Here is a 72,089-nt window from a genome sequence, read left to right on the forward strand (position 1 = left end):
GATGAGCAGGTGGGAAGAAGTCAGACTCCGTCTCATGCCGGTACAACATCAAGGGAAGGCGCGCTCCTTTGTGATGCCTGGATCACGCTCAACTACAAGGAGGTGCATTTCAAAGTCTGTGCAGTGATCAGGGTGTAACTGATAATGTATCTTGAGATCTCATCCTTCACACACACGTATTAAACCAAAGAAAAGCTGCCTCTCCCACAGCCTGGTCAACTTGCCGACTTGGGAATGAGGTTCTTGGAAAGTCTGATTTCCTTGCCTATGCATCTCCTCACTCCTGGCCAGGTCCTAAGCTTCTGGTTGGGGTGATGCCGATAGTTTGGTTCAGTTTCCAGCTGGACATGGTCTCTGCTGGCTCTGTGGTCCAGAAGGCCCTGATCCACAACTGCGGAGTGGTGTCATTGCTTACATGTACATTTCACATTACATTTCATCGTTTACATACGAGAACTCACCAAGGTCGGCTACTGCTGGGTGGCGGACCAGGCATGAAGCCCCAGAATGTCTGATGCTCAGCCGGGTCCATCTGGAGTCACCTCTGTTCCAGGGCAAGTGGATTCGAGTAGCTGTTTCACTAGGCTGAGTGAAGGGGCATTGGAATCATCTTCTGAAACAGCCCCTGGAGTCAACAAGACTGTGACCCGATTAGGGGCTCGCAGTCGGGGTCTGAACCAGGCGCTCTGCACCCTCTGGGCTCAGCAGCGTCAGCCCCTAGGTGGGACAAGAGGGAGAGGGTCCCCAGGAGTCTTCCTCGGGCAGTCACCCCAATGTGGGGCCTCCGTGAACAGGATTCCATCCAAAAGGGCTTCTTACGCTGGAATACCTATCATCCTCATTCCTTGGAAATGTTACAAAAATGAAAACAGAAGTGGAGTTAAGTTGCATCCTTCTTGTTGGAACACGCCAGTTCTTTGGATTTGCCAGACTTAGTTTCTAGGTAAAAGGATTGCTGGTTTGGGACTTGCAATTATTCCCTGAAACCAAAAGACGCAATTGGAGATTTGCCCGGTAAAATCTTTTATCCAGTAATTTTTTTTTTTTAACTAATGCTAGTCATCTCTAAATTGGAAATGGAGGATGAGGGTGCCAGAGGCATAGAGCTTAGCTACTGACAAAGCCCGGGACTGGAACTCTCTGGGAGTCTGAGTCCCAGGCCATCCAAACACAGCGGGGACACGGCCCCAGCCCCTGCTCCCCTACTGTGTGTCTCAGAAGACGTCTGAGTGGGTGGATGAGGACAGCAGTGTCCCCTTCCTGGAGAGAAAAATCCGAACACCACAGAGTTATGGGTGCAGCTCCGGAGTACACAGACTTTATGTCTTCTCTCCTTTTATGCAGAACACCAATCTGAAAAGGAAATTACTTCTCTATGAAGTCTTTTTACATGTCCAATGCCCAGCTCAGGAGATGCTACCAGAATTGACTGATTCAAAACTGTAATTGGAATGAAGGAATCATTAAGACCTAAGCAATTTATATGTCTGAACACACTTGATTCTCAGCCCCTCTGCTGCCCCTCCACCCCCCACACACTTTTTATTTCCAAGGGTCTTTATTTCACGTTGTTGATTTCCTTCTGGCTTCCCTGGGTCTTCGTTGCTGTGCATGCTCTCTCCAGCTGCAGCAGCGAGGCGCCTCTCCAGCTGCACACACGAGGGTTACCATCACGGCAGCTTCTCTCGTGGAGCGTGAGCTCCAGGCACTTGCACTTCTGCAGTTGGGCTTAGTTGCCCCACGGCATGTGGGTTCCATCCAGATCAGGGATGGAACCCATGTCTTCTGTATTGGCAGGTGGATTCTTCACCATGGGGCCAACCAGGGAAGCCCCCCAAGGCTCTTTAAAGCAGTTCCTACCTTTGGTTCTTCCTGTGTGGTGTGTGATCTGATCCACGTGGTTTGGGCTCAGCAGTGATTCCTAACTTGTCACAAATTGCTTTGGGAGCCTCGGCAGGAGAGGCTGGGGGAGGATTTGCAGTCAGGGGTGGGGGCGACTCGCCCAGGGTACAGTTAAGAGGCGTGGGTGACTGCCTCCCAGCGGAGGCCAGGAGCCTGGATGCGGGGTGGACATTTCTCCAGCAGGTCTCTCGGTGCCGTCTGTTTCCACGCTTCTAGATTCACAGCATCGACAAACAAGCTCCTGCAGGGCCTCCATTCAGAGCTGCGAGAGGGGGTCTCCCATCCACCATGCCCTTGCCCTTCCAGGGAAAGTGAACCCCTAGAAGAAAAGGCACATAGACCCTCCCCACCCCAAGACCTCCATGGGTACAGGGAGCACGATGTTTGTGAGGTGGAGACAAAATGTTGTAATTTCAGATCAGAAGGAAAAATAATATAACAATAATGAATATAAAATAATCCGGGCCAGACTATGTTTATCTTTACACCAACATACACAATCATGAAACAGTTTTTAACACTATTTTATGGCGGAAGGAACTCACAAAAGCAAAAGTGCCTGGGGCCTAGGAAAACCGTGTGTGGCCTCAAGATGTGGAACCTTCTAGCTACAGGAAACCCTGGGAGACAGGAGAGCGGAGCTTAGAAGAACATGCATCTCCTTCCTCCTTTCAATCCTTCAACCCTTTCCTTTCCTTCCTTTTCCCTGTCCCCTCACTTCTTCCTTTCTTCCTTCTTTCCTTCCTTAAATATGCTCAAGAAAAAAAAAAAAATGTGCTTGAAACAGAGGCCAGACAGCCTGCTCGGTCCAGATGCTGAGGGAGACACAGTGACACCACAGAAACACCAGAGAGGACCGTGGGCACGGCGGGAGCACCCCGGCCCCGGGGCCAGGCCGGGACTCTCAGCGCGCAGGCTCGCTCCTGCGACTCCAACCTGCCCTGCCGCCCTTCTCGGTGACGCCATGCAGCAGGCACGCTGCTCCAGGCCCGGGGATGAGATGGACCCCTGTGCCCGCCAGGCCCCCAGCTGCGGGGCGGGCAGAGAGGCGAACAGGCAGGGACAGTGTTGACACTGCGGGAGGGCGAGCAGAGGTGGGGACGGAGGTGGGGCCAGCCTCCCGAGAGCAGCCCCAGGGCCCCGTGTGAGAGTGGGCTCTTGCGTATGTCAGACGCTCACCCTGCGGCAAGAGGACAAAACCGGAGGCTGGAAAGCAATCAGGGAAGTGGCGGGAAAGGAAGATGTGGGTCTGAGTCTTCTGGAGGCCCAGAAGCGAGAGGAGCCAAGCAGACGTGAGAGACGCTGGAGGTGCAAGCTCTCCCCTGAGCCATGGCGAGCATGTGGCACCTGCTGGGACTGGGCGGCTGGGGCGGTGTGCAGCGAAGAGGCGGCCTGTGGACACTGGGCAGCATCAGATCTTCAGGGGGCAGGGACACCTGGCAGAGGGTCCGGGCCAGAGGTGAGCAGCTTCCTCAAGGGCAGGCTCCGATTTGACAGGCCTTCGTGTTCCTGCCTTTGCTGAGGGAACCCAGGTAGAAGCTCCGAGCTCTGGGAACCCCTGGCCTTTCAGGCATCTTAAGAGGGAGTTTGCAATGGAAGCCTTCCCAGCTCCTCCACAGGGAGCCTGTGATTCTGAGGACACTGGGGGACAGCAACAAGCTCTGCCTTCGGGACAACACCCACCCGGCTGCTGCCTGGCCCCGGCTCCCAGGCCTCAGCCCCACACACACTACCTGCTCTCAGCCATCTGCTTCCAGGCTAAAAATCAATGAGCCCTGGTACCTACAGAGGGGGTGGTGTGGAGGGTGGAGAGGAGGCAGGAGGGCGGAGCCACATCAAGCTATGCAGAAACGGGAGTGGGAGGGGCATTGAGGAGACCTGACTTCCAGCTATGCCTGGGTGGCCTTGGCCAAGTTACCTTTCTGAGCTTCCGTCTTTAACCACCAGAGGTAAGGCTGTTCTACTGATTTCCTCATTACACACAAGTCCGGGAACCCAAGGATCAGGAAAGCGGTGCCGTGGCGCTCCCCGGCTCTCACGCCTGTTTGTTCAGTGTGACCCTGGCTTCCAGCTGCAGGGTGAACGTCTCCCTAGTGCACCCCATGCTTTCCTGAGCAGCTGGGCCCAAGTGGACGGCAGCCTCAAGCTAGTGGTCTTGGCTTCAGCCCTGCTCCCACCATAGTGCCCAGCCCTGGATAGCCCTGTGGTCCCTGAGCGGGGAGTCCGGTGCCTCCGGATGCTTGGGGAGGAGGCGGAATCCCCCCTCCCCCAACTGCCACCTCTCCTTGCCCATCAAGTGTTTCTGTCTCCCAGGAGCCTCTGTGGGGCTGAGGCAAGCATCCCCCAGACCCTCTGTCCAGAGCTCATGGGCCGGGGCTACTTTCTAAGTGGGATCCTGGGCCTTGGCCCTCCTCCAGGTACAGGGGAGCTGCACCTGCCTCCCTCCACAGGATGAGGTAGCAAGGCTCAGAGTCCACAGGGGCGGGGGTCAGGAGAGAGAAGTTCCCCCACACCCCACAACGGTGGTGACCACAGAGAGGTCACCATGGTAAAGGGGGTCTACAGAGCACCAGTGCCGGAAGCATCGCCCGCATGCAGACAGGTGCGCTGCGAATGCTGCCGGGGGCCTGGCACACCCAGTTGCACTCTGCTCCACCGCACGTGGCGGGAAAGAAGGGCCTTTGGACTCCTGGGGAGGTTTTACCATGGCCTCAGTTCCAAGTTCAGCCATGAGGACTTGAGGTAAAAAGGGATGCGTAGAGGAGTTTTGGTGTTAGCTCGAGAAGGCCTTACAGGTCTTCACAGAACCATTCATCTTCAGCTTCTTCAGCACTCATAGTTGGGGCACAGACTCCAGGAGGTACTGAAGGACAGGGAAGCCTGGCGTCCTGCAGTCCATGGGGTCACAAAGAGCCCGACACGACTTACTGACTAAACAACAACAGAAGAGTTGGGAATCACACACAGCAGAGGGGCAGAGCCCAGACTCACAAAGCAACTCATCCATCGTGTTCCTGGACCCACGAGGGCAGGCGTGAAAGACTGGCCCACAGAACAGAGCAGGGAGAACTGAGAACAGGGACGGGAGGGGAGGGTTCTGTGCAAAGGGAACCAAGCAAAGGAAAGGTTTAAAGAGTGAAATTCATCAGGAGAAACAGTTGGCTGTTTGTTTGAGCCCACCGATCATTTATGCTCCGGATGCATCTGCAGCTAAGACTCCATGGGCTGCTTCACCCCTGATGTATGACTCCCTTCCTTGAAAAAGTGGGGTTCACTTGCAGAGCCAGAGGGAGCTGTGAGAAACGTGGTCAGGGCAGCACCTGAGTGCCAGACGTTGTAGTCAGGTTAAGTTTCTGGGTCACTAGGCAATGGCACCCCACTCCAGTACTCTTGCCTGGAAAATTCAATGGACGTTGGAACCTGGTAGGCTGCAGTCCATGGGGTCGCTAAGAGTCGGAGACGACTGAGCGACTTCACTTTCACTTTTCACTTTCATGCATTGGAGAAGGAAATGGCAACCCACTCCAGTGTTCTTGCCTGGAGAATCCCAGGGACGGGGGAGCCTGGTGGGCTGCCGTCTATGGGGTCGCACAGAGTCGGACATGACTGAAGCGACTTAGCAACAGCTAAGAGGAATCTGAGTGAAACACACCCCAGCACGGGTATCCAGAGCGCCTGAAAGAGGATGCCTGAACACCCCTCCTGCGACTCCGCGCCCTCCCCGCCCCCTCCCTGTGTCCCAAGCTCCCACAGCCCCCACCCCTGCCCGCCCTTCGTGAACCGGGAGAGGAACAAACGCGGCACCGCGGAGGCCGGTGCGGTTCGCTGGCGCATCGCGCCCTCTCGCGGCCGCTTCGCGCGTGACCGCTGCGCCCTGTTCTGAGCTGGAGAGTTCACGCGGTGGGCGATCCGAGCACCGGCCTGAGGTTCCCCATTCCCCTCCTCCCACTGACCCCTGACCCCGCTGCCGGCAAACTCTGCCGCCCCAGCTGGCTTGGCCTCTGGTTTGTTTTTTTTTTCTTTCTTTCTTTCTGTTTACTGAACTTGACTTTATTTCTAAAGAACTATTCAAAAAATGGAAAACTACAAAACTGTTGTTGTTCCGTCGACAGTCGTATCCAACTCTTTGCGATCCCATGGACTGCAGCACACCAGGCTTCCATGTCCTTCACCAACTCCCAGAGTCTACCCAAACTCATGTCCATTGACTTGATGATGCCATCAAACCATTTCAACTTCTGTCCTCCCCTTCTCTTCTTGCCCTCAATCTTTCCCAGCATCAGGGTCTTTTCCAATGAGTTGGCTCTTCTCATCAGGTGGCCAAAGTACTGGAGCTTCAGCTTCAGCATCAGTCCTTCCAATGAATATTCAGGATTAATTTCCTTTAGGATTCACTGGTTGGATCTCCTTACAGTCCAAGGAACTCTCAGGAGTCTTCTCCAGCACCACAGTTCAAAAGCATCAATCCTTCCACACTCAGACTTCTTTGTCCTCCAACCCTCACTCACATCCATACAATACTACTGGAAAAAAACATGGCATGGCTTTGACTATACGGAACTTTGTAGCCAACAAAGGTCCATACAGTCTACAAAACTACAAAATTGAAAAGTTAAAATTACCCCACAGCCTACCACTAGACATAGACAAATTTTTTTGCAAATGTTATTCCAGAGGCTCTGCAATATGCAGACAGATAGATTTCTAGAATAATGACATAAAGTGGGATTTTAGTACACTTTCTCTTTTTCTTCAATGAAAATTTTCATGTAAAAGGAGTTTATTAATGGAGGGGAACCTGTAGACAGAATTTCCCACTGGTCCAATTCTGTCTCTTGACGGTGGACACTGGGCACGCTCACCTGCCCTGTAAACAGGTGGGTGCTGAGTCGGACCCAGGCTCCCCGAGCCCTTTACACTCTCCATGGCGTCACGTGCTCAGTTACTGAGGAGGCTCGTCCCATCACCACTCCTGCCTGGGGAAACAGGAGCCACTCCAAGACCCACATGACTAGTTCAGGTGTAAATGTCTGTCAGACAGCAGAGCCTGGGCACCAGGGGTTATTTCTTAAAGGATGCTGGGTCACGGGTAAGATGTCCAGGTGCTAAAGCTGACACGGAACAAAATCTCTGGATGGGAGATTTCAAAGTCAGCTGGTGATCTCAGAACTCCACTCTTTAAAGCAAAGCAAGAGGAAATTTCTGTCCAGAAGAGCATCTCCCTGGCCTTGCTGAAAGAAGAGTTTGTTTGGGACCCTCTCCTCTCCCTGTGAAGCAGGAAGTAGGAAGGAGTAAAACATCTTCCAGAAGATGACGGGACGTGAGCTTGGCTGCCCCCCACCCCCTTGCTGATGTTTCTAGAATTCAACCTTGAGTAGTGAATCATGCCACTGCCAACTGAAAACCCAGTGGTGAGTTGCAGATATTATCACAAAGGAGGGTACTTTTTAAAACTGGAAATTTGAAAGTGATCACAGGAATGATTTAGCTTCTGCAGTAACACCTGAGGTTAAAGAGTAAACATGTACCACTTGAGAGCCTGGGGCTCAGAGCCAGCCTGAGGGTGCTGGTTGCCGGCTCCAGCTGCCCAGAGGCAGGAGACAAGTCAGCCTGGTGCCGTGTGCGCTGGGGCGCCCACACCCACCACCTGCCACAGCCCTGCCTGGTCAGCAGGGCCCCAAAGGACCAATGTAAAATTACATCAGCTGAGAAGCAGACAGGAGACAGAAACCACACCGGCAATTTGAACAGGGAAAATACAACACACAGGCATATTAACTAGTAACTGGGGCTTCACTACAGAGAAGGGCCAAGAGCTTTAGAGTGCCCGAGGGCTGCGGGGGCAGTCCAGGAAGAGAGCAGATTTGGCTGGAGCTTGGTCCTCATGGAGCAGATGTTCACAGGGTTTTCTGGGACCACTCTGGTCCACAGCCAGGGCCCAGCCAGGGAGCATGGGTCCTCCCCCCAGGGTGACATGAAGTTTGTCAGAGGGTGCGAGCCCCTGGGTGTCACCCATACCACCAGCAGCCACAACATAGAAGCCAGAAGGGAGAGCGCTCAGAGCCAGGAAGCGGAGCCCCTTCCTTCTGCAGTGTCTGTCCAGAACCTTCTAGTGACAAAGCTAGCAAAAGAAAAGTGTTTAGAGGGTCCAGTTCCAGTGTCACAGAACAGGGCAGAGAAGCCTGGGCCCGCGGCAGGGAAAAGAATGCACGGGAATCTGGTGCACATGCTCAGCTAGAGAAGGATACATACGCAGAATGTGGTAGCGACTCACAAAGGAACAGTGCTCAGGGAAAAATGAGCGAATTCCAGCCACTGGCAACCTCACGGCTGAGTCTTGGAAACAGAAGTTGAGTGGGAAATGACATCACAAAAGACAGTACTTATAAAGCTTACAATCAAGCAAAAAGACATGGTATATCACTTACCTGTACACATATATATGGTGAAGCTATTAAATACTTATAGAGGAGCAAAATAATGAAAAACAATATCCTCTGGAGGGGAGATGGGGATAGGGTGGGGGAGGGGCACAGGGTAGTCTCAGATACATTGGTGATATTCTAGTTTTGGTGTTCACAGCAAGTTCAAGAGCATTTGCTTGATTATTACACCTCTAAATTCATACATACAAATATAACATCTTTACATAGGCCCTGCATCTGTGTCAAATATGACTTAATAAAGTCAAAGGAATCAACGTGTATAAATCAGCGGGGGCGCTCCTGGCTCTCACAGCGGCTCCTGTGTAAAAGGCCTGCACGTCTGAACTGACAGAGCTCCCTATGAACCAGCACTGGCCAGGTCCCTGGCAGAACTATGGAAAACTGTGCAGAAACACGAGCCAAGTGTCATGAAGGAAACTGTGGTTCTCCATCCCTCTGTGGGGACCTCAGCCCCAGGATTCTGGTCCAGCCCAGTACAGGCTCCCAGGCATGTGCACCACACGGCTCAGCCCCGCCCCCTGGCCCTACTTCCTAAGAGGGGACCGTCAACATACTGACGGATGGTATCAAAACGCATGAACTGTGGGACTTCCCTGGCTGTCCAGTGGTTAAGACTTTGCCTTCCAGTGCAGGGGGTGAGGGTTTAATCCCTGGTTGAGGAGCTGAGATCCCATGTGCCTCATGGCCAAAACATCAAAACATAAAGCAGAATCAGTATCGTAGCAAAGTCAACAAAGACTTTAAAAATGGTCTATATTAAAAAAAAATCTTAAAAAAAAATATATGAACTGCAACAGATGTCCAGATGGTAAAGAAACTAGAAGCCAACCTCTGTCAAAGTTTCCAGGCTGATTTAAAAGCTCATTCTCAACAGCAACAACAAAACCTGGCCCGGCCAGCAGGCTGCCCTCCTGCCCTGTGTTCCCCGGGACAAAGTGTTTTCAATGACTGGAGTTCTTACCTGTCCTTATCCTGCAGGGCTCGTTCTAGAAGCCGCCTCCCCAGGAAGCCGCTCCTGTCTTCTCAGGGGTCTGCCCGTGTGTCCGCACCTACTGTGGTCTCTCCCCACCGTGTCTGGCAGCTTGGCCAGGGCAGGTAGGTTCCTGTTGTCAGCACAGGCCCTGCGTGCAGCAGACACTCAGCCCACACCTGTGGGAAAGTGGACACAGGTGTGGAAATGAATACAATAAGAGCATAATCCTTATCACTGAGTCCATATACTGGTCAACTCATCCTGACACCGGTGCCGACTCATCTCCACTATGGGTCCAACAAAGCCAGGGGAACTTTCAGGAAAGACTCTCAAGGTGCCAGCTGTATGCCAGGGACCGTGGGAGGGCAGGGGGCACGCTGGTGAATCTCAGCACCTGTCCTCGTGGGTTTTGGGGCCACAATCAATGACAAATGCTCCCCGGGGCATCAGTGTTGGTGTTAACTCCACTGCAGGGAGAGGGCGAATGGAGTGAGTCTGAAGGTCGTGGACTCAGCGTGGAGGAGGCGGCCTCTGAGGGAACATGACACTTTATCATACAAACTACCTCTTATAACAGCATCCTGTTTATTACTCCCTTTAAAGCAAACTGGTATTCCAAGTTTGATGGTACCATCCCAATTTTATTCCTGGTTTTGGTCAATATTCCTGGAAAGTCAACACCTAAAGCTTCCCTGGCTTTCCTACATCCTACCTTTCAGAAAAGGATGCTGAAGACGGAGGTCAGACAGAGAACCCAGTCCAGCTTTTAAGCCATCTATTTTCCATGCTCTCTTTAGCTTCTACATCTCCAACCAAGTTTTAAACAAATCTTAGCACCTCCCTGGTGGTCCAGTGGCTAAGAGTCCACTTGCCAATGCAGAGGACACAGGTTTGATCCCTGGTCCGGGAGGATTCCACACGCCTCTGGACAACCAAGCCCACGTGCCGCAACTACGGAAGCCGCGAGTCCTAGAGCCCTCGCTCCATGGGAAGAGAAGCTGCTGCGATGAGAAGCCTGTGCAACCAGAAAGGAGCCCGCACGCACCACGACTACAGAAAGCCTGCACACAGCATAGCCAAGACAGTAAGGTTTTAAAAATCATCAAAAATAATAAAAAAATAAAGAAATTATGATCAGATAACCATTTGGAAAGAAAAAATAGAGGAGGGTTTCTTATACTAAAATTATATCAAACAAAACAAAATGAAAACATTAAACTACCACAAACAGACATAAGTGATGATTTTCACCTGGGCCTAGGGCAGTTCCATGGAAGTCATAACAATGAAAGGATTAACACTGTAACACATTTATATGGCGAAAATGCACTAAAACAAAACAAGAATAAAGGCTCAAGACAAAGAGAAACTGAGAAAAAAACAAGAAACAAACAACAAACTATTAGTATCTTTTTTTTTTGGCTACAAGACATATAGAGGTCTTCATTCCCAGATCAGGGTTCAAACCTGTGCCCCCTGCTGTGGAAGAGTCTTGACCACTGGACAGCCATGGAAGTCCCTAGTACCCTTAATATGCAAAGAGCAGTCACAAGTCAATAAAAAAAGGACCACCTCAGTAAAAATGGGTAAAGAATTGGTAATTTTTCAAAGACATCAGATCAGATCAGATCAGTCGCTCAGTTGTGTCCGGCTCTTTGCGACCCCATGAATCGCAGCACACCAGGCCTCCCTGTCCATCACCAACTCCCGGAGTTCACCCAGACTCATGTCCATCGAGTCAGTGATGCCATCCAGCCATCTCATCCTCTGTCGTCCCCTTCTCCTCCTGCCCCCAATCGCTCCCAGCATCAGAGTCTTTTCCAATGAGTCAACTCTTCACATGAGGTGGCCAAAGTACTGGAGTTTCAGCTTTAGCATCATTCCCTCCAAAGAAATCCCAGGGCTGATCTCCTTCAGAATGGACTGGTTGGATCTCCTTGCAGTCCAAGGGACTCTCAAGAGTCTTCTCCAACACCACAGTTCAAAAGCATCAATTCTTTGAAATGGCTAATATGAAATTGTTTTCTTGATTGGTAGGATTTATAATATTAATACCTAATGCTGACAAAGGTGTTTGTGGGAGTGTAAACTGGTACATTTCCAGAGGGAAATCTGATGATAAAGACATCAAAATAGTAAATGTGTGTATCTTTTATCCAACAATCTCATTCCTAGGAAAATGTAAGAAAATTGACCAAATGCATAAAGGACCAAAAGCAACATGTTTATCAAAGCATAGTACACATTTTTAAGCTTGAAATCATTTGTCCTTCAACAATGGAAAAGAGTAATTTTTAGCTATGAGCCAAAGACATTGCTTCTGCTGCTGCTGCTTAGTCACTGAGTCGTGTTCGACTCTTTGCAACCCCGTGGACTGGGACGCCAAGCCTCCCTGTCCTTCACTATCTCCCAGAGTTTGCTCAAACTCATGTCTGTTGAGTCAGTGATGCTATCTAACCATCTCATCCTCTGTCATCCCCTTCTCCTCCGGTCCTCAGTCTATCTCAGCATCAGGGTCTTTTCCAACAAGTCGGCTCTTCCCATCAGGTGGCCAAAGTATTAGAGCTTTAGCATCAGTCCTTCCAATTAATATTCAGGGTTGATTTCCTTTAGGATTGACTGGTTGGATCTCCTTGCAGTCTAAGGGACCCTCAAGCACCACAGTTCAACAGCATCAATTCTTCAGCACTCAGCCTTCTTTATGGTCCAACTCTCACATCTGTACATGACTACTGGAAAAACCATAGCTTTGACTATACAGACTTCTGTTGGCAAAGTGATGTCTCTGCTTTTTGATGTGCTGTCTAGGTTTGTCATAGCTTTTCTTCCAAGGAACAAGCGTCTTTGAATTTCATGACTGTAGTCATGGTCAGCAGTGATTTTGGAGCCCCAGAAAAGAAAATCTGTCACTGCTTCCATTTTTTCCCCATCTATTTGCCATGAAGTGATGGGACCCAATGCTTGATGCACGATCTTAGTTTTTTGAAGGTTGAGTTTTAAGCCAGCTTGTTCACTCTCTTCTTTTACCCTCAAGAGGCTCTTTAGTTTCTCTTCACTTTCTGCCATTAGAGTGGTATGCTTATCTGATGTTGTTGGTATTTCTCCTGGCAATCTTCATCCATCCTAGATTTTTTGTGTGAAATACTCAACATATAAGTTAAATAAACAGGGTGACAATATACAGCCTTGACATACTCCTTTCCCAATTTTTAACCAGTCAGTTGTTCCGTGTCCAGTTCTGTTGCTTCTTTTCCTGCATATAGCTTTCTTAGGAGACAGGTAAGGCAGTCTGTTATTCCCATCTCTTAAAATATTTTTCACAGTTTGTTGTGATCCACACACTCAAAGGTTTTGGCATAGTCAATAAAACACACACAATTAAAACACATACACCCACACAATTAAGCCTTGCCTTTCAAATATGTCCAGTGCAGTTACCACACTTGAGCACTGAGGGACGAGATACAGAAACAGGTAGAAACAATAGATTATAGCACTTGCTGTTGTTCAGTCATGTCCGACTCTTTGTGACCCCATGGACTGTAGTCCGTCAGCCTCCTCTGTCTGTTGGATTTCCCAGGCAAGAATACTGAAGTAGGTTGCCATTTCCTCTTCCAGGGCATCTTCCCGACCCAGGGAATCTAATCTGAGTTTCCTGTATTGCCAGGTGGATTCTTTACCATTAGATGTATAGAAACATGGCCTTGTGAGAACAGAAAAAAATACTGTCTGAGATTCAAGGTGAACTGAACTGCATTGTTCTTACTTCCCTTCGGAGTGACACAGCTCTTTCAAATACCCCCAGTAAGGCTAATGGACACTAAGCACAATCCACAGTAGTGTACACTACAATGATTCAAAACGTAAAAGCAGCACTCAGCTGAGGCTTTGGGTTTTCCATGTCACAGGCTCTGGCAGAGCTTCTCTGCCTAGAATACTCTTCCCAAGGCTCACATTTACAGTAAATGTAATTACACTTTAATGGCATTCATCTCATTCTGTCACTTTTTCCATAGCTCCTATTTTTAACCAGTACAATGGGAACATTTGTCCTCTGATTCACAGATGAGTTTTCAGGCCAGGAGTCTGGCTTTTAAAATGACAGTCCCTTTCATCATAGTGCTGATTTTTTAAATGAAGTAACAGCCTGTAATTAAAACAATGGAGTACAGCAACCTCATAAGATGAGAAGAGACATTCGGGACTGACTTCAGGCAATGGGGTCCATCAGCTGCTGTGCTGGAAGGAGTAAGTGAGAACAAGGGTCTGACCTGGCATTGAGCCTCAGGAGCTACTCCAAGGTCCTGCACTCAGTCCCTTGGGAAAGAGACACTGATTCTGAGGTCCCTCTTGGTCAGGCCCGCCCAGCTGGGTGGACCAACGTCAACCAGGGGCTTTGTTCATCTGGAAGAAGCTAGGGCACCAGTCTTGGCTGCTAGAGCAATGCACACGGGGCTTCCCCAGAAGCCGGGTCTGGTGAGGCTCTCCCGTCAGATTAAATTCCATGGGCACTTGGAGTCCACATCACTTGAACTTGGCCTGCTGGGTATAGCTTCATCTCGTAGAACATGGTGGGAGTGACTCTCTTGTGATGTCTGGGGCTTCCTTCTGGCTCTCTTCACATGCCCTGGGGACACCCCTCTTGGAATACAGCTTCCAGGACAGGCAAGGCCAGGGCGTGACTCAGGCACAGCTGACGGCACCAGCTGACGGGCCCAGAGGGCCCAGCCTCCAAACCAGCCCAACCAGACCCCACACAGGGGAGTGAAGGAGCCTTGAGGTGATGATCTGGGCCGACTGAGTTACTCCCAGCACAAATCTGCATCTCTGAGGGGCCCGATATGGTGGGGCAAAAGAAGGCCATGCCCACTGGGTCTTGATTCACAGAACTCATGAGCATTAACACAAAGATGGCTGTTTATATGCTAGGTCTGTGATGGGTTGTAGGGCAGCAATAGCAGCTAGAACTCCAGGTCTAATAAATGAATTCACATAATAAACACAGTACTTATCAGAGCAAAGCGTTCTTCTAAGCAAGATCCAGGCATTAATTTGTATCATACTTATACTGAAAGTGGCCTCCATTGAGAGCTCACTGGTCTTTTTCTTTTAATTCATTATTTCCCTATTTTTGGCTGTGCTGGGTCTTCGTTGCTGCGTGGGCTTTCCTCTAGTTGCAGTGTGTGGGGTTCTCACTGCGGGGTCTTCTCTTGTTGCTGAGCACAGGCTCTAGGACTTCAGAAGTTGTGGCTCGTGGACTCAACAGTTGCAGCACCCAGGCTCTAGGGCACAGACTCAGTAGTTGTGGCACAAGGACTTAGTTGGTCTGCAGCATGTGGGATCTTCCCAGACCACGGATGGAGCCTGTGTCTCCTGCATTGGCGGGCGGATTCTTTACCACTGAGTCACCATGGAAGCCTTATAATATTGATCTTCATAACACCCCTGAGGTCCATATCGTTAGCATCTACATTTTACAGTTGAGGAAACTGAAGTTCAGAAAAACTAAGTAACTTACCCAAAGTTACAAAGAACCAAGCAGGAAAGGTAGCTTCCAGACTGCGGTGATCTAACTCTGGAACACTCTCCTCAACCACTTGGTAGGTCCTCTGGTTTTGCCCAAATCCCAGTAGCTTAAGCTTTATGCATCAGCTCCACTGACTGGCCCCAGGATCCACTCAGTATCCTCTGTTCCTTTCTGCCTGGCCTCACTAAGTTGAGATCAGATACTCCAGGGAAACCCACCTATTTTGCACACCTCGAGAAAAATCTAATAGAAAGATATCTTCTCCCTATGCTATGCTAAGTCACTCAGTCGTATCCGACTCTGTGCGACCCCATAGACGGCAGCCTACCAGACTCCCCCATCCCTGGGATTCTCCAGGCAAGAGCACTGGAGTGGGCTGCCATTTCCTTCTCCCTAGGAAAGGCCAACTTCATTATGCACAGTTCAGCCCAGCCTCACAGTGTCCTCTGGCCCTGACCTGATTCTGCAGGTCCCAGGCAGGGGCTAATTGACTTTGCTGCAGCCACACATGCAACTAGTGATTGCTTCTTGAGCTGAAAGCCCCTGCTTCGCAGTCGTTTTACCTGGGAACATGCAGAGTTCCCTGGGTTCCAGGGTGCTAACTCAGTGGGCCTGCCATCTTCAAAAGTGGACACTGCGTGGTAGTGGCCTTGGAAGGTCTTCAGGAACTCTCAGGTGTTGAATTTCTTTGCTTTTGCAAACATTTATAATAACTGCGAGCAAATCCTGGTCAATAAAGTATAATGATTTGTGGACTTTTAGTGAAAACTTTCTTTCTTAAACTACTTCTGCTATTTAAGACTTTCTCCTAGAACCATGGAATCAAACTCTGATAGTGGTGTCATTGCTGTTGTTGGTCAGTCACTAAGTCGTGTCCAACTCTTTCTGACCCCACGGACTGCCAGGCTTCCCTTCCTTTACTATCTCCTGGAGTTTGCTCAAATTCATGTCCATTTGAGTACGTGATGCCATCCAACCATCTCATTCTCTATCGCCCTCTTCTCCTCCTGCCTTCAGTCTTTCCCAGAATGAAGGTCTTTTCCAATGAGTCAGCTCTTTGCATTAGGTGGCCAAAGTATTAGAGCGTCAGCTTCAGCATCAGTCTTTTCAATGAATATTCAGGGTTGATTTCCTTTAGAATTGACTGGTTTAGTCTCCTTGCTGTCCAAGGAACTCTCAGATCTTCTCCAGCACCACAATTCAAAAGCATCAATTCATTAAATCATGCAGAAATCCTGTACAGAAGTCTCCTTGACTCTAGGTACCAAAAGAAAATTAACAAAACCCTCCCTATGGTCCTTTCCAAGCAAATAAAAGCCCAGAACAAAAATGGCAAAGCTTCTGACCCACATACTGTTCAATTTACAAAGGAGAAGGGAAACTTATTAACTTACATATAGTTGCCAACACAGGGCCTCCAAACAGCATGAATTCTTCCCTCCCTCCCCTTTCCTGGGCTTCCCTGGCAACTCAGTCAGTAAAGAATCTGCCTACAGTGCAGGAGACCTGGGTTCAATCCTTATGTTGGGAAGATCCCCTAGAGAAGAACACTCCAGTATCCTTGCCTGGAAAATCCCATGGACAGAGAAGCTTGGCAGGCTGCAGTCCAAGGGGCTGCAAAGAGTCAGGCATGACTGAGTGACTAACACAATCCCCCCTCCATCTTTCTTTCCCTCCCTCCTTCCTTTATTCTTTCTCTAAAAGATGCACTTATTGGGCTTAGAGTAAGAACTATGGGAGGTCACAAACACATGTGGACACTAGGAGAGTGTCGAAAGAATTCTATCTATTGGATATGTCATAACATGTTCCAAAGTCACTAGAAGAGCAGATCAAATATGACTCAGAATGCATTTTGAAGAGATGCGCCACACTCCCTCAACCGCTGTTTACTGCCTGAAATATAAAGATGTACCCAGTAACTGAAAGCTCATACTTCCAAGACCTCTCATTGCCAAGGACATGTCTGGCTGAGCATCAGTGGTAGGATCTGCCAAGAAAAGTTACAGGAGATTAAACAAGAAGCCTCCGGGGAAGTTCTCAAGTTCAGGGGCCTTCTTTCTGCTTCATGACCAGCTGGCTGACGCCATTTCTCTCTGACTCATTCTAACCCAATGGAAAATGTAAAATGTGCCTTGGAGCCCAGCGATCTTCATCCTACTCTCTGTGAATGTGGTCACAGGCCTCAGTGAGCTGTACGTTATTCTGAAAGAATTCACAAGAACAATCCTGGAGGAGGACAGGAACAGACCGGATGCTGCACCGCCCAGCACAGGGCCTTCTTCCCATGACGATGCCGTGCCTGTAATTGAGAGGGTGCACCCATTAGGAGGGCTGATGAATAAGCTGATATCACATAATCGACTGTTACACAGTAGAGACTCTAAAAAGAGAAAAATCAAGGCAAAGAGCCTCCCAGCATTTAATCCATATGGAGAAGAGTTGTCCTGGAAAGTGATAAATGAAACAGTGTGAGAACATAAAAGTTTCATATGCTTTGGATTAAGACTTGTACTCACTAGGACAACAAGAAAGTACAGGACAGTCTAGACAGAGATGGGTATTTTCCTAACAGCCTAAGCAGAATGTGAAAGGGCAGAGGAGAAAATACATTATACAGAAGGATTATGTAATGGTGGAAATAAAAAAGGGAAGAAAACTACATGAAGTTCCCCAAATAAGAATGTAAGAGATGTGATGTAAGATTCTTCCCAAACTGTCCTGCCAAGCTTACGGTAAGAATTTCTGGGTCATATGAGGTCCAGTTTATAATCACAAGCACTAGGACTAAGCAATTAATCCCAAATGAGCAAACCTACCCTCATGCGAAAGGCTTTGTGCTTTCAAAAATTAGGGTGCTGCTGCTGCCAGCGCTGGCAATTACTGTTGTTGCAACATCAACACCAGTAAAACATCAGCAAACTCTTCTAAATGGTTTACAAATCTTAGCTCGTTTAATCCTCATAATAACTGCCTGGGCTGGATCCCTTTTACAGATGAGAAAACTGAGGCCAGGGAGGTTAAACAAGCTTTAATGGCACCATGAGAAGCCACTAGCTCTGCTGCAGGTGGTGAAAAAGATGAAGCTGTGTGCTCTAGGAAGGTGGGTAATCTGGAGTCACACACACCAGCCTTCAGCTTGTGGTCCTCAGCCTGACATAGTCAAGATTATCCCTTAACTCAAAGTCTCAGGGATGGATTTGTTCCGACCACTATAATCCAGACTTCATTATAAACCAGAACACCCATTTACTAGAGGTTCCCAACCTTGCATAGGCTCACAGCTCAGCAAATTTTTCACTGTGCCCCTAAACCGAAAGAAATAGGTACCACTTTCTTTGATTAAGTAGTTAAGGCCAAACAACCTAACAAGCACTTATGTCCTAAAATCTTCTAGCTGTTTACACACACACACACACACACAGATGCATATACACATATGCATGCATGCACAGTCGTGTCTGACTTTTTGTGACCCCAGGGACTGTAGCTCACCAGGTTCCTCTGTCCATGGGATTTCCCAGGCAATACTGGAGTGGGTTACCATTTCCTCCTCCAGGGGATTTCCTGACCAGGGATTGAACCTGCGTCTCCTGCACTGGCAGGTGGATTCTTCACTGCTGAGCTACCAGGAAAGCTCATACACACACACACACACACACGAAAATTGAAAGAAAAATAAGTTTACTTTTTCACTTGTGAATGGAATACAAGTTCCTGTTGGGCACAGCACACTTTCCCCACCTTGGAATTTGACACTGACACCCTCATGCCCTGTTTCAGGCTGATTTTTGAGCTGTATGTGCTTTTAACACAGCAACTGCCCAAAACCCAGCTTTGAAAAGGTACTACATCATCACAAGAGGGGCAGTGCAAGCTAATGTCGAGGCTGTGATCTCCTTGGAGGTGGCAGCTGCTGTAGTGTTTGATAAATGTGCAGTGTTGCTGTGTTTCCCCTGACTTCTTAGGATATTTGCCCTCCCATTAACTTGCTGCAGGAATCTGGGATACCTTGGCACAGTTTGGAAACTGCATTGATTTCTAGTAAGAAATACGACTGCCAAGTGTTCTGGGCTTCTCCCATTTTCTTTCCAGTTGCATTGGAAAACCAAAATGGAACCAGAAACTCTTTGGGGCTCAAAGTCAGTAAGTGGGATACCAAGAGGTTGCAGATTTATCCTCACTTTTATTTAGTTACTGCAGTTACAATATAGACCAGTCCAGCACAGTGTGTGTGTGTGTGTGTGTGTGTGTGTGTGTGTGTGTGTATGTTTATTATACTATTTTATTTGGGGATCTCAGATCCAAGGGATAGAACAAACAGTTGGAAGCCTTTTTGGTTGTTTTCTGTAATATTTGTAAAAGGCAAAGGATTGATTTGTTAATTACCCAACTCTTTACTAACTACAACTTTTTATGATCTGTTTTGAAATGATTAAATTTTTAAAAAATTATCAGAGAAAGTTACCTACTAAAAGCAAATATTTGTCTTTAATTTTTAAACAATATTGTACTTGCTTTAACAGATATACTAGCTGCATCTTTCCTATTAGGAAGCTGGTTAATTTCAACATTTTAAAATGTAAATGAACAGGTTTGGAGTTTATGATCTGCTTTCAAAATTAAATGCTAAAATGATTAAGTTAAAATAGCTTTCTTCATCCACTAGGCACTAGAACTAACTCATTTCATCAATTCTAAGCACGTTTCCCATTCACTATTAACATTTTTGAGGTCAGGATGCGTCCTGAAGTGACTGCTAGCCAGGAAGCTGCCAGGATCAAGTTGGTTTAGCTCGCCACCTACTGATAGGATCAGAGAAGTCTCAGCATTAAGTTCAATAGCAAAGGGCATTAGAGCTGGACTCTGAACAGGACACTTCAGGATTATGTCAACCGATTTATTTTGCTTTCATTTTTACATATGCACAAGAGTGGTAAGTGACAAAAATCTATGTCTTGAATATGTCTAAGCAGACTCTTTAAATGTATACTAGAACGAACTTTCAGGTAAGCTCAGACTGGCTGTGCACCATCAGCTTCCCACCTAAAAGTCTGTTCAGGTCCTCCTCCCAGATAGAGGAGGCTTGGCCCTGGTGCAGGAGCAGCCCAAAAGTGCACAGGGTTTCACTCCCCTGGGAGCAGCCTTCAAGCAGTGGGGGCCAGGGATGGGGGATAAGTGGCTTAGCCCCCACTCTGTGAGTGGAAGACACTGTAGGTTTTTCTGAAGATCCTAAGGGATTGACTTCCCACTTCCCACAGCACTGACCACAGACTCTCACCCTCACGCTGGCCTCTCCCCATCCTGCCTCCCAGATCTCCCTCTCACTTGGCACCCAAGCCCTCAACTTGCTCTGCACTTGGGTAGATTCCAACTAAGACATTTGCCGTTTAATCCTGGCAGTTTATTACACACAGATGGCAATCAAGAGCTGAGCACCACCTTGCTCACACCAGTGACAATTTCCAGTCTGATGTGATTCGTGAACCACCAGACTTCTAAAAAAATCAACTTTTATTTTCTTAACATGGTGTTTGATGCACAGAAAAATCTACAAGATAGCAGAATACGCATACATGCTGCACCTAATTCCTCTATTCTTACATCTTACATTAATACAGGACATTTGTTAATTAATACAATATTGATACATGATTATTAACTGAAATCCACACTTTATTGAGAATTCTTTCATTTTGTTTTAGAATCCCAGGAAGGACACTGTCTTACATTACATCGTCACATCTCCTTGGGGATCCCTTTGCAGGGCTGGGTCAGTTTCTCAAATTTCCTTTGTTTTTGGTAACCTTTACAGTTTTGAAGATTTCTGATCAATTGTTTCATAGAAGACCCCTCAATTGGGATTTGTCAGATGTTTGTGTACAGGTCTGGGTTTTGAGGAGGAAGATCAAAGAGTTTGCCTTGTATCATTTCCACCCCATCAATACCCAGGGGCCATACTATTATTAACAACATCCCTCACAGCTAGTGGTTCTGGCCTTGGCCACCCGGGTGGCAGAGCTTGGCAGCTTTCTGTAAAGCTACTCCCCACCCTGACCCCTTTCCACGCTGCTCACTTAGGAAGGACATCACCACGTGTAGCCCACATTTGAAGAGTGGAACATCTTAAATGTGGACGGAGTATCTGCATAAATCATTCCAAATTCTGCGCAGGGAATGGTCTCTTCAATCTGTGTACCTGTTCCATCATTTATCTATACAGACTCATGAATATGTATTTTACACTTAGGTTGTAATCCAGTATTTATTTTGTTGTTCAAACTGTCCAGTCATTAGGAAACTCCTGCATTCCTTCAACACACTGCTATCATTGTGATTTTTGGTTTTGTTTTGAGCACATCTTCACTTTCTGGCACTACAAGATGATCCAGGTTGGTCTTGTCGATTTTCTACTCCTGTGGTAGAATCAGCCACGTATGTAGTTTTGGTTTCTTTTTTAGGAAATGGTATTAGAAACCAGTACCTGAATAGTAGGTGTGGTCTTTGAAATCGGAGACTCATTGCTTTTAAGCCCCTTCAACTGACAGAACAAGGAAATGTGTTTATTAACCTGTGTATGTGAAGGTGAAAGTCACTCAGTTGTGTCTGACCTTTGCGACCCCATAGACTTTGCAGCCCCATAGACTATATAGTCCATGAAATTCTCCAGGCCATAATACTGGAGTGAGTAGCCTTTCCCTTCTCCAGGGGATCTTTCCAACCCAGGTACAGCATTGTGGGCAGATTCTTTACCAGCTGAGCCACAAGGAAAGCCCAAGAGTACTAGAGTGGGTAGCCTATTCCTTCTCCAGCAGATCTTCCCGACCCAGGAACAGAACCGGGTCTCCTGCATTACAGGTGGATTACCAACTGAGCTATCAGGGAAGCCCTGATAAACCTGTGTATACACACCACCTAAATATGTAACTAGCTGTGCCTGTATGAGTTCATACGGAAGGTCCAACTCTAATCCATTACTCTAGGTGCATCACTCTAGGCTTATCTGTAACCTCACACTCTAAATAACAGTGAGGAGCCTGGCTCCCACCATCTGGTTCCATTTGTTTAAATCTAGTACATTAGAGCAGGGTCACAATTGTTAACAGGCACCAGTGTGAGAAATTTATCAACTGCAGCCCAGTCCTCATGCAGTTTCTCTTGGGCTTCATCTTACAGACTCCACTCATTTCCAAGGTTACTTAGGTCCAAGGTTACTCATTTCCAAGGTTATCTTCCCCCAGTTCCCTCCACGAGGTTGTTTTGTCGTTCGGTGTTCCATCCATGTATTCCAGCTCCTGATGTGATTGTTTTTAACTTGCATAAAGATTCACTCTTTGTGCTGCAAAGCCCTATGGATTTTGACAAATGTGTATCATCACACCCCCACCCTCTGAACAGTTTCGCTGTCCTAGAAATCCTGCATTTTACCTATTCAACCCACCACCATTCCCTTGAGCCCCTGGAACCACTGATTTTTTTTTTTTCCTTTGACCTTTTTCTTTAATTTTATATTGGAGCATAGTTAACAATGCTGTGATAGTTTCAGGTGTACAGCAAAATGATTCAGTTATATATAAAAACGTATTATTCTTTTTCAAATTCTTTTCCTATTTAGGTGGTTACATAACATTGAGTAGAATTCCCTATTTTATACAGTGGGTTTGTCGGTTATCCATTTTATTGATTGTTTTTGATGGGGACCATTTTTTGAAGTCTTTATTGAATTCCTCACAATATTGCTTCTGTTTTATGTTTTGGTTTGTTTTGGTCATGGGGCATGTGGGATCTTAGCTGCCCGACCAGGGATCAAACCTGCACCCCCTGCTTTGGAAGGGAAAGTCTTCACCACGGGACCACCAGGGAAGTCCCTGGTTATCCATTTAAACACAGAGGGGAGTACATGTCAATCCCACACTCCCTACCTTTCCCTCCTCTTCCCCATGGATTTTCTTAACATCTCCAGTTTTGCTTTCTCTGGAGTGTCTTATAATTAGAATCATAAAATCGACAGTCTTTTCAGACTGGCTTATTTCAGTTAGCACCCGTGGTTTTTGTGGCTTGGTAGCTCATTTCATCGCTGAATTACATTCCATTAGATCAATTACAGTTTGTTTACACATGTATTTACGGATAGACACTTTGGTTGTTGTGAGTTTTGGCCATTATAAACACAGCTGCCGTAAACACTTGTGTTTTCGTACGGACATAAGTTTCCGTGAGTTGGGGAACCACGCAGGTCATATGGTGACAAGCACTATTAGCATCACCATTTACGTTTATTGTGCTCTGTCTAGATTCTAGCACCTTTGGACTTTCTATGGTTCCACCTTTTCTTTTCATTCTTCAATCTAGGCTTTTCACTGAACTAACTGAGCACCCTCAGACACACTACTTTAAAATTATGTAAAAATTTTTACTGTTATTTGAATGTTTTTAACCATATTTTTGCCAACCTCTTGAATACTTTTTAAGGATCTAAGAACATTTACACTCCAATGAAGCCCCCTTCAATTTCTGTGCTAATTTGTCCTATTTTTTCAGTTCTATTTCATCTTAATGTCATAAACAAGACATCATTTGTATTGTTTTGTAAAGTTAATGCTCATTCAGATTTAACCATAAGCGTTTTTTTGGTCACTATGCTTTCCTGAATCTCAGAGCTTTCATCACTGTCCTTCTGCACAAACTAAATCCTCTAAATTTCCTTTAATGAAGTCTTTTGATGACATCTTCACGCCTAAAATAGTGCCTCATTAAGTTATGTGGCAACCTGGATGAAAGGGGAATTTAGGGGAGAATGGACACATGCATATGTATGGCTGAGTCCCTTTTCTGTCCACATGAAACTATCATAACATTGTTAATTGGCTATACTCCAATATAAAAGTTTAAAAAATAGAGCCTCACTGGGTATTAACAATTTAGTTGATAGTTTTTGTTACTGCGTCCTTGTAGCCCACAGATGCTATTACAGTCTTCTGGCTCACCAATGTGCTGCTGAGAAGGTAGTGAGCCTTACTGTTGCTGTTTGTTACAGGTAATCTGACTTTTCCAACTGTGTTACAAATTTTTCCGATATTCTAGTTTCATTACACACATGGAGGTGTGGGTTTACTTCATTTAACTCAGTTGACATTTGTATAGCTTTCTGCATCTGAAGGTTGATGCCTTTCATCAGTTCTGGAAATTCTACCTTCATCTTTCCAAACGTTACTTATTTCTAATATGCTTTTTAAAATTGCAAGTGACGCGTTAGACACTCTCACCACTCCTCCACGTCGCTTAATCTAACGTCTGTTTCCACCTACTTGCCTCTGTGTGCTGCCTATGGGGTAATTATTTGGCACTACTTTCCAGCTTATTAATTCTTTCTTCCATTAGTTACTTTTATAAGGGACTTACATAAGCAACCCTTCTTCACTCTTTCACTTATTTACAACTATTAAATGCGTTCATATTTTGGTCTTGAAAATTCTACTACTCTTAACTCCTCGCAGGAAGATTGCACTCTTTTCTGCTGGGTTTCATATGAGATGCCTTATTTGAGGCATCCTGTGATTTATGACTCTCAGCTCATGTTCCTGTGGAGTGTCGAGTGCTAAATTAAAGCTGAGTTCTCATGTGCATATACAGTTGCTCTGACCTTGGTCTCAGGGCCATTACAACGGGACCTGTTTAAGAATTTCACATGGGAAATGCTTAGACCACAGGTACCATGAGAACTCAAATCCACAGGAGGGAAGGTGTGTAAGTGACTTCAGAGGGGGACTGTTTTCCTTTCCAACTAGTGCCAGCTCCCCACAAGACTGAAGTCCAGCTGTTTACAAGGGGGCCTCCCTGAAGGCTTACCTCCTGCTAACCCCCCAAGTACAATCTCATAGGTGCTCAGTGTCACCAAGACTCGGTAGGTGCTCCGGGGGGTACATGAGATGAGGGCTCTCTTGTCTTTCTTCAGTTTTGTTTTCACATCATTTTTTGCCTCAGAGAATGGATTCCTTTCTTGACAGCTCAGCCATACATTTATGAACATTAAAGAAACAATTTTGAGTTACTGCCAGGTGGGTGGTAGCTGTTCAGAGTATCTGGTCTTTCTCAGGCGAAAGTGGAAGTCCTGGTCTGGCTCATGAAGTTCCGAAGGGCGATGATGATGATGACACAGAGGCCGGGAACACAATGCTCTGCTTTGTTTAGCAACCTGAAAGCGGGGAGCAGAAAGCTAGGACAGTTGTGGTTTTGACAGACAATGGGCAGGGGGCTTTAGCAGGAGATGCATAAACTGCTTCTAAAAGAGGCCACAGTGAAAGCTACTTCTTTCCCAGTAAAGAGTCCAAGGAGGGCAGGTGGGAGCCGGGCTACAGAGGCTCCACAACATCATCAAAAATACCACCCTCAATGCTCTGGCTCTGTATGCAGACCCTACAGCACAGGTAGGCTGCAGTCACATCTACAGCAGCTCCCCTGCCCAAGAAGTGTGCCCAGGACTCCCAGCCAACTTCTGCCCACCTGCCTCTGGCAACCCGCAGCTCCAACGGAGGCTGGGAGTTTAATCCTTTAGCTGCTGGAGCAGAGTTGGAGAATCCTGGTCCTTGACAGGCAGGGAGCAGTCTCTATTACCAATCCCAACACTTACAGCCTGAGGCCCCACATCAAGGGAGAGACTGAGATAAGGCAATAATTTACTGGAACAAAGTCCTGAAAGAATGTGGGAGAAAATAGGGTCAAAAGTATAGAAGGACAGCTTGGCCGTGGAAGGCAGACCCATCTTCACTGGACACTGAATGCACAAAGACGAGGCTGCTGCAGGGATGGGCGGTGAGAATGGACCCTGGGGAACTCCTAGCAGCACACAAGTGACAGGTCCCTTGTGCAGTCAGCGAGTTGGGGCAGCGTGCAGAGGGCGGAAAGCTGGGACCCTAGGCTAAAGTGAATATACACATCAGGAACGCGACAGGCGAAACCGACCTGTTTAAAAGGTTGTGTTTGTTTATGAGTAACAGCTGGTTTCACAAGGAGGACAAAAGCACTTTCACAGAACATGTTTCTAAAATAGGCAACCCAGTCACAACACATATGGCCCGTTGTACTTGAAAACTGCATTGGCAAAATTGGGGCTTGTTATATAAGAAAAGTAAATTTAAAGCTGGAGGCAATAAATGGTGAAAAACTGAGGCATTAGGGATGAAGGACCCCCTTCTAAGCCCTTTCTGTCTCTCACAAAGTGTCTGCTGCATGCAAGACGAGTTCTCTGAGGCACTTTGGAAAGAAGACGCCCCAGGAAGCCACTGTTGTGGCAATGTCAGGACAGAGGGCTATAAATTTAGGTTTGCAATGAGGTTGTTGTGTACATCCTAACTCTATCCTTTTTCTTCTCTACAAAATAAGGAAAACTAGGAAAAATCAACTGTATTTGATTACAGTCAGCTTCTCAGGTGGCTCAGCAGTAAAGAACCCATCTGCCAATGCAGGGCAGACACGACACATGGGTTGGATCGCTGGGTTGGAAAGATCCCCAGAGGAGGAAATGGCAACCCACTCCAGTGGACAGAGCAGCCTGGTGGGCTATAGTCCATGGGTAACAGAGTCGGACACAACTCAGCACAGCACAGCACAGCAGCGGATTTGTGTCTGCTGGTTCCACATCTGCAGGTCCAACAAACCATGGACTGATGACATGGAGAGCCGGCTGCAAGGACCTGAGCATCTGCAGATGCCCCATGGGGCCCTGGAGCCAACTATCACGGATACCAAGGGGTGAGTCTACAGTCTTATTAAGTTACTTCTCCCAAACTACTTACCACCCCAACTTCCTGAAAACATTTCTCACCAATATCACTATAGAAAGGGTGACCTAGCACCTGCTCAACACCCCTTCCCCATAACTGTTCCCTCCCAACACCAGAAGACAGACTGTCGAGATCTTTCTTGCCGGTTTTCCCTGGTCACTGTGTGTTTCTGCTGTGGACTGAGACAAACTCAGTGCTTCAGAACCAAGCTGTATCATCTCCATCACATCACAAACGCTCCAAATGAAACAGGAGTTAATGGTAAGGAATACGGGGAAGTCTCCCAGAACTAACCAACCTGTAGAAATTTGCAGGTTAGGTTCAAAATTACAATTCTAATATTAGGACAAAGATGCTGTTCTTTCTCTGCATTTTTAAGTCAAGTTCAGTCAGCACGACTAAACAGCTTTCTGGGGTCTGGGAGCTGTATGTCCAGACAGGGAGCATGAACCAAGTCACCTGAGCCTTTGAGCACAAACTCAACACCTTAGTCTGGCATGAACGAAAGATGTCACAGGAACAAAGATCAAAGTGGTATAGCGTATGTTGAGAATGACACCCTGAATGGGCTCCTCAGCGGAATGAGGCCTGCCACGTTCATACACACCTCTCCCCTGGGGAAAGAGTACGCACCTCAGCTCTTGACCAACATGGCAGTCACACCTTCCCCACTGCACTTCACTCTGCTGACAACAGAAAATCTAAGCCATGGGACCAGCAGATGAGTGACAGGCCTGACCAAGCTTATTTCCACCTTGCAATTAAAATTCCATGAGAAATCCTTCAAGGATTTCTTGAAGTTTCCATCAGAAGTGTTGGCTCTCACATGTATATAAAAATAAAGTCAGTAATGCAGATACTTCTGACAGATCACATGGGTCACAGCTGCTTGTTTCTTTCTGAATGATAAAAAAAAAAAAAAAAAAACCAATAATCTGAAGGAACTCTGTGTCCTCGCTGATCCATATTTTTTAAAGATTCAAACCAGGAGTCTTTGCTATGTGTGGTGTAGTGAGCACAACATTACGCAACACAAGTATAAGGGAACAACAGTCCCCCTGATTATTCTGTTAATGTCAATTTGACGAGAAGTGGTAAATGCTAAGAGGATTCTGGTTCAGAAAACATTTTGTTATGTTTTTTACTGACTGATTGAGATACACTTTGGCTATCTCTGTGTGTGCTTATATCTATTTATTTCCAAAAAAGAGTCTCAGGTGACACCTTTTACAGTAATTGAGATTAGCTCACATCTCAACAGCCTGAAAACAAAAAATTATCTTAACTAGAAAAACTATTTGACCCCAAATGGCAGTAAATTGGAATCTTTTAGTTTGATAAGCCTAATCTTTTAGACTTTGATAAGACAGTATTTCAAAAAATTATTGGCTATTTCTTCTAAGCAGGATAAATATTAATACTTCTTCCTAGCAATCATTCCTTTGAGTTAATAATCTTATTGCTAGCTCTATAAAAAAATAAAAACAAATAATAATATAAATGCAAAGCTTAGCTTGCCATTTTCCACTGTATAATTTACTCACATTATTTAAAAAAAAAAATCTCTATTTCTTTTTTAATAGTTTTATGTGAACGAATAGTGAATAGTCTTACAGCTGACCTAAAATATAAGCAAGGAAAACATAGACATCTGCCAAACTAATATCTGGCTTTTATTTTTTTCTTAAGGAAATACTATTAATTTAAAAAGAGAGTCCCCAGAAATTTAAAAGGATTCCCAGCAATGATTATTTCTGAGATCTATGAGATTCAGAACGTAATATAAAGGACTAAAAAAAACACAGTATACGTTCCTACTTTTTCCTTTTTTAAAAAAAGTTCAGATGCTGTATCCCATTGGGAAAGTTCAGCAGGTTACCAGGGCCACGGCCTCAGTCATCCTCAGAATCGCTGTCCCTCCTGGCAGGGACAGAGCACCGCACCGCAGACAGCAGCACGTCTTCCATGGGCTTCTTGGGGTTCTCCTCCAGGCTCGTCTTGATGGCTCCAGACTCAGACAACTTCCACTCCAACTCTGCATGATAAAGAAAAAGCAAATTGCCTAAGACTCAGCCTGAGTGGGAACCTCAAGCCACAGTGTTTTTCTAAGCAGAAACTATGACCATCCACACTTGATGACAGTTTGAGGGTCATAATTATAAGGTACCTGGAAGAAAGGGAAAAAAAAAATCAGACCCTTAAGAAGGAAAAAAAAACACCTGCAGAAACTTTTCATAAAATGAGATGAAATATTACATACATTTGAACCTCCAGGATAACTAATAAAAACCCAAGGACTAAACCCATCTTCTCACAGCTAGCTTCTTGGCTTACACAATGTCCCAGGAAAGAAATCAGCATGAAATATATTAAGAAAATACTTTTCACAGTCTTGCTGGCAATGTAATTATTAAATCCAATTTTATTTAGCAAAAGGAAATTCTTAAACCTAATGTCCAATATCTCAACCAATTAGAGTCAAAGGCTCAATGTATGATGACATGCTAGGATTGATACATTTGTTCCAAGTAGTAATAATTCTTAAAAGTGTCAGAAAAAAAAGAATCAGTGATTAAAGGCTTAGCTCCTATATTTTCAGTTAAGTTCAGTCGCTCAGTCATGTCCGATTCTTTGTGACCCCATGAACCGCAGCACACCAGGCCTCCCTGTCCATCACCAACTCCCGGAGTCCGCCCAAACCCACGTCCATTGAGTCGGTGATGCCATCCAACCATCTCATCCTCTGTGGTCCCCTTCTCTTCCTGCCCTCAATCTTTCCCAGCATCAGGGTCTTTTCCAATGAGTCAGCTCTTCGCATCAGGTGGCAAAAGTATCCTATATTTGACCCTCTTATAATCAGTGAAAATCCACATTGGTGTGAGACACTGTGAAGCAAAATCAAGCGATATATGTTTCTACCCAGGCAGGAGTGAGAGACTGTCAGAAAGATTCTACACCAAACAGTCTGGTTTAAACTGATGCTCTACTAATTAGGAAACTTCTATTAAAATCTGAAAACCAGGAACTTCCCTGATGGTCTAGTAGTTAAGACTCCAAGCTCCCAATGCAAGGGGCCTGGGTTTGATCCCCAATCAGTGAACTAGACCTTGAATGCTACAACTAAGATCCAGTGCAGCCCAACATATTTTTTTAAAAATCTGAAAACCAATTTTACTGAAATCACATTAATTCAGTGTTCCACGGAGATGAACAGCATCAGTATTTTCAGCTCTAGGTATCTTCGTTCAATGACAAAAAAAATTCAATAAATTTCTCAAAAAAAAATTCTCAGGATTTCTGATTCTTAAGGATGTATTTAGATTCACACGTACATGCATGTGCGTGAGTGTATTTAATGTTAATGTTCATTTATATGGGGCTTTCCTGGTGGCTCAGACAGACAGTAAAGAATCTGCCAGCAATGCAGGAGACCCCGGTTCAATCCCTGAGTTGCGAAGATCCCCTGGAGCAGGGAATGGCAACCCACTCCAGTATTTTTGCCTGGAGAATTCCATGGAGCCTGGCCTACAAATGAGACTTTTTCTAGAAACAAAGACTATAATTATTATTGTATACCTATCTCTCTCCCCTAATGCTATGTTCAAAGATCAAAATAAGAGGCAAAACACATACTTAGTTTGAAATATCATATACCTTTGAACATTGGAATAAAGCAAAACTGATATATATATGCATCTATGTATCTGTTCACACGTTTCCCAGTTGAATATCTTATATAGTTATATAACGTAGAATATAAAGTCATATTTTAACATATGTTTTTAAAGGCTACTAACTAAAGCATAGTTGGACATATCACTGCACTAAAGAGATAAAGAATCTGACCTAGTAGGAAGCTCATAGGCCTCAGCTTCTCTCCCACATATTATGTGTGCATATGTATTTTAATACCTCCTTTTTCACAAGTAGAAAAAAATAAAAGATATATCCTTTAGGAGTTAAGAGGCAGAATTAAATAAACTTTTCATTTAAAAGCTTCCTTTCAACTGAAAAAAATATTTTTATAGAGACTTATATACGTATAAATTTACATATATTTATGTATATTTACATATAAACATCTGTCACTAATAAATGTGGGTGAATTAAATAAGAAATGAATGATGTGCTCATGAGTTATAACTAAAAAACAAACATATTCAACTATAGGGACAAGTAAAACAGCACAGACAATAATATTAAATATTTTAAAATCCACTATGCCCTCTTTTAACTGAGAGTCCAGTTGTAATTGCTCCCAATGACTCATCGAAGATGACAGATTCAATGTTCTTCCCTTTTCACACTCACTCACACGGGACAAAGGTGACTCTATGACAAGTCATCCCACCTGTGTCTAGGAAACAGGCACCCTTAACAGCAGATGCACTCCCTCCCCATCCCTCACGTGTGGAAGAGTCCTTACCGTCCAAAGTCAGGTTCATGCCACCAAACACCAGAGGTCCGATAAACTGAGCCTTGATGTCACCTTCAAGGTACACAAATACCGTGGGCAGATTCCTATCAGGGTAATTGGGTATGCAGGTGGTTGAAATGGCTTTGATAAACTTGACATCAGGAAACTTCCTGGCGAGTGCACTCAAGTGCTGATTTATCAGGGCACAGAGGGGAATCCTGTGAAATAAAGAGGAGCAACTGTGAGTTTGCGTCTGCGTACAGTAAACCTCAGCCGCCCTAATGCCCCATAGAAAACCTCATGACAACTTCACAAGTGCTTCTGCTACTCCAGCCAAGATGAACAGACAGTGTTTAAAAATTTTCTAATAGGTTTGGGCAAAGTGTTCAAAAGCCAAAGTGCAATTTAATTTGACCGAGTAAGTCAGAAAAGCAGCTCCACTGTAAAAGATAATTGTCCTGCTTTTCTAAAGGAGAGACCATCCAAGGCTTAGAATGTGTGATTCAGAACGCACTTCTTGCTTGAAAGGAACTCCTACACAAGCACTGGACTCCACACGGAGGGAGCAAAACTGAAGGTGAGGCGCTAGGGGCTCTCTGCACCACTCGCCATGGACAATGCTCACAAAGGTCACCCGCGCCATCGAGGAGAGTGACTCACGACACGGAGTCGTGAGACGCTGGAGTTTTCTCAGAGGGACGAGTGATTGAGGAATTCATTCACAATTAAAAAAAAGTCTGTTCTGCTACAATTTAATAAAGCCACTTGTATTAGTCACATATATTAATCTGAAAGTCCTAAGACAAAAATTAGACAATAACATTTGGGCAAATCTGCAAAAACACATAAAACATTAGTTAAAAAAAAACCCTCTGGTGTGAAGTAAGCCTGAGATGTTCAAGACATAAATTCAAATTAATATTTAAAGACAGGCATCAGGGCTTCCCAGGTGGCTCAGAAGTAAAGAACACCCCCTGACAAAGCAGGAGACACGGGACTTGCAGGTTTGATCCCTGGGTCAGGAAGATTCCCCTGGAGAAGGAAATGGCAGCTCACTGCAGTATTCTTGCCTGGGAAATCCCATGGACAGAGAAGCCTGGCAGGCTACAGTCCGTGGGGTCACAGAGAACCAGACATGACTGAGAGACTGAGCACGCGCACACACACACATCAGATCAGCTCACCCTTGTTTGTAAAGGTGCAGGATGACCCACAAGCCCTCACCAGCTTTGGTAACTTCTTGAACATAATCCTTTCCAGAGATTTCCAAAACCTCTCCAAATTTGTTCTTCAGTTGGGTCGCTTTCCATTCGGCCAGCCTTTGCTGCCTGCACGACAGGAGGAGGAGAGAGACATCTTACACACACGCGCTCGCACACACCCCTGTCACACGGCAAACCGTAAAGGTCCAGGTTTACTTACTTATGTGCCAGGTTTATTTCAGAGGACGCACATTACAGTGCCTCAAGAAAAACCAAGCAGTCCCTCTGGGTGGCACTAACCTGTACATTTCAATTGCACGTTCGTCTTCCTCATTAAATTCGTCTTCATTATCCTCCAGTTCTTCCAAAGTCATGTCTTCATATGTTTTCACTGAATGTCATTGAGTTGGTGAAAAACCAAAAATGTAAAAGATGAACGAAGATGCATTTTGGGTCTTTTCTCCTTCACTTTTCTCCTAAAGGAGTGCATGCAATACCAAAAGGCCCCTAGCCCATCAAAACCAAAATAAAAAGTAGTTAAGGTGTTACACTACCGGTAAAGAACTCATCTGCCAAAGCAGAATGTTTAGAGATGTGAGTTCAATCCCTGGGTCGGGAAGACCCCCTGGAGAAGGGCACGGCAACCCAGTCCAGTATTCCTGCCTGGAGAATCCCATGAACAGAGGAGCCTGGTGGGCTACAGTCCGTGGGGTCACAAACAGTCGGACACGACTAAAGCAACTTAGAACGCAGGCACACATCCAAGGTGTTACATGGTAACTAAGAATGGGAGAGCATGTTTAAAAGATCAGCCAGCCTGGCTCTCTTACATTAACACAACAAGAAGGATACAAACAGGAAAGTTTCCCAAATTTATAAAAGGAGAGAGGTGTATTAGCCTGAGCTCAAGTGGCCTGATCTGCAAGTCCCTGATGCTCAGGGACAGGTACGTAACAGTTCTCATGCCTCCAAGAAGGTGGGATACTCTCTGGGGTCCTCCCCAGCACACCTTTGCTAGAGGTAAAGGGATTATCACCTGGTCTTCTCTTGTGAGTGGTAGGCAGCTCTCGCTTCTCTTTTTTATCAATGGCTGTAAAAATCTGTATTTTGTTTTTATTGCCATAAAGACTCTTGCTTCTTGACATCCAATCGGGTTTTTGTCCCCTGACTCCCACCCTAACATGACCCAAACCTGCTCTTACCAAAGTCAGTAATGACCTCTTTTCTCAACCGATGAGCATATTTGGCCTAATCCATCACTGCCTCCTCTCTGAAAGTCCATCTTCCTCTGGCCTCTTTTTCTCCTCCCTCCTGGCCCCTCTCCTGGACCCTCTGTTGACTGGACTCCTTTCCTTCCTCACCTGTACCCGCTCCTTTGGTGACTGTATCTCACAGCTTTAAAACCCACTGACATGCTGACAACTCCCAAATGTATGCCTCTAACCCTTATTTCTGATTTAAGAAAGCATTCCCAACTGCTCACCTACCATCTGTATTTGTCTAATAAGAAATCTCAAAGTGACTACGTCTTAAATCGAGTTCCTGATCTTCACCTCCAAACCTGCTCCTGCCCAAGCCCTGCTCATCTCAGGTGGTGACTCCATCCTTCTGGCCACTCAAGCCCAGAGCCTTGCAGTCATCTTTGCCTTACTTGCTCTCACACCCATCACAGGATCCATAAGCAAATCCCATCAGTCCTACCTTCAAAATACACCCAGATCTGGCCACTTCCACCCACTACTCTGGTCCAAGCCAACGGCATCACTTGCCAAGGGCACCACTGCAGTCGTTTCACCTGGGCTCCCCACCTCCTGCCCTGCCCCAACAGTCCACACTCAGTAAGACAACAACAGGAAGGTGCTGTCAACACAGAGGGCATGTCCCTCCTCTGTTCAAACCTCCAATGATGCCCACCTCATTAGACATCGAAGCCAAGGTCCACACTAGAAGCTAGAATGTCCTAAATGTCTGACCCCTGCCTATTCTGAATCTCCTGTTTCTGTCTCCCAGTCCCCCTGGCCTCCTGGCAGATCCTCCAACATGTTTCCCACTTGCTCATTTGCCTCCCTCAGGTCTACTCAAATGTCACTCCCAATGAGGCCCTCTCTGACCCTCTAGAATTATACCCACCCCTCCTCCAACCTTATACCCACCAGGACTTTTCTGGTGGCTCAGATGGTAAAGAATCCACTTGCAATGAGGGAGACCTGGGTTCGATCACTGGGTTGGGAAGATCCTCTGGAGAAGGGAACGGCTACCCACTCCAGTATTTTGCCTGGACAATTCCATGGACAGAGGAGCCTGGCAGACTACATTTCATGGGGTCACAAAGAGTTGGACACAACTAAGCGACTTTCACTTTCTCCTCCAACCCCTTCCTGCCTTATTTTCCTATATTTCACTCATGTATCATTTACTGTCTGTCTCCTCCATTGGAACATAAGCTCCAAGAGGATAGGGTGTTTTGGCTGGCCCACACACAGATAAAGCCCCAGCGCCTAGAAAACACACAGCGCACAGCAGTCCTTCAGTAACTGGATAGAATTTATTACACTTGCTGGATAAATGCTGTGTAATCAATTCTCCTCTAAATCAGCCCTAACATGTCAACATGGGACAGAAGTCCTAGCTCCTGTGATCAACGGTTCTCAAACTTTGGTGTGAATCAGAAACTCTCTGAGGCACTGGCTTAATATGCACATCCCTGGCCTTCCCCCCAGAGAGTCTGATTCAGTATAGACTGTGTGCTGTTATGTTTTGTTTGTTTGCTTGTTTTTTTGACAAGCATCACAAGGGATTCCAATTCAAGTGGTATACCTACATGTGAGAAAGACCTTAGACCGCATACACCACAAGCATCTTATGTTTCCCCAAATCAAGTTATTTTCATATTCCCAATCCAACCACAAAGATAAAGCATACACTCAGGAGACTATGACTTCCCTGGTGGCTCAGACGGTAAAGCGTCTGCCTACGATGTGGGAGACCTGGGTTCAATCCCTGGGTTGGGAAGATCTCCTGGAGAAGGAAATGGCAATCCACTCCAGTATTCTTGCTTGGAAAATCCCATGGAAGGAGGAGCCTAGTGGGCTACAGTCCATGGGGTTGCAAAGAGTTGGATATGACTGAGTGACTTCACTTTTTTGCTTTCTCAGGAGACTACAAACAGTAAAAACTTCTGGGCAGATTTCCATGACATTAACTAATCTGAATCACTGACCAAAAGGTGGAGACTCAGAAATATTTTCTTCAGGGTTATCATGTGCTGATAACCCTGAAGAAAGACACAGACCAGGAACTGTGGAGATGGAGGGAGCCTCTGAAGTGCCCCCAGTTCTATGGCCCAGGAAGATGAAGCCAGAGATGCCCTGCTGGAGGGCCCAGAGGCAGTGTCCAGCCCAGCACTTCAATCCCTGCTCCCAACTCTCGCTCAGAGGATCCTTCTACTGAAGCAGTTAGAGGCTTGCCAAGGGTTTCCTAAGCAGACAGACACAGAATCACAAACTCAGGTAAGCTCACCAATGGACTGCTGGAGGATCCGCTGCTCCTCTTCTTCTGCCTCCTTCTCCAGATCTTTCAAATCTTCCTTTGAAGGCAAGATGCCTTTTTTGCGTAAGATGTCATTCCACTCGGTGTCTGCATTGGGGTCCTAGAGGAGGTGGACCAAGGGTACTGTGAGGGCCAAGTCCACTGTGGAGGGCGCATGTTGGACAGGGTTCAAATGGGAAAGTGGTAAGAAGGGGATTTCACACCAATTATTCTGAGGTCTATTTCTGGGAATGTGTCAAAAGACATACAACCCCTGTTCCAATCTTCTTGTCTTAGGGTAAAAATCAGGCTATGACGTCAAGACTGACATCCACGATGATGGCAAGGCTCTGACCTGGCTTCTGGTCAATTTTCATTAATGACTCAGAGTGATTTGTTCAACAGATATTTATTAAGTACCTACTATACGTAATGATTGTACTAGATGGTAGGGAAGCAGGAGGAATGCCAAAGTCACCAGTTTTACAGGTGAGAGAAAGAAATAGTCAGTGAGTAATTAAATACACAAAGAAATAGATTATACGTTATGACAAATGCAATGACCAGGCTGCTGAGCTAGACTTTCAGGCGGTGTGCAGTCCACAGGATGGGTAAAGACGTTCTCTCAGACGAGGCAACATTTAACTGTGACTGGAGGGTGAGAGGAAACCAGAGGAGTGAAAATTTTGGAAATTACTTTCCAGGCAGAAGGGCCTGTGCAAAGGGCCCGTGTACAAGATATAGAGTATTCCAAAGTCCTGAGTGGCTGCAAGAAAATCAGAAGGAAGAGAGTCTGACTGATTCCCTGAAGGCCAAGGCTAAGAGGAAGAGCTGAGACACCATGGAGAAGTGTCAATAGCTGATGCTTACTGATCAGCATGATGATCCTACATGCTGGGGACACCACAAAGTTCTTGACCTGTACCTACCTAGTTAATCCTCACAAACTTGGGAGAGCCATGGCATTAAGGAAGAGACTGGCAGGATGGAACAAGTCAAACTTACCAGGATCAACTATCAGAAAAAGAAATGCCAAGGTGGGCTCCTAGCTCCAGAACACGGCTGCCCAAACCCTGGTTTGGCATGTCTTGGCAGGTCTGGAATATGAAACCAGGAAGCTATGGAAAGGGCACTGGGATAACCAGGCTCTACCCCCAGTTCCCTAGCCAGTCCTGCTGAAATATATCAAAGAGAAACAAACAGAATCCCTTCCACAGGGTGGTCAGGAAGGCCTCTTAAGACACAACATTTTTGAGCAGGAGCCTGAAGGACAGAGAACACAAAGGAGGCCAGGGCAGCCCTGAATTTCCTCTTCATCAGACACACTGTATTTGGAGATGATCATCCTCTCCAGCCCTGAATATTCATTGGAAGGATTGATGATGAAGCTGAAGCTTCAATCCTTTGGCCACCTGATGCGAAGAGCCGACTCACTGGAAAAGACCCTGATGCTGGGAAAGACTGAAGGCAGGAGGAGAAGGGGACAATAGAGGATGAGATGGTTGTATGGCATTAACTCAGTGGACACGAGTTTGAGCAACCTTCAAGAGGTGGTGAAGGACTGGGGAGCCTGGCCTGCTGCAGTCCATGGGGTCACAAAGAGTCCAACACAACTGAGAGACTGAACAACAACAAACCTCTCCAACCCCAATCAAACCCACACTAACTCCATTTCCCTTCTGCCACTGAGTCAGAGATGAGTTCATCAGGATTCCAGACCACAGGGAGATCTAGGAGAGAGCAGAATGACCTTTGGAGGAGGGTCCTTTAACAGTGACCAAACTGAGTCGTCAGAGATTTTCTCATAAAAGCATCCATTTTCATGGTATCTTTTTTATTTTTTTCACTTTTCCATCACTGCCAATGGTGACTGCAGCCATGAAATTAAAAGACACTTACTCCTTGGAAGGAAAGTTATGACCAACCTAGACAGCATATTGAAAAGCAGAGACATTACTTTGTCAACAAAGGTCTGTCTAGTCAAGGCTATGGTTTTTCCAGTGGTCATGTATGGATGTGAGAATTGGACTGTGAAGAAAGCTGAGCACCAAAGAATTGATGCTTTTGAATTGTGATGTTGGAGAAGACTCTTGAGAGTGCCTTGGACTGCAAGGAGATCCAACCAATCCATCTTAAAGGAAATCAGTCCTGAATATTCATTGGAAGGACTGATGCTGAAGCTGAAACTCCAATACTTTGGCCACCTGATGGGAAGAGCTGACTCATGTGAAAAGACCCTGATGCTGGGAAAGATTGAGGGCAGAAGGAGAAGGGGACAACAGAGGATGAGATGGTTGTATGGCATCACCGACCCAAGGGACATGGGTTTGGGTGGACTCCGGGAGTTGGTGATGGACGGGGAGGCCTGGCGTGCTGTGGTCCATGGGGTCGCAAAAAGTCGGACACGACTGAACAACTGAACTGAACCACGGGTTTTAGTCAAATTGCATTAGTAAATTCCTGATACAATAAAAGAACAAAACTGAGGGATTTGGTTTTATCCATTTTAAAAGGGAAAGTATTAATAACTGGGCAGAAGGACCCTCAGGCTGGACTCTAAGGTCCACAGTGGACGCACCTCGACCTGTACACCAGCATTGGATGGCAGAGAGGGAAGGATGTTGAAACCCCTCACTCAGCTCTAGGCAGGGTCAAGAACACAGGTTATGTTATGCGACCTGCTCAGCCCTCCAATTGTCCGAGCCTCAGCTTCCGTATCCGTGAAGGGGGTTCATAACGCACCCATTCAGGTGCTCGCTATGAAAGTTAACAAGGAGGAAGTAACTCTGTCAGGTAAGATCCGGAGGCCTGCACAGGCCCAGGGCAGCCGACCTCATGGAGAACTACCCTCAAAGATGAGATTCGGGGGTGGGACACACGGAGAGGAGCGGGCACGCCCAGCCCGCGTACCCGCGGGACCACGCCCGCCCGTCAGCACTGCGCCTGCGCTGGCCTCCACTCGCGTGGCCACTCCGAACCTGAGGCGCCCGGCACTTCCCACAGGCCCGGCAAGGACAGGCAGCCGCCCGCATGGACCGAGAGGGGCAAAACGATTGGCCGCAGCCTCCAGGCATCGAGCCCCCTACCCCAACCCCGGCTTGCTCACCTGCATTTTCTGTCAAATCGCTAGGGCCCTGCCGGCCACAGCCACCCGGCCCGTGAGCTCTCTACCGCGCACGCGCAGGCGCCACTCGCCTCCTCTCCCAGCCTGCCCTTCGCCCCGCCCTCCGGGAGAGAATAGCGCGGGGCCGGGGAGGTGAGTTCTCCTCTGAGGCTGCGCCCAGGCGAGAGGCTGGACACGCCCACTCGTGTGACTCCGAGCTAATCCCGGCCGCTGCTGAACTGAACCTTATTAGGACACGTTTTCGGCCACCGAACGGTGGGACCGAATCGAGGAGGTACCCGGCGGCTAGGTGTCATCTCCAGGCACGGATCCGATGGTGTCGGAGGTCTCGGCCCAAGAAGTCAGAGATAGAAACCCGTTTCACTGATTCGTTGTTACGATTCAAAAGGAGGCAGGATTACCTGGAATTCAGTCACTGTCCTTCAAGTGTCGCATAAAGCAGTTCGCCTACTACGTACCAAACACTATTCTAGGCTCTGCGGACGCGGCGGGAATCGCAACAAACGAAACCAGAAACGTGAACATGTCTTCACCTGGTTGAGCCTCAGGCGTTTCATATTCGCAAAAGTGCTTAGCCCTTTGCGGAGCGCACGGGAGGCACTGAGTAGAAATATGCAAGTCTAAATTGAAAAATACGGGGGCTTCTGTGTATGCAGCACTCCGAATTTGAGTTAAAGCAATGCCCCTCCCTGGACACCTGAGCTAGGCGGTGAAGTAGCAGACACAGAGAACGCAGACCAACACATATGTAGGGTAGGCGGACTCCCAACTTTGGCTACATTAGAAACACCTGTTGTCCAGTTACTCGGTCGTGTCCTGCTCTTTGCAACCCCATGGACTACAGCAGGCCAGGCTTCCCTGTCCTTCACTATCTGTGAGCCTTTAAAACTGCCGCTACCCTGGGGTCCCATCCCCAAATTAAATTTCTAGCCATGGGACCTGGAACTGATATTTTCTTTTTTTCTTTTTTAAATTTTTATTGCAGTATAGTTCATTTATAATGTTGTTTGCTTTCTGCTATAAAGCAAAGTGAATGTTATGCATATATTCACTGTTTATAGATTCTTTTCCCATATGACCCATTACAGAGTATTAGAAGTCCCCGTGGTATATTTGTCCTTATTTGTTATCTGTTTTATACACGGCATGACATTTTAGTCACTAAGTTGTGTCTGACTCTTTTGCAACGCCATGGACTGGAGCCTACCAGGATCCTCTGTCCATGGGATTTCGCAGGCAAGAATACTGGAGTGGATTGCCATTTTCTTCTCCAGGGGATCTTCCTGACCCCTTGATAAATGATGAACAGACTTAATAAAACAGAGAGACCAATTCTAAAATGAAATGTATCATATGGATTTCATAACAGGCGAGTACTAGAAAAGTCCCTTCCATCATGTAGCCCAAGTGCCAATGGATAGAAATATACCAAGAATCTGCATTTAAAAAAAATGTGACTCACACCTAAACATACTTCACATAGGATTATCCTGTAATATGTGACCACAAAGGATATCACCATTCCTTGGTACAGGTATTTTCTGAGCAAAATGCCTGGTATGAATGACTCCTGCTCAAACTGCTGCAAAAGCTGCACTTGGCATCAAAACATGGTGACTGTGAGTTTTTGCCTTATAGGACCTGGGATATAGGAATGATATCTTTAGTCCGTTGTTCCTTCTCATCCTAGAAGAAAAAAATGAATAGATTCACATCATTAGATAATCTCAAAATTTCCTCTTTTTCGAAGACAAAGGCCCACATATGAAGATTCAGCTGAGTGGTTAAAAAAGCAATTTCAATGACCTATCATTAAAACTGGGACCCCACAGCTACTGCCAAATAATCTGAAATTTCATTTTCCAAACGTAATTGTTATTTGATCTTCAGGCAGCCATCATCCCAAGACTGGCTTGTGTGTGATTTCTCAGTGGAAAACTGCACTCATTTCCCCTTTTATTCATTGCCTCTCATTTTCTACTTATGTGTGCTGTGTGCTAGTCACTACTGCTGCTGCTGCTGCTAAGTCGCTTCAGTTGTGGCTGACTCTGTGCGACCCCATAGAGGCAGCCCACCAGGCTCCCCCGTCCCCGGGATTCTCCAGGCAAGAACACTGGAGTGGGTTGCCATTTCCTTCTCCAATGCATGAAAGTGAAAAGTGAAAGTGAAGTCACTCAGTCGTGTCTGACTCTGTGCGACCCCATGACCCCATGGACTGCAGCCTACCAGGCTCCTCCATCCATGCGATTTTCCAGGACAAGAGTACTAAGGCACATCCAACTCTCTGCGACCCTCCCCCCGCTCTCCCCAACTGTAACCCTCCAGGCTCCTCTGTCCATGGGATTCTCCAGGCAAGAGTACTAAAGTGAGTTGCCATTCCCTTTTACAGCAGATCTTCCTGACCTAGGGATCAAACCTGCATCTCCAGCATCTCCTGCATTGACAGGCGGATTCTTTACCACTGAGCCAGCTAGGAAGCCATTCTTTTTCTTAAAAAAAAAAAAAAGAAGAAGGAAAATGACTGGAGGAGATGATTGCCTGGCTGCCAGCTTCTGTCAGTCGTGAGATTGGTCGGAAGGTCAGATAATTAAGAGATGGTACACACAGGAAAAACTAGGTGCTGAGATGATGTCTACAGTGAAAACATTTAGAAGTTTTTGGAAGCTTGAGGATTATTGACCACAATCAGGTATATATTGTGAAAGAAACTTTTGGGGGAAATCCTGGTAACCATGACCATGATCATGGGGAGAGCTGTTTTCCCAGAAAGCTATAGCTATTCATTTTCAGAAACAGTTTTCTAGAGAAAGGAGCAAAATGCAGAGCTAGAACAGCTTTTTGAAAAATCATTCATTATCAGAGAAATACAAATCAAAACTACAATAATGTATCACCTCAGGCCAGCCAGAATAGCCATCATCAAAAAATCTACAAACAATAAATGCTAGAGAGGGTGTGGAAAAAAGGGAACCCTCCTTCACTGTTGGTAGGAATGTAAATTGGTAACAGCCACTATGGAGAACTGTACGGAAGTTCCTTTGAAAACTAAAAACAGAGCTACCATATGATCCAGCAATCCCATTCCTGGGCATATATCCAGAGAAAACCATAATTGGTAAATATACATGCACCTCAGTGTTCATTGCAGCACTATTTACGATAGCCAGAACTTAGAAGCAACCTAAATGTCCCAGAGGAATGGATAAAGAAGATGCCATACATATATACAGTGGAATATTACTCATCCATAAAAAAGAATGAAATAACAACATTACAGCAACATGAATGGACCTAGAGATTATCACCCTGAGTGAAATAAGTCAGACAAACAAATATCATCTGATATTGTTATATGTGAAATATAAAAAAAGGGTACCATTGAACTTATCTATGAAACAGAATTAGAGTTACAGATGTAAAAAAAAAACTTATGGTTACCAAGGGGTAAGACGGGGAGGGATAAATTGGGAGATTGAAATTGACATAGAATAGTTTTGAATAGAGCTTAATATTTCAGCTTCAGGTTTCATAAGTAGTGTTCACTAATCCTGGTATAAATAAAAATTCCATGGAGAGTGTGAAAAATGCATATTCCAAGTTCCACGCTCAGAGATTCTGGTTCTGTAGGTGTGGAGTAGAAATCAACAATCTGCCTTTTGGATAACTCTTTCAGATGATCGTCCTTAGATCACATTTTGTGACATCTGACTTCAGTGTTTCATTGGAGTTCTACATGGCCTTGAAGAATGACAGTCAAGATGATGATCATAAGCACTTACATAATGTAAGATAAACTTTACTTTATATGCAGAGTACATAGTGCCAGGCTGGATGAAGCACAAGCTGGATTCAAGATTGATGGGAGAAATATCAATAACCTCAGATACACAGATGACACCACCCTTATGGCAGAAATCAAAGAAAAACTGAAGAGCCTCTTGAAAGTGAAAGAGGAGAGTAAAAAAGTTGGCTTAAAACTCAACTTTCAAAAAATTAAGATCATGGCATTCCGTCCATCACTGCATGGTAAATAGATGGGGAAACAATGGAAACAGTGACAGACTTTATTTTGGGGGGCTCCAAAATCACTGCAGGTGGTTACTACAGCCATGAAATTCAAAAACACTTGCTCTTTGGAAGAAAAGTTATGACCAACCTAAATGACATATTAAAAAGCAGAGACATCACTTTGCCAACAAAGGTCCATCTAGTCAAAGCTATGGTTTTTTCAGCAGTCAGGTATGGATGTAAGAGTTGGACTGTGAAGAAAGCTGAGCATCGAAGAATTGATGCTTTTGAAGTGTGGTGTTGGAGAAGACTCTTGAGAGTCTCTTGGACTGCAAGGAGATCCAACCAGTCAGTCCTAGAGGAAATCAACCCTGAATATTCATTGGAAAGACTGTCAGGGTGAAGCTGAAACTCCAATACTTTGGCCAGCTGATGCGAAGAACTGACAGGTTTGAAAAGACCCTGATGCTGGGAAGACTGAAGGCAGGAGGAGAAGGGGACTACAGAGGATGAGATGGTTAGATAGCATCCCCAACTCAATGGACATGAGTCTGAGCAAGCCCCAGGAGTTGGTGATGGACAGGGAAGCCTGGTGTGCTGCAGTCCATGGAGTCTCAAAGAGTCTGACACAACTGAGTGACTGAACTGAATTTATGACAGACTGTGTGGATCATAATAAACTGTGGGGAATTCTTAAAGAGATGTGAATACCAGACCATTACCTGTCTCCTGAGAAACCAGTATGTGGGTCAAGAAGCAACAGTTAGAATTCTATGGAGCAACTAATTGGTTCAAGATTGAGAAAGGAGTACAACTGGGCTATCTGCTGTCACCCTGTTTGTTTAATCTGTATGCTGAGCACAACACAAAAATGCCAGGCTGGATGAGTTATAAAAGCTAGAATCAAGATAGGTGGGAGAAACATCAACAATCTCAGATGTGCAGATCATACCACTCTAACGGCAGAAAGCAAAGAGGAACTAAAGAGCCACTTGATGAGGGTGAAGGGGGAGAGTGAAAGAGCTGGCTAAAACTAAATATTAAAAAGACTAAGATCATGGTATCTGGACCCATTCAGTTCAGTTCAGTTCAGTTGCTCAGTCGTGCTGACTCTTTTCGACCCCATGAATCACAGCACGCCAGGCCTCCCTGTCCATCACCAACTCCCGGAGTCCACCCAGACTCACGTCCATCGAGCCAGTGATGCCATCCAGCCATCTCATCCTCTGTCATCCCCTTCTCCTCCTGCCCCCAATCCCTCCCAGCATCAGAGTCCCCTCCAATGAGTCAACTCTTCACATGAGGTGGCCAAAGTACTGGAGTTTCAGCCTTAGCATCATTCCTTCCAAAGAAATCCCAGGGCTGATCCCCTTCAGAATGGACTGGTTGGATCTCCCTGGAGTCCAAGGGACCCTCAAGAGTCTTCTCCAACACCACACTTCAAAAGCATCAATTCTTCAGCGCTCAGCCTTCTTTACAGTCCAACTTTCACATCCATACATGACCACAGGAAAAACTATAGCCTTGACTAGATGGACGTTTGTTGGCAAAGTAATGTCTCTGCTTTTCAATATGCTATCTAGGTTGGTCATAACTTTCCTTCCAAGGAGTAAGTGTCTTTTAATTTCATGACTGCAGTCACCATCTGCAGTGATTTTGGAGCCCAGAAAAATAAAGTCTGACACTGTTTCCACTGTTTCTCCATCTATTTCCCATGAAGTGATGGAACTGGATGCCATGATCTTCATTTTCTGAATGTTGAGCTTTAAACCAACTTTTTCACTCTCCACTTTTCACTTTCATCAAGAGGCTTTTTAGTTCCTCTTCACTTTCTGCCATAAGGGTGGTGTCATCTGCATATCTGAGGTTATTGGTATTTCTCCCAGCAATCTTGATTCCAGCTTGTGCTTCATCCAGCCCAGCAGTTCTCATGATGTACTCTGCATAGAAGTTAAATAAGCAGGGTGACGATATACAGCCTTGACATACTCCTTTTCCTATTTGGAACCAGTCTGTTGTTCCATGTCCAGTTGTAACTGTTGCTTCCTGACCTGCATACAGATTTCTCAAGAGGCAGGTCAGGTGGTCTGGTATTCCCACCTCTTTCTGAATTTTCCACAGTTTGTTGTGATCCACACAGTCAAAGGCTTTGGTATAGTCAATAAAGCAGAAATAGATGTTTTTCTGGAACTCTCTTGCTTTTTCCATGATCTAGCGGATGTTGGCAATTTGATCTCTGGTTCCTCTGCCTTTTCTAAACCAGCTTGAACATCAGGAAGTTCACGGTTCATGTATTGTTGAAGCCTGGCTTGGAGAATTTTGAGCATTACTTTACTAGCATGTGAGATGAGTACAATTGTGCGGTAGTTTGAGCATTCTATGGCATTGCCTTTCTTTTGGATTAGAATGAAGACTGACCTTTTCCAGTCCTTTGGCCACTGCTGAGTTTTCCAAATTTGCTGGCATATTGAGTGAAGCACTTTCACAGCATCATCTTTCAGGATTTGAAATAGCGTGACTGGAATTCCATCTCCTCCACTAGCTTTGTTCGTAGTGATGCTTTCTAAGGCCCACTTGACTTCACATTCCAGGATGTCTGGCTCTAGTGATCACACCATCGTGATTATCTGGGTCGTGAAGATCTTTTTTGTACAGTTCTTCTGTGTATTCTTGCCACCTCTTCTTAATATCTGCTGCTTCTGTTAGGTCCATACCATTTCTGTCCTTTATCGAGCCCATCTTTGCATGAAATGTTTCCTTGGTATCTCTAGTTTTCTTGAAGAGATCTCTAGTCTTTCCCATTCTGTTGTTTTCCTCTATTTCTTTGCATTGATCACTGACAAATAGAGGGGAGAAAGGTGGAAGTGGTGACATATTTCCTCTTCTTGGGCTCTAAAATCACTGCGGATGGTGACTGCAGCCATGAAATCAGAAAACATTTGCTTCTTGGCCAGAAAGCTCTGACCAATCTAGACAGGGTGTTGAAAGGAAAGTCATTACTCTGCAGACAAAGGTCAAGAACAACCTTGACCCAGTGTTCACATTCTTCCCGGTGTTCACATTCAGTTGTGAGAGCTGGACCATAAAGAAGGCAGAGCTGCTAAGAAATTATGCCTTCAAGCTGTGGAGGTGGAGCAGACTCTTGAAAGTCCCTTGGACAGCAAGCAGATTAAACCAGTCAATCTTAAGGGACATCAACCCCGAAGTTTTTAGTATATTTGTAATGTTGTGTAACTATCACCACCATCCAGTTCCAGAACATTTCTGTCTCCCCAGAAAACCCCACACCTGTTAGCACTCATTCCCACCCATCCTTTTTCTCAGACCCTGGAAACCATTAATCTACTTTTTGTCTTAGTGGACTTGCCTATTCTGGACATTTTATGTAAATGGAATCATAGGTATGTAGCTTTTTATGTCTAGGTTCTTTCACTTAGCATGTACTGTTTCAAGGTTCATCCGTGTCATAGCATGTATCACCACTTCATTCCTTTTCAAGGCTGAATAAAATTCCATCATATAGATATATAACCTCTCGTTTATTGATTCACAAGTTGACATACATTCATGTCGTTTATACACTTTGGCTACTACCATAGCCACAGTTCTCAACCGTGCCAGATCCCATATCCCTTAGGTAACAAATATTATGTATATTCTTTTTCTTATTCTGAAATTCAGTGGAAAGACAACATAACTACAATCATTTTAAAAGTCAGCACAGTGCTTTAACTATAAAGTAGAATAATGCATTTTTGATACATGAATCCTTCAGTTTGACCACACTAGAATATAAAATCAAGTAGTCAGGTAATTTACCAATTGTAATAAAAAGCATTCCTTTTTCTTTATTTCTAACATTTAAAAATAAGAGCTAAATAAATATATTTGTCTATACTCAAGTAAGATCACTGTGATTACACAGCTACTAATGTCAGCTAATAGGTATGTTGCCATGGTGACTGAGATATTATGGGCAGAGTGATGGTTTTCTAAAATGGTGAACAACTCGGTAAAATTCCAATCAAAATAAAGTACAATCTTCCCTCCATTTTAAAGAGAATTGATCTTCTAGAAAATTTGTTGTAGTCCTACCTAGAGACTGTCATACAGACTGAAGAAAGTCAGAAAGAGAAAAACAAACACCATATATTAACATACATATGTGAAATCGAGAAAAATGGGACAGGTGAACTGATTTGCAAAGCAGAAACAGACACAGTAGAGAACAACCAAATGGACACCAAGGTAGAAAGAGAGGGTAGGATGAGTTAGGAGATTGGGATTGACATATAAATACTGCTGCTGCTACTGCTAAGTCGCTTCAGTTGTGTCCAACTCTGTGCGACCCCATAGATGGCAGCCCACCAGGCTCCCCCGTCCCTAGGATTCTCCAGGCAAGAACACTGGAGTGGGTTTCCATTTCCTTCTCCAATGCATGAAGGTCAAAAGAGAAAGTGAAGTCACTCCGTCGTGTCTGACTCTTAGCGACCCCATGGACTGCAGCCTACCAGGCTCCTCCATCCATGGGGTTTTCCAGGCAAGGGTACTGGAGTGGGGTATGTATAAAATAGATAACCACTGAGAACCTGGGCTTCCCCAGTGACTGAGAAGTAAAGAATCTGCCTGCAACGCAGGAAAAGAAAGAGATGCAGGTTTGATCCCTGGGTGGGGACGATCCCCTGGAGGAGGAAATGGCAGCCCACTCCAGTATTCTTGCCAGGACAATCCCATGAACAGTGGAGCCTGCTGGGCTACAGTCTGTAGGGTTACAAAGAGTTGGACATGAGTGAGCATGCATGCAATGAGAACCTACTCATGTACAGGGAACTCTACTCAGTGATCTGTGGTGACCTAAATGGGAAGGAAATCCAAGGAAGAGGAGATGTATGTATACATGTGGATGATTCACTTTGTTGTACAGCAGAAACTAACACAACATTGTAAAGCAGCTATACTCCAATAAAAGAAAAGAAAATTTGCAGTAGTCCTAGAAAAATTCACTTCAAACTGGACAAAAATGTATGCTTTAATTTAAGCAGATTTTACATGAAAGTCCTAGATTCTTCAGCTCCACCCATGAGTGCCACCTAGATTCCTCATCCCATCTAATCATCGAAGTGACAAAAACAATTCTGACTCACTTCTGAGATATCACCCAGGAGCTGTCCCTGCCCTCCTTGGAAACTATTTCTTTGTTATTCTGATAAATTAAAAATCAATCACCAATCCTACAGTCAACAAAAAGAACATTTCTTAAAATGTATGAAAATACAAAGAAAGATGTATTTTCTAAAACATAGCATCTTTATGTCCTTGGTATAATTTTCCCCCAAATAAATGGCCTCCCCCTTTCAGGAGCCCCTTTCCCCTCTCCACAGAGAAACAGCTTTGTGCTGTGTCATTTTTATCAAACTACTTCAAACAAACAATGATCATGGCTTATGGTGGTTCAGAGGTTAAAGCGTCTGCCTGGAATGCGGGAGACCAGGGTTCGATCCCTGGGTTGGGAAGATCCCCTGGAGAAGGAAATGGCAACCCACTCCAGTACTCTTGCCTGCAGAATCCCATGGAGGGAGGAGCCTGGTAGGCTACAGTCCATGGGGTTGCAAAGAGTCAGACACGACTGAGCAACTTCACTTTCACTTTCAACTGCCAGGAAAGGGCAGGTCATCTCTTTCACCAGTTTTCTCCTCTGTAAAATGGAGACCATGACTCCTAAGGATTTTGTAAAGAGTCCATGATTTAAAGCCCTTATTTAAGCCTTATTTTTTCTTTTTTATTGCTGAGTAATATTCCATTGTATATACATACCACATCTTCTTTATCCATTCCTCTTTTAATGGACATTAAGTTGCTTCTGTGTCTTGGCTATTGTAAATAGTTCTGCAATGAACACTGGGGGACAGGCCAGGGGTGGGATTGCTGGGTCATATGGTAGCTCTGTTTTTAGTTTTTAAGAAATCTCCATATTGTTCTCCATAGCAGCTGTACCAATTTACATTCCCACCAACAGTGTAAAAAAAAAAAAAAAGATGCAAATGAACTTATTTACAAAACAGAATAGAGTCATGGATACAGAAAACAAGTTTATGGTTACCAGGGGATAAGGTGGGGGAGAGGAATAAATTGGGAGATTAGGATTGACGTATACACACTGCTGGGCTTCCCAGATGGCGCTAGTGGTAAAGAACCTGCCTGCCAATGCAGGAGATGTGAAAGATGTGGGTTCCACCCCTGGCTCAGGAAGATTCCCTGGAGAAGAGCATGGCAACTCACTCTAGTATCCCATGAGCAGAGGAGCCTGGTGGGCTACAGTCCTTGGGGTTGCAGAGTCGAACATGACTGAAGCAGCTTAGCATGCATGCATGCATACACACTACTATATATAAAACAGATAACTAATGAGAACCTACTAACTAATAAGGACCTACTGTATAGCACAGAGAACTCTACTCAATACTCTGTGATGGCCTATATCAGAAAGAATCTTAAAAAAAAAAAGAGTCAATGATTTAAGGCATGTAATCTCAGAACAGTGAAGCCGGCATGTGGTGAGGGTTCTGTGTGGACCGTCTCTGTGATGCCGTGTTGCAGTACTTATGTTACCATAAAATAAACAGAGTTCTTCTCAAACTCAAAGTGCAACAACTCATAGAATGTTCTTGGCCTCCCCTTGTCTGACAGGCCTGAAGGGTGCGTCTAGAGTCACCTGCTCCAGATAAGGTGCCCCCTCACCCACACCCCACCCCAAACTCAAGCAAGACCTAAGATAGCCCAAGAGCTCCTCTCCCTCAGCCACACTCACATCTTCCCTCTAGTGTCTCCAGGCCAACCATTTCTGACCCATCAACCTGCCTCCTGTTTCTCGAGCTGCTCAGACTGGAAGGAGGAAGTGAATGGCTTCACGACCCTTCATTCTGATTCCTCTGGGCCCCCTGCTCTTCCATCAGACTTGCACGCCACGTACCAGTACTAGTTACAGCCCACACCTGGTCCACATCGCCCTCGACCTGAGCAGGCAAATGGCTATAGAAACACACACAACCAATCCGTGTCTTACTTCAAGCTGTATGGCAAAATGAATTAGCTATACATATACATATATCCCCTCATTTTTAGATTTTCTTCCCACTTAGGTCCCCACAGAGCACTGAATAGAGTTCCTGTGCTATACAGTTGATCCGGATTACTGACCTATTTTATACATAGTATCAAGAGTGTCTATATGTCAGTTCCAATCTCCCAATTCATCCCCGCTCCCCGTATCCATAAATTTGTTCTCTACATCTGTGTCTCTATTTCTGCTTTGCAAATAAGTTCACTTGTACTGCTGCTGCTGCTGCTAAGTCGCTTCAGTCATGTCCGATTCTGTGCGACCCCATAGACGGCAGCCCACCAGGCTCCACCATCCCTGGGATTCTCCAGGCAAGAACACTGGAGTGGGTTGCCATTTCCTTCTCCAATGCATGAAAGTGAAAAGTGGAAAGTGAAGTCGTGCAGTCGTGTACGACTCTTCTTGACCCCACGGACTGCAGCCTACCAGGCTCCTCCGTCCATGGGATTTTCCAGGCAAGAGTACTGGAGTGGGGTGCCATTGCCTTCTCCGTCACTTGTACTATTACACTCCAATTAAAAAAATTTTTAATGTATGACCATACATACCCAGTGGGCTTTCAATACTACATTTCCCTGCTGTTCATGCTTCCTCTATCCTAAAGAACATTTCCCACCTTCTCTCTTCTCAAAATCCCAATGCTTTCTCCCTCCCCACACCCTGAGGAAATGATGTTGCATTTATTACATCAAGAAAAGCAACAAAAAGAGAATCTCCCGGGCTCCCACCACCGGCTCCACCTGTCCACATGCATGTGGACTCATCTTTCTGCTTGAGATTGTTCTGTCCAAGCCCCTGAGAAAAGGAAATACCCCTCCATGCGTGGAGTCCCTGCCGTCTTTTGTCCACAGTTGGACACTGTTCCAGCCATCATTCTTGCTCCCATTGTAGACTTCTCCCTCCACAGTGGAGCATTCTCATCAACATGTGACATGCTGACATACTTCCATTGCCAAAGACAAAGACCTTTCCATGACCCCCTATTCCCCTCTGGCTACAGAAACCTTCTTCAGAGCCTCTTTCCAGCTTCTGGAGGGCTGTGTTCATTGTCTCCACCTGCTCCCTCCCACTAGGTTCAACTCAATTCAGTCAGGCTTTTGTTCACTCCTTCAATAGGCTTTTGTTGAGGTCACCCTTGACCCCAATTGGGAAATCTAACAGCTCATTCTCTGTGTGCTTCTCTTCTCAGTGGATTTGATGGGTTGCTTGTTCCCTGCTTCTGGAAACCCCTTCTTGGCTTGGCTCCCTGACCCCATGCTCTCCCAATGCTCCCCCGGCCCCTGCCCCGGCACTGGCTGCTTCCTTTCAGTCCTCTCACTGGATCCTTCTTCTCTTCCTAAATTCAAAGCTTTGGCTTTCACCAGGACTCGGTTCCCAGTTCTCTTCTCTACACTCTCTTCTTGAGTGATCTCAGCAGGGGTCATGGTTATAAGACAAACGCCGTATGTATGGTGAAAGTTTTAGAAACAAAACTTCCCCCCTTTGATTCTTTCCTAAATTCATGGACCTGTGGTCTGGATTCTCAAAGCTAACACAAACTAGCCCAGAGCTCTGGCTACCCCAGCCCCAATCTTTCCCTCCAGTATTTTTGGTTTTTTGTTTGACTGCATTAGGTCTTTGCTGTGGCATACAGGATCTTTAGTTGCAGCATGCGGGATCTAGTTCCCTGACCAGGGATCGAACCTGGTTCCCCTGCATTGGGAGCACAGGGTCTTAGCCACTGGCCCACCAGGGAAGTCTCCCCCAACCCCACACCCCCACCCCACACACACACTCCAGTGTTCTTATCCAGGTATCACTGGGCCCTGCCCCAATGCATCCACTTCCCTGATACCTGGCATGGAATCCAGTGTTACATTCTGTCATCCCCTCCCGCTCCCATCAAGCCACCTTCATGCTCTGCCAGATGCAGCAATGGCCTCATAGACCTCCCTACTCCACTTCCCACTCCATTGTCAGTTCTCCCCAGAGAATCAAAGCTCCTGTCCAATGAGGATGTCAGATCATGTTATTTCTGTCAATCTTACTGTGGCTCCACGTCGTGATGTAGACTAGACTCCAGAGTTGCCATGCATTCAGGTCCCTCCCCGGCTTCCCAGTTGCTCTCCTCCTCCTCCTGCTCCAGCCACACTGGCCTCTTGCTGCTCTGCCAGAATGCCAAGCATGATCCTGCCTGGGCATTTACATCTGCTGTTTCCTCTGCTTGGAAACCTGGCCCCAGATCTCTGTGGGGGTCACTTCTCATGTCCTTGGGTTCTCCACTCAGCTAGCTCCCTGGAGAAGCCTTCTTCATGGCTCCTTCTAAAGAAGAAGCCTCCCCACTCCATGTCACTCTGACCCTCTTTTACTTGCCTTCATAGAACTTACCGGCCACTGTGTTTTATCATTCTCTTGCTAATTATGAGCCTGTTTACTGAAGCTGTATCCCTGAAGCCAAGAGCGGTAGTTGGCGCATCATGCTTTTGGAGGATGGGAATTTAAAGTGACAGCAGCTTTCAGGCTTGGTTGTAACATGGAAGACTTTGTCCCCTCTCCCATACAGGTTGAATGTGCTGTGGAGAGACCCTTGGCTCAGCCTTCTCCAGACTCAGAAGAGTCTCTTCTCCCCATCTGAGCCTGGGGTCCTGCCTCACTCTCTGGGAAATCCCCAGGAGCCTCTCCTCTGCCTTCTAAGCAGATCAAAGTCTGAAAATCCCACACCTGCATCACCTGCTGGTTCTGAAACCCCTTCAAGAGAGAGAGGAGATTCTCCTTCTCCCTTCTCCTGATTTGGTGGCACAGGCTAGGTTTTTAGGGCCAATTCATCTAATTTAATTAGTTTTTCATCTAAGTCTAATTAAGTTGTATTTATGAATTCAGTAAAAATAAAGAAACCCCAAAATAGCAATTCTTTTCTCTTTCTCTTTTTGCTATTAACAGGCATTCTTTATTTTTTTAACTTTTATTTTGTGTTGGGGTATAGCTGGCTAACAATGCTGTGATAGCTTCAGATGGACAGCAAAGGGACTCAGCCACACATTTCTATGTAACCATTCTCCCCGAAAGTCCGGCGTCCCATCCAGGCTGCCACATGACATTGGGCAGAGTTCCCTGTGTTCTACAGTAGACCTTGTTGGTTGTGCATCTTGAATACAGCAGTGTGGACATGTCCATCCCAAACAGTCCATTTGTGTTGTTTCTTTTTCTTTTCTCTTTTAAATCAGTGGAAGAAATGACACCTAATTCAATTTTCCAGGTCAAATTTACTCTGACTTCTGGCTGGAGGGACTTCGACCTCTTTCCTGCATTTGCCCTCCTCAGGTTGGAGGAGAATCCTTGGAATTTTCCAGAAGCACAGAGGGCAGCCGGGGTCCCCACCCACAGGCCATGGTGGTCATCATGGTCCTTGCTGGTGACCTGGCCCTCCCTGTAGGACAGGTGCTGATGCCTGGCAGAGAGGTCCCCAAATTAACCACAGACCAGTGAAACCTGAAGCTTCACAGCTGCTTCCAACCCCACAGAGCTATTTTCTGGGATCTCAGCAGGCAGCCCTCAGCCCTGCTGTTACAAAGGTATGCGTGGGGGGCCCAGCTGCTCACTGCTCCAGAGCCAGTAAGCAGGATGGGTTGGTGGAAAGGAAAGTATGCTTTATTTCAGATGCTGGCAACTGAGGGGGGTGCGTGTAGGGTGGTGGATATCTGTCAAAAGGCCGACTCGCCCTTGACAAGCAGGAAAGAAAGAAAGAAAGTGAAGTTGTTCAATCGTATCTGACTCTTTGTGACCCTCTGGACTGTAGCCTACCAGGTTCCTCTGTCCATGGGATTCTCCAGGCAAGAATACTGAAGTGGATTGCCATTTCCTTCTCCAGGGAATCTCCCCGACCCAGGGATCGAACCCAGGTCTCCCGCAGTGCAGGCAGACGCTTTACCCTCTGAGCCACCAGGGAAGCCCCTGACAAGCAGAGGGTGAGAACTTTTATAGGCAAAGTTGGGTGAGGGGGTGGGGTACAAGCAGAAACAGTACAGTCATCTCTAACCATCATCTTCAAATTGGTCATCAGTGGTCAGACTAGCATCATCTTGGTTATTTTAGGTGCAGCTAATCTTTAGCTCCAGGGTCCATTTGCTTTCTTTTCTTTGTGGTCAATTCTCAGAACTGTGGCAGCTCAAGTCCTAGGTACAGTTAACTTGTCTACCTGGGGTTTTAGTATCTATAAGACAGCTCACAAGATATGGCTCAGAATATTACCTACAGACCTTGAGAAAGAACTAAAGGTCCTTGACTGTGGTTAATGACTACATTATTATTATTTAGTCTCCCTTGACTGTTTTCCTTTGTTTCAGCATTTCTCACTTCTCTGATTAAACTTATTCTTTGACTAAAGTTTTCCACAGGCAAAAGGCAGGCAGAGAAAGTTGGCGGGGTGGGGGGGTGGGGGGGGGGGGGTGGGGTGGGGCGGCAAGGACCACGCGGTCCTGTTCCATCACAGTGCTGCATCTGGACACCAAGAGCAGTCTTCAGCACTCCTGGGTTTCCGGTTGTTTGCATAGAGCCACTTCAACCCAATGGCGTCTTGCTTAAATATTGTAACATTAGGCCCTATTTGTTTATTTTTGCTTTTCATTACTCTAAGAGATGGGTTCAAGAAATCTTGCTGTGATTTATGTCAAAGAATGTTCTTCCTATGTTTTCCTCTAAGAGTTTCATAGTGTCCAGTGTTACATTTAGGTTCTTAATCTATTTTGAGTTAATTTTTGTGTATGGTGTTAGAGAGGGCTTTCCAGGTGGCTCAGTGGTAAAGAACCTACCTGCCAACACAGCAGATGCAGGTTCAGTTCCTGGGGTGGGAAGATCCCCTGGAGAAGGACATGGCTACCCACCCCAGTATTTTTGCCTGGGAATTCCCATGGACAGAGGAGCCTGGCAGTCTACAGTCCTTGGTGTCACAAAGAGTTGGACATGACTGAGCGACTAAACAACAATGATGTTAGAGAGTGCTCTAAATTCATTCTTTTACACGTAGCTGTCCAGACCTGCTGTACAGTGTAGGGAGCTCAGCTCAGGGCTCTGTGGTGACCTAGAGGGGGAGGATGTGGTGGGGTGGGAGGAAGGTCCAAGAGGGAGGGGGCATATGTGCATATATAACTGACTTACTTTGTTGTACAGCAGAAACTAACACAACATTGAAAAGTAACTCTACCCCAATTTTAAAAATATATCATAACAAATACACATGCATGTATCCTAACACACCCACACACACACCTTAAGGCTTCCTTCACATAACAACAATGTGGGTAACTGAGGTTCTCTTAGAAACCCAGGGATCCTCACCTATCCAGCATCCTTCCCTCCTTGATGCGTATGCATCTATGCAATTCTATCCCCTGTCTGGAGCCAGAACACCTAGGGAACTGTTCCAGCTCGAATGCTCACTCCCAGAGTAAACTTGGGTGAGCTGCTTAGCTTCTCTGGCTCCTCATCCACAAAATAAGTACAATAATAATAGTAGCTGCCTCATAAGGGCACTGTTGAGTATTCAGTGAATGCTTAGGACAGTCCTCGGTGCTTAATTCTGTAAGTATTAGCTGCTATCATTATTATTTGGATGGATTTTTACCTTTCATTCTCCAAAGGTAGATTTCGATAGAAAATAAGAAAATGAGAAATTGCAGACTAAGGCAACTTGAGAGATGGGAACATACAAAGCATTTGTGCCAAGGAAGACAGATATCTCTGGTGGGTGAGCATAGGAACTGAGGAAGAGGCAGTTAACTATTAAAGAGTTGGACACGACTGAAGTGACTTAGCAGCAGCAGCAGCAGCAATGCATCCACTTATAATATAAGAATGCATTATATTCTTTGCAGCTAAAGATGGAGAAGCTCTATTCAGTCAGCAGAAACAAGACCAAGAGCTGACTGTGGCTCAGATCATGAACTCCTTATTGCCAAATTCAGACTTAAACTGAAGAGAGTAGGGAAAACCACTAGACCATTCAGGTATGACCTAAATCAAATCCCTTATGATTATACAGTGGAAGTGAGAAATAGATTTAAGGGACTAGATCTGATAGACAGAGTGCCTGATGAACTATGGACAGAGGTTTGTGACATTGTACAGGAGGCAGGTATCAAGACCATCCCCAAGAAAAAGAAATGCAAAAAAGCAAAATGGCCTGTCTGAGGAGGCCTTACAAATAGCTGTGAAAAGAAGAGAAGTAAAAAGCAAAGAGGAAATGAAAGATATACACACTTGAATGTGGAGTTCCAAAGAAGAGCAAGGAGAGATAAGAAAGCCTTCCTCAGTGATCAGTGGAAAGAAATGGAGGAAAACAAAGATTGGGAAAAACTAGAGATCTCTTCGAGAAAATGAGACATACCAAGGGAACATTTCATGCAAAGATGGGCTCAATAAAGGACAGAAGTGGTATGGACCTAACAGAAGCAGCAGATATTAAGAAGAGGTGGCAAGAATACACAGAAGAACTGTACAAAAAAGATCTTCATGACCCAGATAATCACGAAGGTGTAATCACTCACCTAGAGCCAGACATCCTGGAATGTGAAGTCAAGTGGGCCTTAGAAAGCATCACTATGAACAAAGCAAGTGGAGGTGATGGAATTCCAGTTGAGCTATTTCAAATCCTAAAAGATGATGCTGTGAAAGTGCTGCACTCAATATGCCAGCGAATTTGGAAAACTCAGCAATGGCCACAGGACTAGAAAAGGTCAGTTTTCATTCCAATCCCAAAGAAAGGCAATGCCAAAGAATGCTCAAACTACCACACAATTGCACTCATCTCACACACTAGTAAAGTAATGCTCAAATTCTCCAAGCCAGGCTTCAGCAATACGTGAACTGTGAATTTCCAGATGTTCGAGCTGGATTTAGAAAAGGCAGAGGAACCAGAGATCAATTGGCAACATCCTCTGGATCATGGAAAAAGCAAGAGAGTTCCAGAAAAACATCTATTTCTGCTTTATTGACTATACCAAAGCCTTTGATTGTGTGGATCACAATAAACTGTGGAAAATTCTGAGAGAGATGGGAATACCAAACCACCTGACCTGCCTCTTGAGAAATCTGTATGCAAGTCAGGAAACAACAGTTAGAAGTGGACATGGAACAACAGACTGGTTCCAAATAGGAAAAGGAGTATGTCAAGGCTGTATATTGTCACCCTGCTTATTTAACTTACATGCAGAGTACATCATGAGAAACGCTGGGCTGGATGAAGCACAAGCTGGAATCAAGATTGCCAGAAGAAATATCAATAACCTCAGATATGCAGATGACACCACCCTTATGGCAGAAAGTGAAGAAGAACTAAAAAGCTTCTTGATGAAAGTGAAAGAGGAGAGTGAAAAAGTTGGCTTAAAATTCAACGTTCAGAAAACTAAGATCATGGCATCTGGTCCCATCACTTCATGGGAAATAGATGGGGAAACAGTGGAAACAGTGGCTAACTTTATTTGGGGGGGCTCCAAAATCACTGCAGATAGTGACTGCAGCCATGAAATTACAAGACACTTACTCCTTGGAAGGAAAGTTATGACCAACCTAGACAGCATATTAAAAAGCAGAGACATCACTTTGCCAACAAAGTCCCATCTAGTCAAGGCTATTGTTTTTCCAGTAGTCATGTATGGATGTGAGAGTTGGATTATAAAGAAAGCTGAGTGCCAAAGAATTGATGCTTTTGAAGTGTGGTGTTGGAGAAGACTCTTGAGAGTCCCTTGGACTGCAAGGAGATCCAACCAGTCCATCCTAAAGGAGATCAGTCCTGAGTGTTCATTGGAAGGACTGACATTGAAGCTGAAACTCCAATACTTTGGCCACCTGATGGGAAGAGCTGACTCATTTGAAAATACCCTGATGCTGGGAAAGATTGAAGGCAGGAGGAGAAGGGGACGACAGAAGATGAGATGGTTGGATGGCATCACCGACTCAATGGACATGAGTTTGAGTAAACTCCAGAAGTTGGTGATGGACAGGGAGGCCTGGTGTGCTGCGGTCCATGGGGTCAGAAGAGTTGGACATGACTGAGTGACTGAACTGAACTGAATGCATCCACTGTTCAAGATAAAGATGAAGGTAACCTAGCTGTTTCCCCCTGTGTCAGTCATCTCAGATGCGGCTTTTAAACTGATGGAATTTCATAGTTCCTGAAGGCACTTACAATAAACCAGGTTCCTTGTTTTGCTTTGCAATTCCATTTTACTGGGAAATCACTTGAATGTCTCTGTTTGTCCTAGCACTTGTGCATATTCAATAAGGAAAAGTGTTTAGCTACCTTTGTGAAGGAAGGAAGCAAACTAAGCACATCAACATTTGAAATTGTTCTCAATATTCTTAAAGCTAATTTCTGTGCTTCTCAAAATAAAGTTAGTCTAGGAGATTAAGATAAAATTTGCTCATTCTCAAAACAAAAATTTGTCACCTCTAACTTCTCCTTAAGTGAGGTTGGCTGTGCTTAGTGGCCACTTTGTCCATCTTAGTCGTGTCCGACGCTTTGCAACCCCATGGACTGTAGCCACCCCCAGGCTCCTCTGTCTGTGGGGTTTCTCTAGGCAAGAATACTAGAGTGGGTTGCCATGCCCTCCTCCAGGGGATCTTCCCAACCCAGGGATCAAACCCTGGTCTCCCTCATTGCAGGCAGATTCTTTACCATCTGAGCCATGAGGGAAGCCCTAAGTGAAGTTAAGGGAGCCAGATTAGGGATGCTCCATGTCTCTATCCTGAACATTTGTGTCCAGCGGCCAGGGGTCTGATGCAAGCAGAGCCTGAGTCAAGTGTTGAAACTTGTTGCCTCTAGTCCACTCTCTGGTCCGTGTACACAGGCAGAGGGCAGCGGACAGCAGTAGTGCTCTGTGGAATGGTGGAGTCTGAGCCAAGGTCAGTGGCATCAGTCAAAGGGTGCGTGAACTCAGGGGAGTTGATACCAAGGAAGGATCCAGTGATTTGAAGGAAGGAAGAAAGACTGTCCTTCCTGAGTCAATACTCCAATGACAGCAGCAGATTTTTCTGTGATGTCCTTGGACAATGACCTGGAAACACCCAAAGATATGGTACAAGTGTGGCGGAACAGAATAGACAGACATAACCAAGCTCATAATGGGGTCATTTCCCCACAGATCTTTAGATCTTTTGTAGAAAACAAAATCTGGAAATGTAGGATAAAAGCAGAAGCATTGTATGCTGTATTTCATCTTTGTATAACAAATCATCTAATCAATAGCTAATTGATTAGAACATTTCGATATTCATTTAGAAACATAATGAAAATTTATTGAACTCAACATTCAGCAAGTTTCTACCATGTTCTGTTCAGTGGAAGATGCTAAATGTCCAAAGATGAATAAAACAGCATGTCCACTTCTAAGGTGCTTGTTCTTGAATAGGCAGTCATGTAAATGACTGAGTTTGATCAAGTGTTGTATGTTATATGTTAGCACTTGTAGGCTAGTAGCACAGTAATAGCACAGTAACAGTAACAGGCCGGTGATTCTTTTTTTCCCCAGGACAAGTCCAGGGAAACATGAGATGTCATGCTCAGCCTCAGAGAAGATTTTTCAGGATCATGCAGAGAGACCAGTTCTTTCCAGAAAAGACCAATTCTTTCCAGAGGTAGTCTAGAAGGGCTGCAGGGCAGCCTGGCCCCAAGCACTTCCCTGTCCTTCCCTTTGAGATCTCTCTTTCTGGGGTGTTTGCCACAGGGACTTATATACCTTTCTGACAAATCCAGTGCAGCCGCCAAACTCTATGAGGAAGATGGCTGTAGGCTTTCAAAGAACAATCCCCGAACAGCGTCATCAGTGCCACCTGAGAACTTGTTTGAAATGCAAATTCCAAGCCCTCAGAGCAGTCTCAGAAACCAGTATTTTAACCAGCCCACCAGGGGATCCTGGACACATCATAAGTCCGGGGCCTCTGGGGCTTCCCAGGTGGCTCAGTGGTAAAGAATCTGCCTGCCAATGCTCAAGTTCGATCCCTAGGTAGGGAAGCTTCCCGGGGGTAGGAAATGGCAACTTGTTACAGTATTCCTGCCTGAAAAATTCCCTGGACAAAGGAACTTGGCAGGCTATAGTTCATGGGGATCTCAAAGAGTCAAACACAACTGAGCACATACACCCACATGTCCAGGGTCTCTACTTTCATTCCCTTCAAACTTATATTCAGGAATGATCTCGTGGACTTTATTTAAACTGGAAACTGATCCATCATCCCTTCCTCCAGGAGTATCTGCCTTTGATAACAATAGTTAATACTGATTGAGTTTGACGTGCCATGGGTGTTTCCTGTGTGCTAATTTATTTAATCCTCACAATAGGTAAAGATTCTATCAGCGCATTCTACAGATGAGAAAACAGAGGCACAGAGATATTCAGTCACTTGCTAAAGGTATCACAGCTAGTAAGTAGCCTAGCTGGAATTTACCAGTCTGGCTGCACAGCTCATATGCTTAATCTCCACCCTGCTGTGTACATGCTAAGTCACTTCAGTCGTGTCACTACAGTCCATTAGGTCACTTTTTGTGACCTAATGGACTGTAGCCTACCAGGCTCCTCTGTCCATGGAATTCTCCAGGCAAGAAGACTGGGGTGGGTTGCCATGCCCTCCTCCAGGGGATCTTTCTGACCCAAGGATTGAACCTGCATCTCCTGCAAGTCCTGCATTGCAGACAGAATCTTTATCACTGAGCCACCAGGGAAGCCCTAACCTCCACCTACTTTGCTTCTTCTTTTTTTTTTTTTTCTAATTTATAGGATTAAATTAGCCATTCTCCAAGACACATACAGACACTTGACATAATAAAATTGATTTCATTGTGCTTTCAGAATTATCGAATATTTTGACTTCGTGCTTCATAACCTATCAGTTGAAGGGTACTGAACGCAGTTTTGATGTCTGAGAAAATTTCAGAGACACAGATTTAAATATAGCTCGGATTTGAACGGAGAACAATGAAAGGAATCACTGGAATGGACTTTTTTCTTTCTCATGTACCAAATAATGCATTTTACCAACTAATCATGTAATAGCAGCCATGTGAAATAGTAGATATTTTCCTTTTATTGGGTTACTGCTCAGTGTCTCACAGTTGGGGGTTGGGAGGAATACATCAAGGTCTCCTGAAACCAAGTCCAGGGTTATTCTTAGCAGTGGTTCTGTCACTGAAATTATCCATGAAATCTGTTATTGGCTCACATTTATATAAGAAAAGAGGCAAGGTTTGTCTGAGTTTTTTATGTTGGGGGGAAATCTAGAATCCACTTTATAATAATGAACACAGGCTCCTTTGTCATGTCAAATGCTTTTTGAAGCCTCACAAATGCATTCAAGTCCATTATTGAGCCCTGAGAAATGAGTGACTTAAAATATCAAGATGAGTCATGGTAGGATGGAGGAAAAGAAGGCAGAGATTCAGAAATCATTATTGTAAGTCAGTCTCAAAATATGGTTCAGATTTTCCCATATTTAACTCCTCCTCCCCAGCACTGATCCCTTATTAACTGACCCCTCTGGATTCCCAAGGCTTCCCTGGTGACTCAGCTGTAAATAATCCACCTGCCAGTTCAGGAGACACAGAGTCGATCCCTGGTCCAGGAAGATCTCCTGGAGAAGGAAATGGCAACCCACTGCAGTATTCTTGCCTGGGAAATCCCATGGACAGAGGAGCCTGGTGGGCTGCAGTCCACGGGGTCACAAAGAGTTGGATGCAACCGAGCAGCTGACACTTTCACTTTCACTTTCTGGACTCCCAGGGACTCACAGTCCTTGGGGATGAATAAGCAGTGCTGTGTCCTGACTGCTCCCTGGGCAGTGGTCATGCTGGTGGCAGGGGGGTAGTCCTGTTTCTACCGTTTAGGGATCGGTGCTTCAAGCGCAGAGAAGGCCAGAGGGAAGTAAGCACCTCTTGTTCTAAAAAGCTTGTCAATTGGGCTCAGACCCCTCCCTTTGACTTTCTAAGATGTAGGTGATCTGTCTTTGGGCTTCACAGGTGGCGCAGTGGTAAAGAATCTGCCTGCCAATACAGGAAGTGCAAGAGACACCAGTTCTATCCGAGGGTCAGAAAGATCCCCAGAAGGAGGGCATGACAACCCAGTATTCTTACCTGAGAAATCCTGTGGGCAGAGGAGCCTCGCAGGCTACAGTCCATGGGGTCGCAAAAGAGCTGGACACCACTGAGCACACACACACACAAATACCTACATTTGCATTTTATTAACTAGGTAGCTGTCTGCTGATGACAAGCAGTTTGCACCCATGCCACCCTGAGTAGGGAATTGGAGCAGCCTGCCTTGCCATCATTTGGTTGCCAAGGAAACACGTTTTTCCAGAAGTCTAGAAATAGCCAAGCACGGGCCCTTGTTCTTGATGCTTTCAGAGATGGCTGGGTGTCCAGTGAGGGATCTCTGGCACTTGAGAGGCACTGAGGCTTCTGCTGAGGTGAAGAGATTGGCTCCCAGGGAACGCTGCTCACCACAGACCTCTGAGGAGCTCACTGGGGGCGGGGGGTGGGGGAGGCTTTCCTGAAGAGACCTAGACCAGGCCATTGTGGCAAGAAAAGCAGCAGACACCAAAAAAATTGTTTCCCCTCTATCCTCCACTGTCATTGCCAAACCCAACACGGAAGGGGTAAGGTGCTATTAGGGAGGAAGGGTAACAGCCTGGCAGTGGGCTCCCTGCCTTGCTTCCCAGTGTACCTCCTCACTCCTGCACTGGGCGCAGGAAGGGATTATGGGCTGCACTGTATCCCCCGCCATATTCATATGTTGAGTCATAATCCCCAGTACCTCAGAACGTGACAGTACTTGAGGGTGTAATTAAGAGCACACACGCACATGTATATGTGTGCGTGTGTGCTCAGTTGTGTCCAGCTCTTTTCAACCTCATGCACTGTAGCCCACCAGGCTCTCTGTCCATGGGATTCTCCAGGCAAGAATACTGGAGTGGGTTGCCATTTCCTCCTCCAGGGGATCTCTTCCTGACTCAGGGATCAGACCAATGTCTCCTGGTTTGTTTGTCATTGGCAGGTAGATTCTTTATCATTGTGCTACCTGGGAAGCCCAATCCTATATGACAAGCATCCTTATAAGAAGACGGTATTTGGATAACCAACAAAGTGAAAGTGAAAGTGAAGTTGCTCGGTCGTGTCCAAATCTTTGTGATCCTGTGGACAGTAGCCCACCGGGCTCCTCTGTCCATGGGATTTTCCAGGCAAGAATACTGGAGTGGGTTGCCATTTCCTTCTCCAGGGGATATTCCTGACCCAGGGATCGAACCCAGGTCTCCCGCATTGTAGGTGGACGCTTTACCATATGAGCCACCAGGGAAAACCAGCGAGGATCTACTATACAGCATATAGAACTTTTTGCTCAGTGTTATGTGGCAGCCTGGATGGAGGGGACTTTGGAGGAGAATAGATACATGTATGTGGATGGATGAGTCCCTTTACTGTCCACCTAAAGCTATCACAACATTATTAATAGGCTATGAAAAAGAAAAAGGTGAAAATGTTAATCCCTCAGTCATGTCCAACTCTTTGTGATCCCGTGGGCTGTAGCCCACCAGGTTCCTCTGTCCATGAGATTTCCCAGGCAAGAACACTGGAGTGGGTTGCCATTTATTATTCTAAGGGGATCTTCCTGAACCAGGTTTCGAACCCATGTCTCCTGCATCACAGGCGGATTCTTTACCATCTGAGCCACCAAGGAAGCCCTGTTATGTTTCTTCCCAACCCAGGGATCGAACTTGGGTTCCTACCCTGCAGGCAGACGCTTCACCATCAGAGCCACCAGGGACTTCGTTATGTTTCTAAATCTACTTAATAAGCCCAAGCTGTGTTCATTCTTTTCCTGATGCTTGAGCGTAAAGTAACCAGGAATGCCCTTCCAAGGGATATTTAGCTTATACCCCTGGACTCCTTTTCTCTTCCCCTTGATATACTGAAACTCTAACTTTACCATAAAAATTTAAATGGTGGAACTTTTATTTACACTAATTAATATTACTTAAGATTTTTTATTATGAAATGTAGAGTTTGATAATGTAATGGTTACCTAGTTTTTAACTCATCCACTTCTCTTTAATGAGTTCAGTTGAATGTCTCCTGCTTCAGGTACTTGAAGAGTCTCTATAGTTGGAGGAGTTGTGTTTTTCTTCCTTTTCCTTTGTAAAAGAAAAAGTGAGCTTGATAAAATTCTTAATTCTGGCACTAAATGTATCTCCTTGAATCCTCTTTATGTGTCTCCTTACCAGAGGCGGCTCTTCCCACATTCTGAAATTCCATCTGAGAATATTTTTTTCTTTTCTTTTAGTGAAGGGGTGTATGTGTGTGTATACTTAAAAATAACTTTTTTATTTCAGAACAGTTGTAAATGAATAGTAGAGTTGTGGAGATAGTACAGAGAATAAACATAGGGATGTGAATTGGTGAAGCCGCTATGGAAAATAGTATGGCAGTTCCTTAACAAATTAAAAAATAGAGTTGACATATGATCCTGCAATCCCATTCCTGGACATATATCTTACAAAGATGAAAACACTAATTTGGAAAGATACATACACCCCAGTGTTCATAGCAGAACTGTTTATGATAGCCAGAACACTGAAGCAACCTAAACCTTCATTGACAAAGATATGGATAAAGAAGACATGTCACATATACACAATGGATTATACTACTCAGTCATAAAGAGAATGAAATGATGCCCGATGTGGACCTGGTACTTATCCTTTACATGATCACTTGTCCATTCATTTGCACAAATGTTTTTGGAGAGTCTACTTTTAGCTAAGGGCTGTGTTAGGCCTCAGAACTTAAAAATGAATGAGGCATGGCTCCTGCCTTCAGGAAGCTTATGCTGACATGGAGAGGGACCCAGGGGGCAGCCAAGGAGAAGAGAGGAAGAGCTCTGTGGATAAGGAGGTCAAGAACTCTAGGCCCAGCGTGTCACACAGATATTCACAGGGGCTTTGAGGCAGGAGGACAGGAGACAAGGCAGAGAGAAGGACCCTGGACTAATTGCCACATCCCTCAAGAGAAGCTGGGGGGTGTAGTGTAGATGTGGCTAACAGGACGGAGAAGGGATGAGATGTCTTAGCCAGAAGAAATGAGCTGCCAAGATGTGTGGCCTCTCTGGGGAGGACGGAGGACGATTGACCTGGACTATCAAGGTTGTGAAGACAACCCCTTATCCAAGGTGTCCCAGAATCCCTGGTGCTCTGGACACTGAGCGGCCTCCCAGCCTCCACTCCCACCACTTCCCAGGTCATCAGGGAAGAGAAAGGAAGAGAGGTACAGCATCCAGGGAAGAGATGATGGATAAAGAGGGGTTTTAGCCCGATTCAGAGAGTCCAGAGAGGGGTGCGCTGGAGGAGAGGGAGGCAGTGGAAGGCAGCTAGACTGGCAGGCTTCAGGGCAGTAACCACCTGTTGCTTCATCAGTGGACGCCAAGGCAGCTGGCAGTGTGTGCTTTCTTCCCCACAGACACCCCTCACTCTTCTTCGCCTGTTTCAGGTCAAGGTGAGTTTTCCCCGGGAAAGTGACAAACGATAGCTCCTCCCTGGACCATGCCTCCAAGTGTGTGGACATATGGTCTACCAGCTGGCTGTCCTGCACCCTAGCATCTCCGCAGCTGTTGTGAAGGGAAGCCTCTTCCCCTGGGCTCTGCTTTATCACAGTCACCCTCCAAGTTCTGTTTCACTGATGTCTGGAAGACAAAGACTAAGGGTATAAATAAAATAACTCCTACCGCCTCTCCTTCATGGTTTCTATTGATCGTGGCTTAAACTCTTGAGACAAATTGATGGTTTTAATATTAAACTGAAATACCAAGAGTCAGCAAAGAGATTAGAGAATTGAGCAAAAAAATAACCCTTTCCCAAAGTGGAATTTTTCCAGCGTCTTTGGATGTGGTTTATTTGGGCCAGGAAAATGTTTCTTTCAGGTATTGAGACACACAAGATGAATAACTTTATAAAAATTAAGAAAGCCAGAGAGTCTAAACATTGAATTGGAAAAGCATCTGAATCTCCTATCTCCTGGGAGAGGTGGGGGAGGGTCCCTGCTTAGCCTCTCCTAATTAATCCATATCACTTTTTGGTCTCAAATCAGGTATGGCCCTGGCCATGGCGAACTCTTTTCTTTTTTAAATTGACTTATTTGGCTGCACCAGGTCTTAGTTGCAGCATGTGGGCTCTAGTTCCCTGACCAGGGATCAAACCCGGGCCCCCTGCATTGGGAGTGGGGAGTGTTAGCCACTGGACCACCAGGGAAGTCCCAGAGGTGAACTCCCGATTCACCTTGTGCTCGCACCGGGAACACCATCCTCACCTGAGTCAAGGGCTGAGGCGGCAGGGTTTGCAGGTTTGCAGCTTCATGTGCGATTCGACCTTACACCCGCATTTCATCTCCTATTTTTTCATTTCAGTCTAACTTTAATAAAGATTTATCAGTCTTTTAATAAACATTCACAGACATTGACTGTCCCAGTACTAGAGGAAAACATAATAATGACAAGATATTCTGGATGGAGGGACTCTGGATAGAAGACGTGATCTGATCATAAACGGAGCCATCAGTGTATGGAAGGCCTGAATAAGGTCTAGTGGGAAATGTCTTATTAACTAGATCATGTCTTGATATTGCATTATGACCTGATGATTTTAATCCCTTCAAATATGTATTAAAGCATGTGTTCTTCAGCCATGTCCAACTCTTTTCGACTTTGTGAACTGTAGCCCACCAGGCTCCTTTGTCCATGAGATTCTCCCATAAAGAATACGGGAGTGGGTTGCCACGGCCTCTCCCAGGGGCCGTCCAGACCCAGGGATCAAACCTGCATCTCTTATGACTCCTGCATTGGCACACGGGTGCTTTACCACTAGCACTGCCTGGGAAGCCCTTAAAGTATGGTTTTTAAATTTCAGAAATAAATCCTACTCAGGATGGCTGTGCTGGGTCTTCGTTGCTTTGTGCAGGCTTTCTCTGGTTGCAGAGAGGGAAGGCTATTCTTCCTTGTGGTGCAGGGGCTCTTACTGTGGTGGCTTCTCTTGTGGAGCACAGGCTCTAGAGTGTGTGGGCTTCAGTAGCTGTGGCACATGGGCTTAGCTGCCCCAGGGATCAAACCCATGTCCTCCGCATTAGCATGCAGATTCTCATCCATTGTGTCACTGGGGAAGTCCTACTCAGGACATTTTTAAGGCAGTTTAGACACTCTTCTTATTACACCTGAAAATTACTTAGTTGTCCAGTTTAGAAAAAGAAATGGAAAAAAAGCAAATGGCTGTCTGAGGAAGCCTTACAAATAGCTGTGAAAAGAAGAGAAGAGAAAAGCAAAGGAGAAAAGGAAAGATATACCCATTTGAATGCAGAGTTCCAAAGAATAGCAAGGAGACATAAGAAAGCCTTCCTCAGCAATCAATGCAAAGAAATAGAGGAAAACAATAGGATGGGAAAGACTAGAGATCTCTTCAAGAAAATTAGAGATACCAAGGGAACATTTATGCAAAGATGGGCTCAATAAAGGACAGAAGTGGTATGGACCTAACAGAAGCAGTAAATATTAAGAAGAGGTGGCAAGAATACACAGAAAACTGTACAAAAAAGATCTTCATGACCCAGATAATCACGATGGTGTGATCACTCACCTAGAGCCAGACATCCTGGAATGTGAAGTCAAGTGGGCCTTAGAAAGCATCACTACGAACAAAGCTAGTGGAGGTGATGGAATTCCAGTTGAGCTATTTCAAATCCTAAAAGATGATGCTGTGAAAATGCTGCACTCCATATGCCAGCAAATTTGGAAAACTCAGCAGTGGCCAAAGGACTGGAAAAGGTCAGTTTTCATTCCAATCCCAAAGAAAGGCAATGCCAAAGAATGCTACCACACAATTGCACTCATTTCACACGCTAGTTAAAGTGAAGCTTAAAATTCTCCAAGCCAGGCTTCAGCAATACGTGAACTGTGAACTTCCAGATGTTCAATCTGGATTTAGAAAAGGCAGAGGAACCAGAGATCACATTGGCAACATCCGTTGGATCATGGAAAAAGCAAGAGAGTTCCAGAAAAACATCTATTTCTGCTTTATTGACTATGCCAAAGCCTTTGACTATGTGGATCACAATAAACTGTGGAAAATTCTGAGAGAGATGGGAATACCAGACCACCTGACCTGCCTCTTGAGAAACCTGTATGCAAGTCAGGAAGCAACAGCTAGAACTGGACATGGAACAACGACTGGTTCCAAATGAAAAGGAGTATGTCAAGGCTGTATATTGTCACCCTGCTTATTTAACTTATATGCAGAGGACATCATGAGAACCGCTGGGCTGGAAGAAGCACAACCTGGAATCAACATTGCTGGGAGAAATATCGATAACCTCAGATACACAGGTGACACCACCCTTATGGCAGAAAGTGAAGAGGAACTAAAAGCCTCTTGATGAAAGTGAAGGAGAAGAGTGAAAAGGTTGGCTTAAAACTCAACATTCAGAAAACTAAGATCATGGCATCCGGTCCCATCACTTCATGGCAAATAGATGGGGAAGCAGTGGAAACAGTGTCAGGCTTTATTTTTGGGGGCTCCAAAATCACTGCAGATAGTGACTGCAGCCATGAAATTAAAAGACGCTTACTCCTTGGAAGGAAAGTTATGACCAACCTAGATAGCATATTCAAAAGCAGAGACATTACTTTGCCAACAAAGTCCATCTAGTCAAGGCTATGGTGTTTCCAGTAGTCATGTGTGAAAGTGAGAGTTGGACTATGAAGAAAGCTGAACACTGAAGAATTGATGCTTTTGAACTGTGGTGTTGGAGAAGACTCTTGAGAGTCCCTTGGACTGCAAGGAGATCCAACCAGTCCATCCTAAGTGAGATCAGTCCTTTGTTCATTGGAAGAACTGATGTTGAAGCTGAAACTCCAATACTTTGGCCACCTGATGCGAAGAGCTGACTCATTTGAAAAGACCCTGATGCTGGGAAAGATTGAGGGCAAGAGGAGAAGGGGACGACAGAGGATGAGATGGTTGGATGGCATCACCAACTTTTGGACATGGGTTTGGATGCACTCTGGGAGTTGGTGATGGATAGGGAGGTCTGGTGTGCTGCGGTTCATGGGGTCACATGGAGTCGGACATGACTGAGTGACTGTGAACTGAACTGAACTAAACTTATTTAGTTCATTTACTGTTGGTCTTTCATCTTTTATCATTGAGTTGAAAGTTGTTTTCTTTCTTTCTACTTTAACCATATTCTCTTAAAGGTCCAAAGTTTCAAACAAAAGGCCCAATGTAAACAATACCATGTGTGGTTGTGTAACTCTTACTGTGAGGACACAATGCCTTTAAAATATCAAGTGAGGAAAATCATCTGTCTTGACCCGCCCAACGGCTAATTCCATGTCTCTGGGAAGTGGCTTGTGATGGTAAAGAGCTGTAGGTATTGGAGTCGTTTCAACCTGGGTTTGAATTCTGACTCTGCCATTTAGTGACACAGCTCAACATCTCGTGGAAGTAGACTTGCTCAACTCATCCTGCGTGGCAGGGTCTACAGATAGGTCTTAAAATATTCTTTAGGAGAAAATAAGATTGAGACTTATTGCAAAAGCTTATGAAAGTGAAAATAACCTTTATTATAAAATAAAAAAACTAAAAACTGAATCCTAGAAGTGTGATGGCAAAATGACATTTTAAAAGGAGGACTCTTAAATATGATGAGAAGCTTGAGAGACTTCAAAGACAGAAGGTTGAGTGCAGTTTATGTTCACGACGTGTATCACTGGGGCCCCTCGAATGTCATTTACAGAGGAGGTGCCTGAGAAGGTAAAGGCCAGATGCTCACTGCTTCTTGAAGAGTCTAGAGTTGCTTTGTGGGATTTTACGAGTTTTTTTGGTTTGTTTTTTAATTTTATTGACATATCATTGTGGTATTAATTTCTGCTGTACAGCAGAATGATTCTGTTATACACATATATACTTCTTTTCATATTCTTTTCCATTATGGTTTATCACAGGATATTGAATATAATTCTCTGTGCTATACAATAGGTCCTTGTGGTTTATCTGGAGAAGGTAATGGCACCCCACTCCAGTCCTCTTGCCTGGAAAATCCCATGGGCGGAGGAGCCTGGTAGGCTGCAGTCCATGGGGTCGGGAAGAGTCGAACATGACTGAGCGACTTCGCTTTCCCTTTTCACTTTCACGCACTGGAGAAGGCCATTCTATATAGAATAGTTTGCATTTGCTAACCCCAAACTCCCAGCCCGTTCCTCTCCCACGCCTTGGCAGTCACAAATCTTTCTCTATGTCTGTGAGTCTGTTTCTGTTTCATAGACAAGTTCATTTGTGGCATAGTTTAGATCTCACACATGAGTGATAGCATATGGTTCTTATCTTTCTCTTTCTGACTTATTTCGCTTAGTGTAAAATTTCTAGGTCTATCGATGTTGCTGCAAGTGGCATTATTTCATTGTTATTTTTATGGCTGAGTAATATTCCTTTGTGTATGTACACAACATCCTCTTCATCCATTCATCTCTCAGTGGATATTTAGATTGTCTCCATGTCTTGGCTGTTGTAAATAGGGCTGCCATGAGCATAGAGGTGCACGTATCTTTTCAGATTATAGTTTTGTCTGGATGTATGCCATATGATCACAAAGAGTTGGACACGACTGAGTGACTGAACAAGAACAAATGCCCAGAAGTGGGATTATTGGATCATATTGGAGTGAGTATGTGTTAACTTGATGCTGTAACTTTGAGCCCCTGGTCAGCAATATAGGAGCAGCTGTCATTAGGGCAAGTCCCTTTGGAACCATTTGTATAACAAAACTCATCTCCAAAGTGTAACTAGAGCCAACACCCCCTGAGTGCTCAGTGGGTACCACCACTCTAAGCCCCTTATATGGACTATCTACTCAGTCATCACAAAAATGATGTGAAGATGCTCTTATTACCAGCCCTGTTTTATCATGAAAGTGACCAACCCACAGTCCTCCAACTAAAAGGTGGAGTCAGGATCTGAAGCCAGCCAGACACTCCCAAGCCTGTGCTCTCAACTCTCAATAATAACAAGGTCGTCAAGACATACTAAAATAATACCAAATCCAGCACATTTTAAACATATGTATCTTAAGGCTTTCCTGGTGGCTCAGACAGTAAAGAATCTGTCTGCAATGCAGGAGACCCAAGTTCGATTCCTGGGTCAGGAAGAATTCCCCTGGAGAAGGTAATGGCAACTCACTCCAGCATTCTTGCCTGAAAAATCCCATGGGCAGAGGAGCCTGGTTGGCTACAGTTCATGGGGTCACAAAGAGTTGGACACGACTGAGCAACTAACACACATACACTTTAAAAATATATCCAATCCCTCCCCCAACACTTTCCAATAAGAAATGAAAATGTCAGGTCAATGCTACTTTATTTTTTACATAATTGAATATTCTAGTGAATAGAGAGAGCAAGAGAATCGTCTTTAAATAGTATTCACAGAAAGAAATTTGACGTTTGTTCAAAACAATTGCTCGATTGCCTGATCCAGACTCCTTTTGCCATTGAGTTCTAAAAAGAAAAAGGAAAAATGTACAGGACAGATGGAATCATTATCGGAATGGAGATGAAGCAGAGGGTCATGTTATTACACAACATATTTAAAAATGCCTCACTTGACATGGCATAAAGGCCCATAATCAGGACTCATGAGATATGCTATTGCTGTAAGTGATCAGGCCATTAGGTCTGCGTGAGGGGGATGGCCTCAGGGACCAGCTCCCTCTGTACAGCTGGGGTAGTGTGCTCCCCAGCATCTGGACAGAGCTCTCAGACACTCTGGCCTGCCAGAGCCTCAGCCACTGCTGGCTGGTCCAGGTTGTGCTCCAGCTGGGAGGCTGGGGCGCCCCTGAAGGACAGCAGCCTCATGTTCCTGGAACCACATCATTGTAAGAGACAGAGAAGGTCCAGAGTTGCCTTCATTCAGACTCCCCCAACACCATCACAGGCCAGAAGCCGAGAAATCCCCGGAGATTTCATCTCGGGGTCTCTGAGCATAACTGAATGGAGGGAATAGTCTGGC

General features: G+C 45.4%; 2 protein-coding genes across 2 annotated transcripts in view; both read right to left on the bottom strand.

The window, feature by feature from the left end:
• Positions 1-28,283: 28,283 nt before the first annotated feature.
• On the bottom strand, positions 28,284-39,000 carry PDCL3 (phosducin like 3). Its single transcript, XM_005900704.3, has 6 exons — positions 38,885-39,000; positions 35,770-35,899; positions 32,551-32,641; positions 32,233-32,376; positions 31,058-31,266; positions 28,284-28,666 (listed from the first exon to the last, which is right to left on the bottom strand). Exons 1-6 carry the CDS (start codon positions 38,888-38,890, stop codon positions 28,524-28,526), a joined length of 723 nt encoding a protein of 240 aa, XP_005900766.1. The 5' UTR covers positions 38,891-39,000; the 3' UTR covers positions 28,284-28,523.
• A 32,836-nt stretch (positions 39,001-71,836) lies between these two features.
• NMS (neuromedin S) overlaps positions 71,837-72,089 on the bottom strand; it is a 10,820-nt gene continuing 10,567 nt past the window's right edge. Inside the window, exon 10 of the mRNA XM_070380204.1 lies at positions 71,837-71,939. Coding sequence (XP_070236305.1) covers positions 71,837-71,939 — 103 coding nt within the window. The remainder of the gene's footprint in view (positions 71,940-72,089) is intronic.

This window comes from Bos mutus, chromosome 11, assembly GCF_027580195.1.
Source record: "Bos mutus isolate GX-2022 chromosome 11, NWIPB_WYAK_1.1, whole genome shotgun sequence".
NCBI lineage: Eukaryota > Metazoa > Chordata > Mammalia > Artiodactyla > Bovidae > Bos > Bos mutus.

Coding starts and splice junctions, on each gene's coding strand:
- PDCL3 (XM_005900704.3), bottom strand. Junction 32,377..32,550: donor CGTGCAATTGAAATGTACAG/GTTAGTGCCACC, acceptor CCTGTCGTGCAG/GCAGCAAAGGCTGGCCGAAT. Junction 28,667..31,057: donor CATGAACCTGACTTTGGACG/GTAAGGACTCTT, acceptor TTTATCATGCAG/AGTTGGAGTGGAAGTTGTCT.